The 72089-nt window shown below is 35.6% G+C and overlaps 3 pseudogenes; all 3 read left to right on the top strand.

Moving 5' to 3' along the window:
* The first annotated feature begins 29200 nt into the window (after window positions 1-29200).
* Window positions 29201-31481, top strand: LOC132302116 (endochitinase EP3-like; annotated as a pseudogene).
* A 9067-nt stretch (window positions 31482-40548) lies between these two features.
* Window positions 40549-71388, top strand: LOC132275487 (endochitinase PR4-like; annotated as a pseudogene).
* On the top strand, window positions 55800-55898 carry LOC132284327 (small nucleolar RNA R71; annotated as a pseudogene).
* Window positions 71389-72089: the final 701 nt, after the last annotated feature.

The raw sequence follows: 72089 nt of genomic DNA, 5'->3' as shown, positions 1-72089 counted from the left end.
TTCTGGGACATGTAGTGTCAGAAGAAGGGTTAGCAGTAGATCCAGCCAAGGTTGCGGCCGTTATGGAGTGGGGACAGCCTACCTCACCGACAGAGATTCGCAGTTTTCTGGGATTGGCGGGGTATTATCGCAGGTTCATCCAGGGATTTTCCAAAATTGCGGGTCCACTTACTCATCTGACTAAGAAGAATGTACCATTTGTATGGGATGATTCTTGTCAGACTGCTTTTGCTGAATTAAAGAGTAAGTTAACTTCTGCACCTATCTTAGCCACACCTCAGAGTGGAATCGAGTATTTAGTATTTACCGACGCTTCTCTGAAGGGTTTGGGTTGTGTGTTGATGCAAGAAGAGCGACCAGTTTCTTATGGGTCTAGGAAGCTTAAGCCTCATGAGCTTAATTACCCGACTCACGATTTAGAGCTCGCAGCAGTGGTTTTTGCCTTGCGTATTTGGAGACATTATCTTTTGGGGGAGACTTTTCGATTGTTTAGCGATCATAAAAGTCTACAGTATTTGTTCACACAGAGGGAACTGAATATGAGACAGCGCAGATGGTTGGAGTTCGTGAAAGACTATCACTTCTCTATTCAGTATCATCCAGGGAAAGCGAATGTTGTAGCAGACGCACTCAGCCGCCGACCCTATGTCAGCCTTTCAGCTTTGTTTACAACAGAGTGGGATGCTTTGAAGACGGTTGATGAGTTAGCAGACGCTTTTATGGCATGTGTGGTAGTAACTCCTTCTATCATTCATCAGGTCATTCAAGCGCAACTCTCAGATCAACAGTGTATTGATCGGGTTTCGGAGTTAGCCTCCGGAGATGTTCCTTTTTATTCTATAGGGACTGATGGAGGATTGAGGTACAAGGGACGTTTAATTGTGCCTTCAGCTGACAATTTGAGAAATGTGGTGATGAGAGAGGCACACACTTCTCAGTTCTCTGTACATCCAGGGGGAGACAAGATGTATCAGGACATGAAACGCCAGTTTTGGTGGGCCGGCATGAAAAGAGATATAGCTATCTTTGTCTCTAAATGTAGCACCTGTCAGATGATTAAGATTGATCATCAGAGACCGCCAGGATCATTACAGCCACTTCCCATACCAGAATGGAAATGGGAAAGTATTTCCATGGACTTTATAGAGGGATTACCTACTTCACAGCATAATCACAACTCTATTTGGGTCATTGTTGATAGATTGACCAAGTCCGCTCATTTTCTGCCTGTTCGGTCAAACTTCACGTCAGAACAGTATGATAAGCTGTATATTGCAGAAATGGTGAAACTTCATGGCGTACCATTGTCCATCGTATCAGATAGAGATCCGAAGTTTGTATCAGGATTTTGGAGGAGCTTTCAGCAGGCTTTGGGTACAGAACTTTATCTTAGCACTGCTTATCATCCTCAAACAGATGGACAGACTGAGCGAGTTAATCAGATTTTAGAAGACATGTTGCGGGCATGTGTTCTTGATTTTAAGGGCAATTGGGAGGAATATTTGCCGCTTTCAGAGTTTGCTTATAACAATAGTTATCAGAAAACTATTGGTATGGCACCATTTGAGGCTTTGTACGGCAGACCGTGTAGGTCTCCTGTCTGTTGGCTTGGAGTTGGTGAGAACAGCTTTCTGGGTCCTGAATTTATTAAGGACACGTCAGAAAAGATCGCTATCATTGGGGATCGGATGCGTACAGCTCAAAGCAGACAGAAAAGTTATGCTGACCGTCGAACTCGTGCTTTGGAGTTTAAGGTTGGTGATCAGGTTTTGCTTAAGGTTTCTCCTATGAAGGGAGTAATGCGGTTTGGGTCAAAGGGTAAGTTATCGCCTCGTTTTGTGGGTCCTTTTATGATTACAGATCGGATTGGGGCAGTAGCTTATCGTCTGGCTCTACCAGATAATCTTCATAGGGTACATAATGTTTTTCATGTATCTATGTTGCGAAAATTTCTACGGGATGAAGATCGATACCAACACATTGATGTGGGTGAGATTGAGTTGCAACCCGATGCAACCTATTTGGAACAACCTTACTGTATTCTCGATCGTAGGAATCAGATACTGCGCACGAAGACTATTCCATTAGTACGTGTACAGTGGAGTCATCATAATGCTACAGAGTCTACTTGGGAACGGGAAGATATTATCCGTGCCAAGTATCCAGAACTTTTTACTACAGGTATGTAGTGAATTTCGGGGACGAAATTCCTTTATTAGGGGGGGAGAATGTAATACCCCGTAATTTTAAAGAATGTATTTAAATTAATCTTGTGTTAGGTTAATTAATTTTATTTATTTGTGCATACTACATTATTATATTAAGTTCATTTAATTGTGCATATAAATTAATTGTGTATGTTAAAATAGTAAATTTATTCATTTAATTATGCATGTATTATTATTAATACTTTTATTTGTTGGTTATGCTTATATTCATCAATATTAGTTAATTAAAGTATTATTTGTGTTATATAGTATTATGATGATATAATGTATTATTTTGTAATAATAATAATTATATTAGTTTAATAATAATAATAATAATAATATAATAATAATAATTATAAAAGTTTATTAATAATAATATTAGTAATAATAATAATAATAGTTATAATAATAATAATAGTATTAAACCAAAGTCATGATGAAATTAGAGATTAGGATAGGATTGCATCAATGGTTATGGTTGGAATTGAAGCCTTATGGTTAGAAGGATGGTTAGTTGATGAAAAAATAAGATATTTGTAATATTTATATTATATATTTTGTATATAAATTAACTAGCTTGCCTTAGAAGAAAATAAAGGGAGTTAGAAGCAAAGTATAAATTCTAGAGAGCTATTTTATAAGAGTGAAAGGAAAAGAGAAAGAGAAAGAAGCTTGGACCGGTGTAGGCAATTTTACCCGACTACGCGCAGACCGGCGGATTTATTTTAAATCCAAAAAGGCAAGTTATTATCTACTTTTCCCCTTTGAATTAATAAATTAATTGTTTAGCTTATTTTTATGCATAGAGCCAAGGTTAGGAGGTTAATAAATAATTAATTTTATTTTATTAAATTAATGGAATTTTAATTATATAGGATGGTATATATTTATTAAATGTCCTATGAAATTCATAATGGCTAAAAATAATTAAATAAGACTTTAGGGATTTTTCTAGAATTTTCTAGATTTTTCCGAGCATTTTCTGCAATTTCCGGCGACCTTCCGGCGAGTTTTCCGGTCGCCGGCAGTGGGGGAGACGACCGGAGTGATCCGGTGCGACGCGGCGCACCATAGGAGGGAGTACGCGCGCATCCTGGCCATTAGTGGAGTCTGATTTATCCGGTGCATCGCGGTCCATGATACCGCGGTACACCCGGATCTGTGGGCGTTGGATGGAGGGAAGATAGGGTGAGATGATCCGGTGTGACGCGCATGTAGGAAAGGTGATGCAGCCAACCAACCGGAGGACGCCACGTCAGCGGGAAGTCATCAACGCGCGCGTGGCAGCGCGTGCGCGCGCGTGGGACTCTCCAGACGCGCGTGGGAGCGCGTGGCTGATGCCAGACGCGCGTGGAGGCGCGTGGGAGAGTGGGGAAGGTTGGGCTGCGCGTGGGGAGGCTCTGGGAGGCGCGTGAGGGCGCGTGTGGGGTCCCTACAGCCGCTGGAAATTACCAGAATACCCCTAGGGCCTGTTTTGTAAATTCCAGAACCTTAAACTTGGATTTTTAGGTACTGTGTTGGTAATTACGGGTTTAACGGGCCATGAAATTATTATTTTAACACCCGTTACTTATTCTTATGACCGATTAATCTTTTCTAAGCATTTATTGGCTCGTTCTCAGTACGGATACTAATGTGGTTTATTTAACGACATTGTTAAATATAAATAGTGTTATTGTCGTATTAAATGGTATCAAACATTACTGTTAAATTAAATAAGGCCATGGTTTTAGTCAGATAAATTATCCATGATATCTTATGGGATGTTTATACTGTTAATCGTATATAAACCATGATTATTATGCTGTGTGCATTGCAGGGAATAAATGGACTGTTTATTATGTCGCATTTATATTATATGGATGTGTTGCCATATAGAACCATGTGAGCTGACTAATAAGTTTAGACTCATTTATACCTTATGCATTCGTTGCGATAGACAGATGTGTGGCTGTCGGGGTATGTGGTTTAATATTATTGGCATGTGTTGCCTAATTGACATTCTCGGTATATTTATTAATATTGTTGGCATGTGTTGCCTAATTTATATGCTCAGTATATTCATCAGTACTTTGCGAGGTGTTATCACTGTGTAGTTCGTTATAGTCTGTGTTGTCAGTACCGTGCACCATGTATAATAGCTGATTTCCCGGGTAGGGAAAGGCGACACTTGACCACCTAGTGTGAGTCTAAGTGATCACCGTCTATTCTGGTTGAGGTCATGTTATACATCGGATAGTTCCCGTAGGATGTATACAGATATAGTACTCATCCGATTCATAATGATTAATTTATTTGATTCTCTGATTTGGGTCATAGTAGAGAGGACTTGCTCGTGGGGTTGACCCACCATTGTTGTTATTTCAGGATACGGTCAGTATCCGTTTCAAGGCTGAGGTTAGCAGTGTGGGACCATCATCCGAACTCATCTACTCTTACGATCCAGTGCAGGGTAGAAGTTTTATGTAATACTTCAGTTTCAGTTTTATTTACTTTTGACGTTGAACTCTCAGGGTTATATTTAGGGATCCCTGACGTAGGATTTCCAAGTTGTAATGAAGTACTGTATTAAATAAAGGATGGATGGATGTTGTATTATTTAATGTTTTCTTTCCTGTCTAAATTCTTTTATTTCCATCATTTTGTATTCCATGCTTGTATATTGCCAATTGTTTTTGATATCCCTCGTTTTTCGTGTATAAGCCTGATCAACTTATGCGTGGAAAATGTGGGGGTGTTACAATAACCCAGAAGAGAAAACATGGAGTTTTTCTAATATTAGCTTTTTGCCTGAGGTAATGGAAGTAATGTAGAGATATTCCACATTTCTTTCATTTGCAGTCTCAACATGATACCCATTACGACGTAAATCTTTAAAACTCAGCAGATTTCTCTGAGATCTTGTAGAATATAAGGTATCATTGATTTGTAATCTATTTTCATGTGGTAAAATGACGTTGGCTCGTCCGGAGCCTTCAATCAAGTCGGTGGGACCTGATATTGTACTTACACTAACGTTTGTCAGAGTTAAGTAGGAAAAATATTTTTGATCTCGAAGGATTGTATGTGTTCTTCCACTATCTGCAAGACATATATCTTCTCCATTTATTTTGGAACTAATAAGATCCATTCCTATGCATGTAAATTTCTTTATCAGAAAAGAAACTTTTATAACAAAAGAAACTTTAATACAAACTAGAAAATAAAAACTTTAATACAAGGAAAATAAAAATATAGTAGACAGAACATGAAAAGAAATAAAGATTAATTGGTGTGGACATTTCCATCACTAATCAGGAAGTCTATCTTTTGCATCACGGTTCTTAAAGAAATTTGATACATCCAAATTTGTGATGTTAACTGGTTCATTATGATCAATGAAATTCATTTCCAGATTTGTGATGTCAACTGGCTCATCATGATCAAGGAAATTCATTTCCTTTTGTTTCCCTTTTTCTTTCATTGAGGCTTGGTAAAGGTCAGCCAAATGCTTAGGTGTACGATAAATGCTTTGCCAATGCCCCGTCATTCCACATCGGTAACAAGTATTATCATGAGCCTTGGAAGGTTGAGCCACATCCTTCCCTTTTACCGATTTCATTTCATTATGATCTCTCCTTTAAGGATATGGTGTGGATCTCTGATTGCGAAAATGTGAGGATTGATATCCTTCACGGTAATAAGAATGATTTTTACCACGACCATATTCATTATTATGGTAGTTATTTTTACCACGACCATATTCATTATTGTAGCCATTTCTACCACCACGACCACGTCCACGTCCGCGTCCACGACCACGGGATGAGGCAACATATGTTTCAGGGATCGGTGTTGATCTAGTTGGACAAGACTGGTGGTTTCTTAACAAAAGCTCATTATTTTGCTCTGCTACCAGCAAACATGATATCAACTCTAAATATTTTTTAAATCTACGCTCTGGATATTGTTGTTGCAAGAGTACATTCGAGGCGTGAAATGTGGTGAATGTTTTTTCTAGCAAAAGTTCATCAGTAACAGTATCACCACATAATTTCAATGTAGAGTTGATTTTGAATAGAACAAAGTTATATTCAGCCACAGTTTTAAAATCTTGCAACCTCAGTTGCAGCCAATCAGCCCTGGCCTTTGGGAGGATAACTGTTTTTTGATGATCATATATTTCTTTCAAAGTATTCCACAAACAAAGTGGATCTCATTCAGTGAGGTGTTCAGTTTTCAGTTCCTTACTAATATGGCGCCGGAGGAAAATCCTGGCCTTTGCTTTATCTTGCAATGATGCATCATTTTTTTTCTTTGATTGTGTATCCGAGGCCCATAGCATCCAAATGGATCTGAGTATCCAGAATCCAAGATAAATAATTTTTGCCAGAAATATCCAGGCCACGAATTCCAGCTTTGTCAAGTTTGACATTTTTAGAATAACTAGATGTAACAATATAAAAATATAATTTAGAATAGTATATAAATAAATAAAATGGCATTAAATGAAATAATAACATAATATGAATTATTTAAATAACAAAAGGTGGTAAAACCAACCATAGTGAATAAATTATTAAATAATAAAGACGGTAAAACCGACCATAAATCATTAAATATAAAGATGGTAGGACTGACCATGTGTAAGCACATATATCATTTAAGTGAACAAATTTATTTTATGAATAATAATCCATAATTAAAATTTTCTTACCATTTGGAGTCAGAAATACTATTTTCTTTGATAAAGCAAACCAACTCAACAATCTATCAAAACTAATATCACAAAATAGATATATAGTTGGGATAGAAAGAGGGAGAGAAAGCTTTTTCTTCAAATCTCAGATGGATGGAGCTTGTGCTAATAATGTATAATAAATATATGTATATATATAGAGAGTAATATTGAGTGAGAGCTTTATGCTTCGTTTGGTTGGAGGGATGGAAAAATGGATGGAAAAGATAGGAGAATGGATGGATGAGGAATACCTAGGGAACGGAAGGTGTCTCATCCATTTTTTGTTTGGTTGAATGGAATGGATAGTAAAAAGGATGGATAAGGTGATACTTTTTTTCGTTTGGTTGAAAGGAAGGGAAAGATATTTTTTATATTTTTTTTACCAATATATCCTCACTGTATAAAATAATAAAAAGTAGATATCCATTTGAATTTTTTTGAAAAGGTTAAAATTAAAAATTGCATATTGTAGGTAGTTATTCATTTTCTATCTCCTCCCTCCCCCAAAATTGGGCGGATAGAAAAACATGAAGAAAGGAGGGATGCTTCATCCCTCCTTGCTTCCTCCCCTCTTCCTTTCCCTCCAACTAAACACGAAAAGCCTCATCCATCACTCTTCTCATCCATTCCTCCTCAATCCTTCCATCCAATCAAACATAACATTAGAGAGAGAAAGTATTTGAGAGAAAAAGTGAAATAACTTTATTATACTTGTTCAAGTTACATCCAGCGAAATAGTAGATCCATGACTTTTATAGGCAAAAAGTGAGGCTTCCATGATAAGCCACAAGGATGAAAACTTACATAGAATTTGAGTTTCCTTTTCACGCCAAACACTGTGTCATCATTTACTTACTTTCTTGTGGACCCCACATAATGATATATATGGCAACAAGAATGCCACACGGACTTGACTTTAATATTTTGACATGGTCAACCACTAGCCCCTCTCTGAGAATTAACAAAGTCGTCCCATTAAGGTCATAGTCTCGTAATACTGCCATCTCATACTTTTTTTCTTTCCAATTAAATCGGTGGGTCTATCACTAGGATCGGTCTGCATCAACTACTACATTAATAGAAAAACATTACTTGTAATTTTGACCTAAAGCATTTTTCAATTGCATGGTGTTACTAGAAACTTTGTAATAATTATATTACATAATATGTCATATACGCGCATGTATATGACATAAAATAAAAAGTACTTCAATGACTTGGAGATTACCTAGGTTCAATTTTTTACGTAGACAAAGTAATTGTATAACCATTTTGTCAACATTATAAAAAATAAAATATATAAATAAATAAAACACAATTACGAGAGATTGCAATTTGTGTAAAGGGTCATGTAGACCATCTCAATACAAGGGACATTCAAATCCACCTAACACATTCGGCACTTTTTATTTTTTATTTTTAGGGTTAATTTTACTAACACACTCCTTAGATTTAATCAAATACCACTGTAAAATACCTTTCAAAAAATCCTATCACTTGCACTCCAAATCACTTTTCCATCAATGACACCAACAAAGTGGATGTGAAATAACATTTTTACACTCATTTTTATTTTTAACATGTTTTAATTTAAAATATCATAATTATATAAGGACGAAGATACCCCCATCACCCTCACCAGTCACTCACACTCTCTTCCTGCGCGGCCACCTCCCACCACCACACCACCATGATGAATTGACTTTTTAGCTAATTTACCTCTTCTTTCATCTCCATCACCTAATTAATTCACTAGTCGAGGCCTTTCATCATCAACGATTTTTTTTTTTTAAATTATTACTATTTTTTTTACATAAACAGTTCTTTTAGTTTCTTTTCCTTTCCTTAAAAGGATTTGGAAAGAAAAGAAAAAATTGAGAAAACTTGGAAGGCTATACATGAAGTTTCCATGTTTGTTGAAGGTATCACCTAACTAGTGAGAGAAATAGTGAGAAAGTGGAGAGAAAATAGAATCATATTAATTATTTGGTGGACATCATTGAAAGGCAAAAAAATTCCCTTCTTCCAAGTTGGTTTTATAGTGCATTGCTGGAAACATTGTACATGTTGCAATTGTTTTTATTTGATTTGGATGTGTTGCACAACCAGAGAATGTTGAGGAAGATGAAGATGGAGCTCTCGCTTTAGCAACTGCAACAGAGAAGTCTCTGCAGGTTCAGGACAAGTACCCTCATTTGCTAACCAAAGGAAAAGCCAAGTCGGGGGCAGAGTTCTTAGCAGGCCGGTCTTATCACGGTCTTGACATGCACAGTAACAATTCTTCGCCTGAGCCATCGGGGTATGAGGATGAGAAAAGTAAGTTGGAATTTTTTTTATCAACTTGCAAATCGAAAATAGTACAGAAGAGGGTTCAAGAAGTATAGCAGCAGATAAGGTACTACTTCTTGTAACAGTCAAGCTCAAGCCCCCAAATATATCACACCCATTTGTTACTGTTGATGGCATTTATTACAATTCGATGTTGTGATTGTTCAATTTTCAGAAATGAATCTCGAGTGAGCTAAATTATAGGAAATATAGGAATGTATAACCTTGTAATAATATTCAATAAATTAACAATTAATTCAGTTCCTCTTCTCTAAATAATTTTTTCTTTAGGCGTGCTTCTTGTTTGTGGTTTCGTGTCTAAAGAGAAATTCTGTTAATATTATTTGGTGGACATCATTGATGCTCTCTCACACTCGGAAGGGCTGCAAACCCGGACCGCAATGAATTCGGGTTCCTTTTTTAGCCCAATCCTGAATCAAATCAAGAGTAACATTGCCCAAGTCCAATTCTTTTCTAGGTTGGGCTTATGTTATCCCGCTGTGTTGTAGCTTTACACTCGGAGAAATTATTAGATTATCCTGATGCATTGATACTTGGTGGACTAGTTAAATTAAGACTTTCGAATTGAGAAAATGATCTCACAAGAGTATATTGAAGTAGGACCACCATGAGCTTTCATTAAATTAATCCAACACGTGTTAAATGAAGCGAGACCATCTCATAATTTTTGTAAGGCCGATGCATCTACATCATTATCTATCTTCCCATTTTTGTTTTTTTATCAAACTACATAAAATAGTTATGCTGAATAATCATTTGATTTTGAAATATTATTACTTCCTCTATCAAAAAAATAAAAAAATGTTGTTTTTGGGAGTAGAAATTTTTAAGGGACATGTGAGAACTTTATTAAATTTACATTTTATATAATTTTATTTTAATTATACTAATTCTTTAGAAATGTAAGAGAAGGTGATCAACAAAGAGACTTTTTATGCATAATTAAGGGTGCACAAAAAGTCGGTTGAACCGATAAATCGAATCGAATCGGTAGGCTTGGTTTGGTTTGGTTTCTTTACGGGTTGGTTTGGTTATGATTCCAAATGCATGGAACCATTTATAAATTGTTTGGTTACAGTTTGAGGTTTTAAGAGACCAAACCTAGAATTGTGAAACCGAATCGAACCAAACAGTTTTTTCACGATTTGGTTCGGATTGATTCGGTTCAATTTTTTTTGGAACAGTTAAAAACAGTTTGATTCCAAAATATTTCCAAATTGATTCAATCTGCACCATGTGCACCCTTATACATGATTGTGGGAGAAATTTGGAAACAAAGAATAGTTTCACTTTTATTTATTTATTTTTTCCATTCTACTTATGATGCATTTTGGATAAAATAGTTGATTGGACATGGCTTTAGGGATAACAAATATTTTGTGATATATATATATATATATATAAGAGTAATTTTATCAAGAGAACTCTTTCATAAACTCTTTTTATTTATTTATTAAAATTTAATATTTTTTACATTTAACAAATCTGTCTTAATACCGTGGTTAAAGGAAAGCTCAAGATGGAATTCTCTTAGATTTGGTTACTCTATACAGGCACGGGTACGACATGGTACAGACATGACAATACAATAAATTTAAAAAACAAAAACAGAATATAGGTTCGACATAATGCAGACACAACAATACAACGACAATATATATATATATATATATATATATATATATATATAGAATACAGGTACGGCATGCTTCATATCAAAAGATAATAATATATATTAAATTATTATATATATTTCTTTTTTCTTTTTTTGTCATTTTATCCATGTAATTATATGTAAAATTACTAAGTTCGAGCTTACAACTATATGTTTATTATTTTTATTTTTTTAGATTTTATATTATTCATTAGCCCATAATATATTTTAAATCGAATTGAATCTTATTTTTTTAGAAATATATATATCATTACAAAAACACTTTTTATATTTTGAAAGTGTTCAAAATGTATATTTGTCGTATTCATACCGTGTTCCAACTTTGTTTAAGTAAAAAAATAAAATTTTCAATTTTCAAAATACTTTTAACTATATCCAATACGTGTCCAAACCATATTCATGTATGCTGTAGGCTCAATGTTTTGTTTCTATATTACTATTTGTATAGATATTTGTATACATGCATGTATCTTGTAGGTTCAATGTTGAATGGGTCTAAAGCTTGGAAAGGTCAAATGAAAAGGAGCAGCCAAGAGTTCAGCATGTGAAGGCATTGCGCGAAGAGCGGATGACTTTTTTTATAATGAAATGAAAATTCTGGATTACGGAATGTTTGGCAACTCACTAGTCAAATGGAAATTGAGTCAAATGGAAATTGAGAATTCTGAAAGGAGCCGACATCTCTCATGACCCGGCATGGTCTTCATTAAAATCCATGTTTAGATTTTTTTTTTTAATATTTTATTAGATTTTTGATAGGTTAATCTTTTTTTATTATTTATTTAAATTTTTTTAATTAAATTGAATCATGATCTAGTACCATTTAATAATTTCTTAATTTTGAAAAGAATGTATTAGGTTGAAAGCCACCAGTTTTACTACAAAACCGTTGAAATTAGGTTGATTTTTTATTTTTTTATTTTATTTGAAGGATAGTTGCATGTTCTCAAAGAATGGCTTAAAAGTTCGTTTAATTGACAATTTTTTTTTAAAAGGGTTCTTAGAATCGAGTAAAAATGGATTTGATTTCTTAAAATTGGGAAATAAAAATTGTTTTTAAAAAACTAAAACCAAACAAGACTTTAATTTTTAGTATAATATGCATGAGCTCATGGAATTCTTGGTGTTATCCGGACAAATCCATCCCATTGTGTGTATAATCCGTTCAAACCCAATTCACCATTTCGATAATAATAGGAGTGGCAATTCGTGTTGTGTTGATGTGTATCACGATATGAGTATCCTGTTATATGATATGATTATTTTTATGTCAAATAATCTTTGACACAAACAAACCACGATTATTAAAATTGTAAAATGACACAATATACATATATAACTTATTAATAGGGGGAAAAATCACATAACCCCTATGTACTATCATTCTCTTCCAAAATGCACCCACTAAAATTAAACACCCTCTGAGCTATAAACCGTCATCATATTGTCCCATTTTCGTTCAAATCCATTAACCTGCCGTTTGGGTTGTAGTGCGTGACCAACACGCACTTATCAAAATTTTTTTCCCCCAAAAATACCCCTTCCCCTTTCCTCTGTGTTATATATATATATAAGCATTTGAACTGTATATATATAAACTTGTGTACTGTCGTGTGTGCAAAGGGTCCATGTTTGAAATCAAAAGCTCTGAAGGGAAGGGGGATGCCGCGAAGTTCCGAAGCCTTAAAAGGAAAGGAAATCCATAATCCTTCCCTTTTACTGTGTGCAGTCGAAGCCCTAAAAGGAAAGCCCCGTAATCCATCTTTGTATCATTCAACATCATAATTAAAGGTACAAAAATTTATTCTCAATGCATACTATTTATAAATATTCATATTTTCAAATTCAATTTTGGTATGATTTGTAAATTTTGATACAAAAATTTATTCTCAATGCATACTATTTATATATATTCATATATTAAAACTCAATTTTGGTATGATTTGTAGATTTTAATCACATAATGTCAGCCTCAAGCATTCGATCTGGTGGTGGTCAAGATCTGAGGTATAAGAATGTTTATTGTGATTGTCGAGAATTGGCTAAAGTATTGGTAACAGGGAAGAATGATAATAACAACTTAGGAAAGTTATACTATAAATGTCGCAACAAAGAATGTGAATTTTGAAGATGGTGTTATCCAATTTCATCAGAAATCATTCAGAGTGAAGGCAACTTATTTGAGACTCGGCAACATGTTGAAAGGGTATTAGAATATGATATTACTTAGTTAAGGTTGCATGTAGAAGCCATAGAAGAAAGAGTAAAATTTATGATGGTTCTTATTGCAGCCTGTATCATCTTTTGTGTTTTTGCTGTAGTGTGTTCTTTGTTAAGGAGATAAAGAGTTGTTTTTGTTTCTTTGGTGCTTCTATTTTATTAAGTGGTGGAATTTAATCATTTGTACTGTATTTCATGTTTTATGAATGTAAGAGGTAGAATAAAATGGTTGCACTATGTTGTAATTGAACCATTTACACTGCATATGGCATTGTTCCATTCACATTGCATATGACATTGTTTCATTCACATTGTAATAACCTGCTCAAAATGAACAATATGATAATAACATTGCATATTTCATTGTTCCATTCACATTGCAATAACCTGCGCAAAAGGATTATGCATCATACAAAAATAACATTATCCATTGCAAAGTTACAACCACCTATGAGGTCCACAAAAATAACATCATCCATTGCGAAGTTACAACCACCTATGAGGTCCACAAAAATAACATCATCCATTGCGAAGTTACAACCATTACTTTAAGATCTCTCATACAAATATTACATCAATCAATAAAGAGATCCATAAACAAAAACTATGAGGTCTATCTTGCAAAAATATTGAGGTTCAGAAAGGCAGCTATGTACTTGAAACTATGAGTTTAAGATCCATCGACCTGAAAAAAAAATTAAAGGCAGCCATCAGTTGATGTTCCATCAACAATAACCTAAAAAAACAGATTTGTCTTAAGGCACTTACTTACCTCATTCACAAAAACTTTCTTCATTACTAATCAATCTTGTGTTCCTTGTGTTGATGGGAAATCCATTTCAACCACTTGATGTTGGCGGTTAGATGATGATGCCTATTAAAACAAAATTACAGAACAAGTTGATGCCTACTAGAACAATTTGATAGTTATCATATCTTATGCTACTAGAACAAGTTAATAGTTACAGATTTCATAGAACATAATGATGCCTACTAAAACAAGTTGATAGTTATCATATCTTATACTAAAACAAAATTATATATCAAACAAGTTGATAGTTACAGAATTTATATACCTGTGAATGATCACCAACATGATATCTTATGCTAGAACCACCTCTTGCTACCATAAAACCACTTGCAGCCCTAACAACAACCATAATATCACTTGTAGCCCTTACAGCATCCATAAATCCACCTGCATTCTTAGCAGCAACCATGAAACCACTTGCAACCCTAAAATCACCTGCCCCATCACTTGGAGCCCTAACTATAGCTCTAGCAGCATCAAAATCAACTACAACAGTAGCAATAACACCACTTCTACCTTTGCCACCCCTAGCAAGACCTTTACCTTTATCTTTACAAGCACCTTTTCCACCTCTACCTCTATTACCCATACTAGTACCAACAGAGTCACCTGCAACACTGGCATCACCTTTTCCAGTCCTAGTACTAAGAGTCTCATCTCTACCACCACCTATACTACCTGTATGCCTCAGAAGTGGGGGTGTTCCACCATTACTTTTATGTGGTATTTTCACAAGTTCAGTTGCCTTACAAGTTCTTACATTGTGCCCTTTTTGAAGACATCTAATGCACCTCAACTTTTCCTTTTTCTTCCTTACAGCACTAGTTGGACCTCTCTTCCTGTTTTTTTTAGTTCTTCCTGGTTGAGGCCTACTAGGTGGTGGCAATATACTGGAAATGCCAACTTCTCTTCTCATATTCCTCAATGAGACTGGTGTTATCACATGACCATAACACTTGAAGTAAGAGTCCTTGTAGTAGTAAGGGTTAACACATCGATTGTATGGGGGCATCGTATGCCACTAATATCCTAATACTTACATGAACATGTTCTATCTAAGACATTCACATAATCATTATCCCATGCATCTTGTTATGAAATGTTTTCCACCTGATACTTGGCATTACCAAAAACATCAACATGCAATCTTCTTACATCTTTTAAATTCTTTTCTAACTTTTCCAAAATTCTTAGGCATAACAATCCATTTACCTTATCCATCAGCTACCTATTTTTTTCAAACCTTATCATTAGTTCTTTTCTAATATTCTCAAACATATACATTAAAGGTTTCAGCTTTGTTTGCCAATGTAATTGTTGAAAGATTCACACATGCTGTTAACACATAAACTGCTCTTACTTTTCCCAATATATGATGACCTTGTCTATACCTTCTTAGGTATTTTCATTAACCACTCAAATACTATGACCCCCTAATTTCGAAACACGGGTTGATCAAATCCGCGCACAAAACCAGGGGATATCAAAACAATTAAAGTATTTAAATAAGCACAGATTACAAAATGAAATAAAGAATAAAATAAAACGCTGAAGAAAACTAATTAATAGTAAATCCATTAATAACTCCCAAATGGTTACAACTCGGGAATCCCGTAACTCAAGGACCCATTAACCAAAGGTTACTATCCAGAATTCCAGGAAAAAAAATACTAATATCCACTGAAACAATAATAATATCCTACTTTTAAATAAACCGAAAGAATGGATAAGTCCTCCAACTGCGGATCCTCAACCTTGAGACTTGACCTTCTAATAATCTAAAAAACAAATCGTGGGTTAAATCCTATGAGCAAACTCTCTCTACCAATCCTCTGAAAATCAATAAACAGATCATCTCTACCAAAACTATCTCTAATAAAGCTTTAACTTTAATATACGATGTTACAAATATATATAAATACTTATATATACAATATAATAATCCTATCTGTTAATAGGTTCCTTAAATTGTCGAAACTATTCCCCAATGATTAATAGTTAATCATACCTAGACCAATCCCCCTATATAATGTTTTTATAAAGTAAACTCCATTCATCTTAATTCCATCCTAAACAATAACTTAATCATTAAAGCAATAAATTACAATTTAAGGAATAATCCAATAAATCCAAAGCCTAGTAATATGGTTGATTGTTTAAATTACATATTCAAAATTTAAGCTTTAACAAATCATCCATGTCTCCACCAATATTATTTTATTAATATAAAATAATATACTAATATGTGCGTACTAGATTATTCTAACCATAATCCAACCTATACATACAATAACCTTAGATAAAATTTTAATCATCTAAACACATAACAGTTTAATTATACACTAGTAAATCAACCATGCCATTTATAAATATATTTATTTATATACTAGCAATTTAACCATACTTTCTTAAGTATATTTACTTACACCATTAATTAGCAACTCAAGTATGCTTCCCATATATGAAATTTATTCATATCTAATAAGGCAGTATATTTAAGCCTTTGGTAACTCATCCATGCCTCCAATTTAACCATGTACTAACTTTAAACTTAACAGCAAGTTAATTCATACACAGAAATCATATGCATATGATATGCATATCATTAATTTAAAAACCAACCTAAGATGATTAAATCAACCATATTACTATACCAAATAAGAATAATAATCTTAAATGATATATATATATACATACACCTATATTATATAATATATATGTGTAAAACCATCCATAACAATATTTGATTATTTAAATCATATATATACATATATCAATAAATAAATTAATATATATATATATTTATATATATATATACACACATCCGTCCATACTTATCCTTAACAATTGAACCATCTATACACACACACACACACACACACACACACACACACACACACACACACATATATATATATACCATCTTCCGAAATAAATTATTAACTATTTATATTACGTAAATAAGTGCTACTAAATATAGTAGTAACACTCCATAGCTCTCAAAGCCCTAGGAATATCTCTTATAATATTCGCTTTCAACCCTAACGAGTTAAAAACAATTTTAGGACATCACCGGACCCCACGGAAACTTTCCGGGACATCACACGTATTCCCACGCGCCCTCGCGTGCCGCCCCACTCTCCTACACACATTGCACGCACCTCCAAGTGCCAAGGTTCATTGGCAGGCGCGTCCACGTGCTGCCACGCGCCGTCACGCGCCTGCCATACTCTCGGCGCGTGTGTGGCTGTTTCTGATTGGCTGCCCTCTATGTCCTGGTGTACTCGCCCACACCGAATGAATTCTCTATTGACCAGACCTCACCTACGGTCTAGATGAATACATACATCCGATCTCTGTGTGCCGCGATGCACTGAATCAATCCACTTAATGTTGAAAAATCTAAGGGCCTAGATCAGCTTACTGACCACGCACTCAATCACACCAAATCATCTGTTAACCACCAGAACCATCACATGGTTCTGATATAAGGCACACCGAATTTCTTTGCACCACAACACACTGAATCATAACCCTTTGTGCTACGCCAGTATGTAACAGTTCACGTAATTAATTTAAATTAATAAATTTAATTCCAAATAAATTCCAGAATATTCCTAAAAATACAAAATAAATTCTAAAAATATTCTAAAAATTCCAGAAAAATCCCAAAAGATTAATTTATTATTTTTGGCCATAAATGAACATATAGAATAATATTAAAACTATTTAATTCAATTAATCAAGCTACACAAGGTTAAAGTAAACTATAAAAATTTTCGAAAATAAAGTTTAATTAACCTAACCTCATATACAAGATTTTAAATTATCAGAGCGATACATACATACATTCACATGTTTAAATCTATAATTTTGTAAAGACTAAACATGCTCATATAATCCGTTCAATAATTAATTTAATCAACAAACAAAAATATAATTTTGATACTCAAGGTGATAGGTTTATGAATTCTAAGATGGGAAATAGAGAAGAACTTGCCTTTCTTTTCCAAATCCGGTCTCCTCCTTCTTTGATCCGACCTCCTCTTTGTTAGTCATTCTTCTTCTCTCTCTAACTCTCTTATTTTTCTAACGTTGAAAAACTCCTAACCCTAAAGTCTTATGTGTCTATTTATATAAATTAAAAATATAAATCCTTTTTCCATTATGATTACCATATGAAAGAAATAATATTTATCTTTTAAATAATATATACACACACATATATTTTAATATAAATATGTATATTACCTTCCATATATAACCATTAGTTAAATAAATTATATATACCTATATATGTCAATATATATATTGACATATATACCCCTCCAAATGATTATTAATTAATTAAATTTATATACATATAATTATATAGGTATAATTATGCAAAGATAATTATTAAATATCTTCATAACCATGGGCCTTTAATAATTAACCCAACAAGGTTTCCTTCAAACCCAATACCACATCTGTTGGTCCAACTTCCCTTAAACCCAATCCAAATAATTTAAGTAAATAAAATAATTAAATTAAACCTATTAAATAAATAATACAAATAAGCTTAAATGCACACAAATCAAATACACAATTCACTCATAGCAATCCACAAATCAAACAACATATCAATTTAACAAACATAATTACAAAATATAATTTAATTAAAACAAGACAATTAATCTACACACTTAGTTAAATAAAACAACTCATTTAAAAATAAAATAAAAGCACTTAATCACAATTAAATCAAACAAAACATTTAAAAATAAAATAATAGTAATTAATTCCAATTAATAAATCCTTTAAAATGTCGGGATATTACAAATGCATTCTTGTCAACATGCTTCATTTCTTACATTGTAAGATCAAACTGAGAGTCGGTGTATGCAGTGGCTGCATTCCAATATAAAGTCCTTGGTTTTGCACTATCTCTAAATCTAAGTTTGAAATTATCATACAAATGTTTCAGGCAAAACCTAAGATCTACTCCAGGGTACCTGTTTTCAAATGTTTCAACTAGTCTCTGAAAAAACATAAATCAATAAATAAGCATATGCAAGAATATAATGTATAATATTAAAAATAACAAGTTGGATACCTTCTATCTATCTGAGATAAATGTGAAGTCTTTATAGTTGCCAACCAAACCCATCAATTCATTTAAGGACTATTCCCAAGAGTTTCTATATTCTTACTCAACATAAGCAATTGCAATATGGAAGAAGCCATTGTTGGCATCCTTACCAAGTACACACAACAGGTGGCCCTAACAGGGTCCCTTAAGGAAACATCCATCCAAACCAACAAATGGTCTACATCCTTCTTTAAATCCTCTTCACATTGCTTATAAGGAAAAAAACATCTTATAGAATGAACAACCTTCATCACTATATGACATTGTTCTTATATGAGCAACACTTCCAGTATTTGTTTCAAGAATCAACTGACAATAATCTCTAGCTCTTGCAAACTGTTCTTCATGGTTGCCCTTAATACTTTTGAAAGCCATCTTCTTTGCCCTTCTCACTTTCTGTCTACTCACAATATAATCAAGATTCTTCTAAACAGTATATTGCATTCCATCTAATGTGTGATTATGACCAGCCCTAACTTTTCTTACATATTGCTTAGCTATGTAAGAATATGTCAATTGACTATTCACCCTTACACCAATACAATTATGCTTATCATTGAATGTTCTTATTTCAAATGAGTAATCATTAGTGTTTACAGATCCATAAATCCTCCATCCACAGCCTGACTTGTATATCATAGTCACTCTATTTCCATCATTCTTCTTAAATTCCAAGTCAAACTTTCCTTGTATTGCTACATACCTTACTGCTTCTTTAAATTCAGCTACACAGCCAAATTTTTGACCAATCTCAAGTTTCTTGATTCCCAAATCCCTAGTAACATCAAAGTATTGATGAGAAGTTACAGTGTAACTATAATCCTTCTCACCACTTGAACTTACTAAACTCAATAACTCCTCACTTGCAGCATACTCAAACTGTTTATCACTGTCTTTATCTTCAGCATTTTCATTATAAATAGGTATATATTCATCTTCAACATCTGTTCCATCTACTGCATCTTCCTCAAATTCATCTTCATCTAGTGCATATTCAACATCATCTCCATCTGTTTCATCTTCCTCATCCATCAAAAAAAGTGTCATCATAAAAGTCAAAGAAATCAGCTTAAGTTGTAGCATTATTACCATCTACTCCATTAATATTCCCTTCATCACCATCTACTACATTATCATTCCCTTCATCATAATTAACATTCCTTTCATCACCATCTACTCTATTAGCATTCCCTTCATGATCACCATCTACTCCATTAACATTCCCTTCATCACCATCTACTTCTATAATTTCAACATCCCCATCTACTACAGTCTCATCACTTTGTGGCATATGCTCATCTTCAGTTGGTGAAACCACAAAAAGCTTAATTAGTGTGAACTTTTTATACTTACTTGCCATGTCAATAAAATCCTTGTCAGTGGTTAATTTTGTTATAGTCCCATCAGTGAAACATCTGTAGAACAAACCACTTTCTCAAGGACAACCAACCAACTCTGAAATGCATTTGAAATCTATTATTGACATTCGATCAAGATCTACTCCATCAATGTTACTAACAGACCCACCAATATAATTCATTTCCTCTGTGTTATAAAACTTACCACCATAGTGGACTTTGAGACAGTGTAATTTAGACAAAATAGGAATATAACCTAAATCATCACAAATAAACAAACCCAAATTAATTTAACCAAGTAATTACACCACCACATTAATACAAAAAACAATCTTAATTCAAAAAAGGAAAAATTATATTTTGGTGATCAAATTGAAACAAAATTGCTATATAGTGACCTTAAAGTTTACAAAAGATGGATAGTTAACAATTTTAAAACTTGATATATACAAATTTATGACAAAAAACTATCTTAATTCAAAACAGGAAAAATTAGATTTTGGTGACCAAATTGAAACAAAATTGCTATACAGTGACCTTAAAGTTGACAAAAGATGAATACTTACAAATTTTAAAACTTGCAATATACAAATTTACCTTACACATTAAACACAATTAAACATATTAAATTATTAATTAAATTATTACACATACACTGCTTTACCAGAATAATAAACTGAGATGTTAGTATGTTACTTAGAAAAATGTGTTGACTTAATGTTTTAATTGGTAAGTTTGCAAACTAAAAAGGAAAAAAACAGAAGATTGGATGAGAAATAGATGAGGATGAATATAAGGGCAATTTTATCATCTATAAATTATTTTTAGAATGTGTAATAAATAAGTCATATTTTCTTCACTTTGGTGTCACGTTTGAACAAATTTGTTTAGGTTTGGTCACCAAAATCTTATTTTCCCTTCAAAACACTAACATACTAATCACACTGGCATAAAACCCTAAGTAATTAAACAACTAATTACACCATTTACGAAACAAAAAACCCTAATTTAATATATAAAAAAAACCATATTATTAACTAACACATATTATAAAAACACTAATTTAAGATTAAAAAAAACCCCTAATTTAATCAACTAATTACACTAGTAGATTAGGAAACAAAAAAGCCTACTTTATTAATCAATCGGGACCACAAAGATAATACAAAATTGCAAACCCTAATATTAAACAACTAATTACACCATTAGAAAAATCCTAGTTTTTTAATCAATCGAGACCACAAAGTTAATACAAAATTACAAACCCTAATATTAAACAATCGGGACCACAACCTTTATACAAAATTACAAGCCCTAATACCAAAGTTGTGGGAATCATACCCAACACAAAAGACCCACTTTGAAAATAGTTGTAATATAAAATCCTAAATAGTACGAATATGGAACCCAACAAGATGCTTGATCATACCTGGCAATATCTTGTCGAACAAAGGTGAAGCACCTCTCGCTTTCTTCACCCATAGAGATGAGAATCCAACAGGCACAATAACGAAGAAAATGGAACACAGTCGCTTTCTCTATCTTTACAAAAGGGTTTGGTCGCTTAATGCCTTAGGTATTTTGTGGTGTGTTTGGTGAGACAAAGGGTTGAAAAGGGTTGGAAAGGGTTGTCTAATATGACCACGTTTTGTTGCCTCCAAATAATGTCCGCAAGGTTACAATTGTAATTAGCAAAATAACATTTATTTCGTATTTAAATTTCATATTATATTATAGGGGGTATATTTGTCATTTCACATAAACTTAACGGATTTGAAAGAAAATGGGGCAATGTGATGATGGTTTATGGTTCAGAGGGGTGTTTAATTTTAATGGGGGCATTTTGGACGAAAGCAATAGTATAGGGAGGTTATGTGATTTTTCCCCTATTAATAAATAGGTCATGATTTGATTTGATACAACATGGTATGGTAAGACATGTTCATATTATTAAGGTCAAATCAACATGAATAGGATATGTTTATTCGACAGATTTAGTTAAACAAGTCAATTCTAATACAAATATGACATGTTTATCCGATATATATGTTAAATTAAACGGGTCATTTTTTATATGAACGTGCTCATGACACATTTGGTTAAACGGGTCTAATCAAATTGTAAACGGATTCACGTTTAATTATAGTATTAATTCGGATCAACATAGTTATGATTAATTCAAACATGATTTACATCCAAACTCAATTATCCCGATTCATATTAGTATGTTGTGACAAGTATTGCAAACCTCTAAATACACAAACCCATTTAATTTTTGGTATAATATGTAGGAACCCATCTAACAAATTTTTTATTTTTCTTAAAAAGGTGGAATCTATCTAACTATGGGTGAAGTGCAGAAAACACCCCTAATATATATATATTTTCTGTAACATTTTTACTCCTTATTTGAAAAGGTGTGCGAAAAATACCCCTATTCTTTTCACATTGTGCGAAAACACCCCACAAGAGTAAATTTGACATAAAATTATATTTAATACCCACTTTACCCTTTTACTATTCCAAAAATGCCCAAGCGGTGTTTTATGCACTTTACCTATATATATGTGTGTATATATATGCGCCCCAATATAATAGTAGTTGATTTAGTCTTTGCACATTCCATACTAAACAAAAGGGTTTCAAGATTTTATCACACACACACACACACACATATATATATATATATATATGCGCACCAGTATAATAGTAGTTGGTTTAGTCTTTGCACATTCCAGTTCTAAACAATTTGACTTCATTAATTAAAAGGGTTTCAAGATTTTATCATCATCATCATGTCATTGGAAAAACTATTGCAATTAATTAATACAATGTCTTTACCAATTTGTAAATTGAGCCAAAATCCATGAAATAATTCATAGTGCAGACCAGTAATTATTCTTCTCATAATCACAATAAGGGGTTTGATCCCCAAAATTGAAAACCCAGATCACTAACACGTCGCCAGAGTCAAAGAGGACCAAACTCAGGAAAACGTTGGCAGAGGCAAGGGTCATCTCTCAATCACCTTCCTCATCATCGTTGCTGCCACCGTTAAGGCTCTGACTGCAAAAACCACCATTACCCTAGTGGACTCACTAGGGCTTCTACAGACGGTGGGTCGTTGTCTTCGCCGATGTTGTAGAAGAAGAAGAGGCAGATGCAGCTCGATATTCTAATTGTTGCTTTGGTGGCGATTGTCTGACGATGCCGTCTGCGGCTGAGGAGGTAGTAGAGGGAGGGGGAGGAGAGAGTTCATTTTTGGAGATAGAGGACAATGATGATGAAGAAGAATAAGTAGGGAAACCTTGAGCTATTGATTCCACGGGGTTAGGGTTTGGGTTGCGTGAGTCTTGAAAACAAACATTGATTCCTTGAAATCACATTATATTTTTATCCTATTCCTTCATTTCACAAAGTAATATATTTTTATATATTTAATTACTTAGTGAGGGCAATTTAGTCAAGTATAGTTTAAATATGTCAAGATGGACCTATTTGCACAAATTGACACATAAGGGGTGTGATATGCACTATAAGTATACTATATGGGTGTTTTTTGCACCTGATCCATCTAACTATTGATAATTTATACAAAGTAATATTGAATTTGCACCGGGTATTTTGTGATTCTAAGCTTGTAACTTGAGTGGTATATTTTCCTTTTGTCAAGTTGTATCAAGTTAATGTGTATGTTATTATTATTATTATTTTTTCTGAATGATTAAATTATTTAATTATAATGATATATAATTATAATTATTAAGTTAATTACTTAATCTCTATCATTTTTTTATGTTTAATTTTTTTCTTAAATAATGACGATGAGAGTGCTTTAACTGTGAACTTACTTACTCTTGATTTATTTAATCAATAAAATTCTACTTTATTTATTTCATGGCGATTCACCTCCGCGATCGCCGCATTTATATGAAAATAAGGTATACCCTAAAAGATAAAAGTTTGGTTATAAAGTTGGAGAATATATGGACTTGACTTGAACGTATTGAAAACGTCCACCTCTCCTCAATTTGAGCATTAGCATAGTCTTACAATACTGCGTTTTCAAACTCCTTTTTCTTTTCAATTAAAATTATCACTACGAATCGGTCCGCATTAAATATTACATTAGTAGAAAATTAGTAGTTTGGCACTAAAATATTATTTCAAAAATTACATGAGTAGAAAATTAGTAGTTTGTCACTAAAATATTATTTCAAAAATTACATGTAATTTTGACCGTAGATTGTTGAACATTCTCAAATTTCATTTGATGAGTTATTAACCTTCATAGTTATTTATTTATTTATTTTTTCTGTGAAGTGTGTTTAATGTTCATAGTTGTGTTGAGTGTTACTAGAAACTTAGTAGTAGTTATGTCACATAATATGTCGCATACATATATATATATACATAAGACAAGCATTCTTTCATACAACTATATACACAAGACACCATATATATATATACATATATAACTTAGTAGTAGTTATGTCACATAATATGTCGCATACATATATATATATACATAAGACAAGCATTCTTTCATACAACTATATACACAAGACACCATATATATATATACATATATATATGTATATATATATATGGTGTCTTGTGTATATAGTTGTATGAAAGAATGCTTGTCTTATGTATATATAAAAAGAAACTTCCTTCTTATGATGAGATAACCCAATAAAATATCAACAGTGTTAACGTTTTAAAAGAAAAGAAAATGATAATTACATGCAATAAAAAATTCGAGAAGTATCCATAGGTTATTCAATCGGCTCTTCCTACGACGAGAAAGCCACCATACTCCATGGAATCGTTCCAAATTCCAAGTCGGCGTCATGGATCTAGAGTTAAACCCATTGCCGGAGCCATAAAACGACACCACCAAAGATGAACACGAGCGATCCATTAGCCTACCACCACCACTATCCATAAAGGATGACATCGACGTGGAGAAGTACGGACTCGAAGGTTATCAGCGGTGGAATGGTGAATTACTTTACAACTCATAGCTCACATGGTCCGATTCACTAAAGCGAAGAACATTGTTTAATTTTAGATTCAATATATAGAAGTAATATATATAGCTACGTGAGAGAGAAAGAGGGAAGGGTTAAGTGTTAGTTTCTGTTCTCTCATTAGTTTCTTTTCTTTTAAAATTTTAGTACCTGCTGATATTTTATTGGACCACCTCATCATAAGAAGAAGGAGGTTCCTTCTTATGCTACCTAAGACAAGTATTGTTCTGGTTGTATATGACTTTTTAATATTTGGATTTGGACTGAACTCTCAAGTACTAGGTGGTGAGATATTTATGATGAAGTTTTTAGTCGATCTCATTTGATTTTCTTTTTCCGAAAATATTTAGTTTCATATTGTGGTCCAAAATAGACAATGCTGCTTTTATCCTTCAAGTATATGATATATACAAGTCTTGCATTTGCCATTACAAATTGGACATCTCAAAATCAAAGTTAGGCTTGGGACCTCATGAGTCATGACAAACTAGAATTTATGATGAAAATGACATTTTCATCATAAATTTTCAATGTCTTAGATTGGGAAAAACGTTTCCGTTTCAAAATTGGATGCACTGATTAGTACTTCATTGGGATAATGAGTGGCTGCAATGAGACGAAAAATGGACGAGGTGGTGGAGACGGTGGTGGTCATGAAATTATCAATATAAGGGTCTTCAAAGCCGTCGTCGTGGGGAAGTTAATAGTGATAGCTTTTATGTTGTTCTTATATATATATATATATAACGTGCAAATGTTAAAATTATGGTGACAACTACATGGAATGTGTTGAAAAAAAATGTAATACCATTACAATGATGGCACATTGAGTGAACCTACATACTTTATTTGTTCAAGATAGCATTCGCCAAAGCAACATTAGGGGAGATTTAAATGTTTCTATTTAAAATGTTCGATTTCTATATCACAATTTATGTAAATTGTAAATAAAATCATCTGAATATAATGGAAATCCAAACATACCCTAAAACATCAGGCACTTTTTATTTATTTATTTATTTATTTTTATGATCTACTATGTTCTCACATATGCCTTGATGCTGAAAGGTTGAAATGTTTGGTTTCAAACAAATTAGACAATGGTGTCCAAATAGATCACGTTTTCTGAATCATTGCAAAATTTAAGCAAGTTTCTCTATCTCCAAACCAATCTTATGGACCGCCGTTCTAATTCAAATTGATAAATTGGCATTTCAAAAGTCAAAATTAGGTTTCGTTATAGAGGATAACATAGCACCCGTTAAGATATTTCTACATCTAGCAATTTTCTCTTGTAGAAAATACAATGCATGTAAAGCATACATGTCATGGTGTGCGTGTGTGTGTGTGTTTTTTTTTTTTTTTTTTTTTTGATGATAAATTACACATGATGAAGTTAATTTTTTGTTAAAAAATTATGAATTTGGAGTGTACACAAAGGCAAATTTATTATCTTAGAAATGCCGGTGGAGTGATGCTATGGTTCGCTGTATCGTCCGATATGAGACGTATCGGCCGATGCGCGATCCTTTTTCAAGTCTGATAAGTGATCCGTATTGATCAGTTTACACTGACTTTGTGCGAGTCCGTTATACCGCGACCGATATCACAACAGTAACCGATACTGCGAACCATATCATGCTACTACAGTTTAGCAGCCGCATGACCAATTGTGTTAGTGTGATGCTATTATTAATTAGATTTATGAGTTTTCTTAATATATATGTCTAAATAAAAAATTTATTTAAGTGTAAATTGCACTAACCTTAACTCTTTGGGGTCAGTCAATGATTAGATGATAAGAGATAAATAGGCCTCCTCACTGGTCTTGAAAGTTACATTGATTTTTTTAAACACAATAAAATAAAGGATTTTCCGGTCCATCAATAGTCGATTCCAGTCAATGTTGATCATTAGTTACCAACAATTCAAATTTCAGAATATCAATGTAACCCTTGTATGATTGTTTTATTCAATTTAAAAAGATATCTAGATTTTATGCATAAATGGTAAAAAAAAAAAAATTATCAGATGAAAATGTTTGATTTTGCGGGCGAGTGCACGGATTCTAGGTTTACCTTGCAACTTTGTGTAAAAAATAAATATATAACAAAGAGTTATCAATATAATTTTTAAAGGCTTTTTTGGTTTTCTTTATATTCTTTTTTATTATTTATTATTTTTTCCCTGTAAAGGCTATTTTGGTTTTCATGATCTCTCTTTTGTTGACATGGTTCCCTCTTAATAAATGACTCCCTTCCAGTAGATGAAGTTTTACGCAACAAAGTCATACAAATTCAAGGGACATCAAATTTAAATAGGCTCCCTAAAAAAAAAAAGTATAAATTATGTTAGTTAAAAATGACCTTTTGTCTCGTTTTCTTGGATCTACATATGCATTGGTAAAATAATTTTACTATACAATAAAATGACCGGCATTCAAATCAAATTTTCAAATTACAAATTAAGATTGTAGTTTATTGATATTTTCTCTTACTTTGAATAGACTGGATAAAGATCAACCCCCAAATATATATATATATATATATATATATATATCAGGAATAATTTTAAAACGTAAGAATGATCATATATATATCACTTGAAAATGTATAATTGTGGGTGCATGTGCTTGTTTAAAATTTTGATTTGTCATTGCTGCTATTATTGTGACAGTTGCAACACTTACAAAGAAACTTTTTCACATCTTCACTCATAATGATCCTCACAAAAGTGTGAGTGTTGCAAAAAAACAACCTATTTGTACACCACACTTCCTCTCTAATAAATATATTTTTAATAATAAAAAAACTTGGAAATTTTTATCTGGACATTAGAATATGGGAAATGTTTTTTTTGACGACAGATATATACCGACAAAAAACCGACTTGCACGTGACAACAACCTATTTGTACACAACACTTTCCTCTCTTGCTCTGCTCACAGGCTCTCTCACTCCTCTGCAAAATCTTCCAATCGACGATCCAAGGATGAAACATAGTTTCAACGCCCCACCGCCACTATCGCCGCACATCACGAATCATTCCGTTCAGTTCAGTCTCGCCGAGCACATCATTTCCGGCGAAACAACGCCCTTATTTCGGAGGCAAGATTATGGCTGGTGGTAGTGTCATCAGCGTCGGAGGAAGTGTGGTTCACTCAGTCATCGTCGCCGTCGTCATCTTGGAATAACACGATTTCAGTGATTGGAGGGAGAGGGAAGGGTTCTTGGTGGTGACCAAGAATCCACGGGTGTTATCCATTTTCATGGTCCATGATCTGTAGTGGAGTGGGTCTAGATGATGATGGTTGAAGAGAGCTTCAGTGTTTCTCTCTCCAAAATTCGTGCCTTTTCTCTAGTTTTGGTGATTCGTGTCCATATTTGGTGGGGGTGGGGGTGTTGACAGTGGTGGAGCAGTATTATTGTATTATGGAGTCTGTTATAACTAGATTTTTTTAAATCGGGCTAAATAGCAATACTTTTAGAATATTCACAGACATTAAATTACTTACCCTCTTCGGACATAAAATGAAATAAAACACTTAAAAGCCTTCTATTACTTACCCTCTTCCACGGACCAAACCATACCACGCATTATTAACCTTCTGGAAAATTGCGTGTCAAACTTTTCATCGATTTCGCATTATAAATACCTCCCCACGGCCCAACCTTATCATTACACCACACATATATCTCACTTCTAACAGTATACACTTCTTTTCAACATGGTTGCTTTCAATTTGGAAAAGACCTTACTCATCACACTCATTCTGGCCGGAATCCTCGCCGGATCTCTGCCGGAATCCGTGGTGGGTCAGAACTGCGGTTGTGCAGCGGACCTGTGCTGTAGTAAGTTCGGGTACTGTGGCACTAGCAATGACTATTGCGGAGACGGTTGCCAAGCCGGTCCTTGCACCGGCACCACCACGCCTACTACTCCTACTCCTAGCGGTGGTGGCTCAGTGGCCGACATTGTGACCAACGCATTTTTTTAATGACATCATCAGCCAAGCCGGTGCAGGTTGTGCCGGAAAGAGCTTCTACACCAGAGCTGCATTCATTGATGGTGCCAATGCTTATTCTCAATTTGGCTCCGGCTCTGCTGATGAATCCAAGCGTGAGATTGCAGCTTTCTTTGCACATACAACACATGAAACTGGACGTAAGATTTCATCATCTCTTTCTAAATAAATAGAAATTTATAGGTCGATAGATATACAAAAATATTGTGTATATGCTAGTGCATGCATGCATGCGTTTGTATATATACTTCAATTCACAAAATTGGACAATACAAATATATTTCCATTGACCTGCACACACACACACATATATATATATCAGACGCCTCACTAATCAACTAATTTGAGCTTTTTTTATGGTAAAATGAACAACACACACTAATATTATATATAAGCAGAATTTTCTTGTTGTTTATTAAATTTATGGGCAGCTATATAGATAGATACTCCCTCCTCACATATTAATGTCCATGAAATTGAAGTTTTCAAGGGGACAAACAATCAATGCATTGTTCCCTTTATAATTAGCAACTTCTCATTTTTAGTAGAAATATAAAGTTACCAAGTTTGAATTTTTTAAAATATAAAGGACAATGATGAAAAGATAAAGCTTATTTGCTTTGACTTTTCAAAATGTACCACTAATCTGGGACATCTAAAAATGAGATAGTGAACTATTAATATGAAACAGAAAATAACACTATATATGTATGCTAGTGCACACATGTATGCTTGCATAACTGCATATATACATTCACAAGTTTTTGACTTTCTTAGCCCCCAGGGCTTGGTAGAGTTGGTAAGGCAACGGTCTGGGGTGCCATATGTTTCAAGTTCGAGCCGTTCATTCCCATTATATTTTTTGACCGAAATTGGTACTGAGGTGTGAGGCCGTCGACAGTATCCCCAAGTTTGTAGCCTAGAGTGGGTTCCGAAGGAGCCTTACCTAGGGGAGTTCCTGGTGCCAACAAAAAAAAAAAAAAAAAAAAAATGTTTTAGACTTTCACAAGTTCATAACACATACCGATATCTACATAAATACATTACATATATACACACACAACACATCATAAAGTGTTTAAAAGGGTTGTAGCACATTTTGGTACAAGTATAAAGTATTGGCATAGAAATACGTACGTGCATGTGCGTCAATAGATATAGACATGCATATAGAAGCAAAAAATTGAAGTTTTTAATTGCTAACAGAGCTTTGCAAGTAATTTGAACATCATATACAAGTAATAAACTTTATGATAAATCGTGAATATTATAACAAGCAAATTTATTATTTATTAATTAAATCTTTTGTTCGTACAGACTTTTGCTATACTGAAGAAATAGATGGTGCCTCTAAGGACTACTGTGACGAAACAAATACACAATATCCATGTGTAGCAGGTAAGGGTTACTATGGCCGAGGTCCTATTCAGCTATCGTGGAACTACAATTATGGTCCAGCCGGACAAGCTATCGGGTTTGATGGACTAGGCAACCCCGACATTGTGGCCTCAGATGCAGTTGTGTCGTTCAAGACGGCCTTATGGTTTTGGATGAACAATGTTCACTCTATCATCGGACAAGGGTTCGGGGCAACAATCCGTGCCATCAATTCTATGGAATGTAATGGTGGAAACCCTGACACCGTTAATGCTCGTGTGGCGTATTACACAGACTATTGCAGCAAACTTGGTGTCACCCCGGGCGATAATCTCCGTTGCTAGGTCACATATTAAAGTTATTCTATTACATGAATTAATAGACAATAAAGAGTAGTCTGAAAAAATTTGTTTAGGCTCTTATTAATACTTTCCTGTATTTTGGACCTAATTATATACTCTTCGACTACTTGTTTTGATATATGATCGATAAGGGATTGAAATAAGTAATATGAATCGAAATGTATCGTTTGGTTTCATCCTATAGCAATAAAATTTTAGCATTTTTACATTATTAATTCAATGTGCAAAAAAGATTGCTTAGGAGATGAAAATAACTAAAACAGAACAATTAAAATTAACAGTTTTGATTTTCGAACTAATCTTCTGGCCTTCTTTTGTTAGACTATATATCTTTGATAATATATAGCTAATTGGGAATACTAATAAATAGGAATTATCTGCAAATTAAACACTACTAAGATGCTTCCTTGAAAATAGCCAAACAAAACTTTCTTAAGCTAGATTTGGGGTCTCTATCTCCAAATAATTTTTCACGACTTTCAACAATATATTTTTTGTTTTAGGTAGGTGGATAATATTTTTAGTTATTGGTATAGCCAATTTGGATTTGGATTGTCAAACGAGAGAGTGCGCATTTGAGCCTAAAATATAGCCAATTTGTGTTCAAAAGATTTAATGGAAACCACATTAAAGCCCTATCCCCCTCAAATCAGTTCACTGGAGCTCATGGTTTGGTTTAGTCATGCCATTCCCAAACATTGTTTCGTACTTTCACTAGCCATGCAAGAAAATTATACTAACCCAACTATGAAGTTTCTAACTCGAACTAAATGTTTGTATTGTGCTATGTTGATGCTGAATCTATCTTAGGATCAGTTATTTTAAAGTGTCCATAATCTACCAATATTATCTGGAATTTCAACCAAAGCTTCTGATGTGGTTGTTGGGAAACGTTCTAATTTTAAAAACTTTTCGAGGGATTTTGATTCATAAATCTTGATTCATCACATAGAGACAAGTTTTATGCAAAAATAAAATATGATGTATCATTCAATTAACAGATTGAATAGTTACATCAAAGGTCTGAATAAACCTTTAAAACTTTCCTCTAAAGTGAATGTTCTCACTTATTGTAGATCCCTTAGGAAGATGCCTTCTCCTTGGATCTCCATCTTCTTGGTAATTATTTTGCCTTTAGGAATCACTCATAAGCCTCCATGAATGACCTTGGAAAACTAGGCTTGTGGGAGCCTCCATTAGATGAGAACATAAACCCTAATTTTCTAAAGAGAGAAAATATATTCCTTTTTCCTTCTCATAAAAATCACCCCCAAAAATATACATAGACCATGTATATTTATAGGCAACACCCTCATTGACCATATAGTCTTTGCACTATCCCAAGAAATACTCATATCCTCGATCAGATCGAAGTATCTTGATAAGTTTACCTAATCTGTGTTCCACATCAGTCTTGACCCTCTCGGAATATACCAAAAGTATAAGACTTGTGTCGCAACAGGTAAATTTATCCAAAACGTGAGTAACCTTGATTGGATGTTCATAAGACCACACGTGTCCGTGTGTACCGACTCCAATTGTTCTTTATGTCTATTTCATTTGGCTGATTAAGCCATTAGAGTTATCTATCCTTCAAAATAGGATTCACAAGTTTGGTTTAGGCTCCTCTGCCTCACTAGTTAATAAACCTTCTTTGACCAATCTTTGAATCTCATTTTGATTGATTACAACCCAAAAATAGACACCAAAAAATACAATGAGTCAGGAATAACAAATTTTCTCTTAACATTTAATCTAGAAGATGCAACATTAGTTTCTACATCCTGCAAATCATAAGAGCTTGTGATTATAGTATATTAACCATCTTTCAATGCACCAGAAGCAATCGCATATCTATTCAATCTTATAAAACCAGTTTTACAAAATAACAATCTAGTTTTTATAAACCACAAGTGAAACAAGAATTAGATAGCGTCTAACTTCTGTGCATAAAGATAGTTCTCTAATACTAATATCATCATACTATCTTATTTCAGATGTAATACTCCCATTGACTTTGCTACAACCTTTGCATCAGGTTAAAAGATAAATATATATCCACATCATCGAGACTTCTAGATTCCTGAAATCCTTGCAACGAATTGCAAACATGTTTAGTGGCTCCAGAATCTATCCATCAGGAATTAATAGATGCAACCACATAACATGGCTCAATGATTAAATATATATTTTCCTATGCCATGTCATTGCTTAGACAGTTTATCCTTGAGTGTCTTAGTTAACGGCAAAAGAAACAATTTCCTTCGCCCTCAACATACGCTGCCTTATTCCTTTTAACCTTTTTTGAATACCCATGTTTTGTGCTAGCCTAGTCTTATTATCATCCTTCTTCTTTACTTTGCCCTTCCACTTGGGCCTAGAAGAAGATGGTATAGACTAGGTTAGATTAATAGGAACACCTATACTTTTGATTATCCCTTTATCTGTTACCAATTCTATAAGAATATCAGCGAGTGTGAACTCAAACTGATTCCTTATTTAGTCTATTCTGAAAGAGCCGAACGAATTTGGTAACAAGGCAATAATCATGTCAATTTGAAACTTACCATTCAAGTCAGCCCTATTGACCTCCAGTTCAATTTTTAAATAATAAACAATCATTTTTCAAAATCCGATATCAAACTGGAGATCCTTAGGCTATCTTGATGGTATTTAAATTTGACACAGTACTTAGGCATATGTCCTATCTAATCTCACTAAAACATCTCATTAAGTATCTTAAAATAAAGGAATTAGGTATAGGAGTATTAAATACATTTTGTACTCTTACGTTGTGAATAAAATATCTAAGTTCCTTTTCCAGTCATTATAAAAGAGGTCCACATACATTGAATATGTAAGCAAGCAGATAAACTGGATTATACATAATTAATCTGAATATAAATGCATTCATACAATATGCAAGGTGAATTATTAATACTATCATGCATATTTAAAATTAAAATGAGTTTGTTAGCCAAATAATATAACAAATCTCAAATAGAATAAGAGATCATTATCATTATTGGTAAACAATCCATTTTAATTAATGTGGGTCCCTCAACTTCGTAGCATAATAAATCATCCAATCAATGCGTCAATAACTTATCCTGATGGAGGAATTCATTATTACTATTGTTGGGATTCATTTGCTATTAGGTGAGTACTTCCATTAAAATAATAATATGTGGGTCCCTTAACAACTGCATGAAAAATCGGATAACCAATACGCCAATAACTTATTCGGTTGGCGAAGTTCATTATTGCTATTGGCGGGCAAATCCCATCATCTCCATATCTTTTAAGACAATGCCTTATCTATCTATATGAAATGATTCCCAATTATGTTTAGCCTTTCTAAAATTACCTAGTGTAGACCACTCCGTTGGGGAACTAACACTATTGATTTTAGATTGAGTGTATAACATTATTAAAACTCTAATGAAAAGTAAAAATATTAAATATCTTGTCATTATAATCTAGACTCTTTAAATCATGCGTAGGGCCTTATTTTTAAAGATTTAATTACAATGAACATTTAATATTATTATTTTCATAAGACAACCATTCTTGTAATATTAAGACTCTTCAAATTATGCGTGGGGCCTTATTTTTGAAGATCTAATTACAATGGTATTAATAACGAAGGCCATGGGGTAATGTATAAAAATTCTCGCTCCCACTCAATTTTTAATCATTCATAATTAGGGTTTTGAATTTATTCATTTACATGATATAATGCATGCAAAACGCCTTGATTTTAATCCAATTAAATTTAAAAAATATTTGGACTTTAAATGATTCACTAATATTTAATTTGAGGCACAAAAAATAATTTACAAAAATAATTTTTTATTTCCCAATAAGTGCCCTCAAATTAATTAGTAATCAAATCCAATTAATTTTTATAATTTAATTAATATAAATCAAGTCATTTAATTAAATATCATGGATCCAATGCATGAACAATAATAATTAGCAATTAATTATTTCATACATCACATATAACAATAAATGACAGATAAAGCAAATTAAATGGCCAATGGATTTAGCTTTTAACATTTAACTGCTCTAATAATAGCGTGAGGGCCAATCAATGACCTGTGAACACCCGCAGAAGGCTGGTACTCGTTTGGAGAAGCAAAACACCGCTTGGAATGCGCCCGGAGGGCCCCACATGTGCTCACACGCGCCGGGCGCAAGCAGCAGGACACTGCACGGGCCTCCACGCACCCCCACGCGCAGGCCCTCGCCTGGGGCGCGTGGAACGCGCCTGCACGCGCTAGGTGTGCATGTCAGCGCGTGAGACGCGCCTGCACGCGCTTTGTAGATGATGCAGTGCGTGATTCCACGCGCTTGTCTTGTAGTTGCGCCGCATCACTCGGCGCGTGTATCTCACGCGCATTCCCATTGGGCGCTCATATAGCGTACTATGGAATGCGCTGCATGGGATCTTTTTCGCTTCTGATCTTTGATCTGAAGGCTGCTGGTGCGCGTGCATATGCACTGCGCCACACCGGATCATCCGTCCACCTTTCGGCAATGTCCCTCGCCGCCGGCATTACTCCGATCACTGGTAAATTTCAAAAAATTAATAAAAAATCCCAGAAAATTATAATTAAGCCCAAAAAATTCCAGAAAAATTCCAAAAAATTCCGGAAAAATTCTAGAAAATTCTTGAAGCCTAATTTCACCCTTTTGGACCTTCCTGAAGCTTCATAGCATCCTTTTATGAAGATTACATGGCTTTAAAAAAATTTACAATTTGAAATACAATGGAAAAAATTAAATTACATCATTGAACTTTCAAACGGCTAAATCAAAGCCTTAATTACATTCATCCAAAGATAAAATTACATTCCAATAACCTATAAGCTTCATCCATGACCCAAACATTTATCAATATTCATCCAATCACAAATATACATACATCATGATCATATAAAAATATATACATATGCATATATAAATTTGGATCCATGAATGATGATTTTCATAAAATCATGATCTCTAGTAATGAATCAAACCATGCTCTGATACCACTGTTGGGAAACGTGCTAATTTTAAAAACTTTTCGAGGGATTTTGATTCATAGATCTTGATTCATCACATAGAGACAAGTTTTATGCAAAAATAAAATATGATGTATCATTCAATTAACAGATTGAATACTTACATCAAAGGTCTGAGTAAACCTTTAAAACTTTCCTCTAAAGTGAATGTTCTCACTTATCGTAGATCCCTTAGGAAGATGCCTTCTCCTTGGATCTCCATCTTTTTGGTAATTATTTTGCCTTTAGGAATCACTCATAAGCCTCCATGAATGACCTTGGAAAACTAGGCTTGTGGGAGCCTCCATTAGATGAGAACATAAACCTTAATTTTCTAGAGAGAGAAAATATATTCCTTTTTCCTTCTCATAAAAATCACACCCAAAAATATACATAGACCATGTATATTTATAGGCAATATAAAGATAAAGAAAAGGAAACTACAAATCCTTCTCAATCTCTAATTCACATGTCTCAAATCTAATATGATTCCAATATCAAGTTGGGCTATGAGTGAGAATCCATTGGGCCTATTATTTTATTAGCTACAATGAATTAATAATTGGCCCGGTTCATGGACTCAATTCAATTAATTCATAAATTAATTTCTACTCAACTAAAAGAAATTAATTGAATTCCAATTAAATAATAAATAACCTCTAAGTCAATATTGCACTTTGACCCCTCTATGCATAATTAGTTATCGGATAAATAAAGCCATCAATCCGACTAGTTAATTAATATATTTATTTTCGTACCATTGATTATTTCTGGCTCGATCACAATAAAAACATTTGTTTGACAAAAATAATAATTTAAATAAATAAATATATAATAAATCATTTTGTCTAAAAACATACGAAGGCCTTCGAATTTACTTTGTGATCAACCATAATCAATACAAAATAAATACAAGTAGTAATGATGCAAATATTAAAAATATAACCCTCTAACTATTAATTACATAACTACTCAAAGTGTCGGTCTAAGGATCCCGAAGAATCCGCCGAATAAATCAAAGTAATTATTAATTAATAAAAGAGTCTATAATTTTCTCATGCTTAAGAGTCAAATGCCATGACGGTGATAGGGAGCAATTGCATATGACGGCTCTCGCACTATATCTCAACCTAACGCGGATCCAGTTCAAGTCTTAATTAATTATGAGTCCATCCATAATTACCGACTATGAACCATTTATGATTACTATTTATATTCATATATTGATCGCCATCACATACATATATAAATATCTCTTGTAATCAAGTGGACACTATCAATTCTATAATGAATCGAAACATAATACATTGAATTCACCAATTGTATAAAAACATAAATATTTCAGAAACGTCATGAACTTATGTTACTTTAATCCAAATAGGAATTTGCTATGCCAGGGCATATAAATCCCAACAGTGGTTTCCATGTTTTCTAGTTGGCCTGACTTCCTTATCTGGGCTTCAACGAAATATGGGAAATCAAAATCAAGTAGAATTAATTCTGGTTTTTTCTTATTCATTCGATTAATTTTGTTCCCCTTACCACAGATCTCTAAGTTGAAAGCTAGACTTAGCGAGCCTTTGGTCTTGTGTTTCTTAGCCATTGCAAAGTTTAGTTCAGTTAGGTATTTTGGTTTTTGGTTACGTGGTTTCGAGAAAAAATTAATTGATTCAATTGTAGTCGATGATATAGTATCATCAGCTTATTAAATACTGGCATGTAGTGATCAATGATATAGTATCACCAGTTTTTAATATTTGGATTTGAACTCTCAAGTAGGTGGTGAGGATACTAAGTTTTTAGTGTCCATCTCATTTGGAAATTTTTTATTTTCCCGAAAATATTTAGTTTCATATTGTGGTCCAAAATAGACAATGCCACTTTAGTGCCATATACAAGCAAGTTCTTTTATCCTCCAAGTATATGATATATACAATAATACAAGTCTTGCATTTGCCATTACAAATTGGACATCTCAAAATAAAAGTTAGGCTCATGAGTCGAGACAAACTATAATTTATGATGAAAATGACATTTTCATTATAAATTTTCCATGTATTGAGTGGTAAAAACGTTTTCATTTCGAAATTGGATGCATTGGGACAATGAGTAGCTGCTATGCTAAGCTCGTGACGAAAAATGAAGGTGGTGGTGGTCATGAAATTATCGATATAAGGGTCCCCAAAGCTTCGTGGGGAAGTTAATAGTGATTGCTTTTATATTGTTCTTATAATATAATAAGTGCAAATGTTGAAATTATAAAAAAAAATATATAAATACTTTAATTGTTCAAGATATTATTTGCCCAAGCAACCTTAGGAGAGATTTAAATGTTTCTATTTAAAATGTTCGATTTCTATATCACAATTTATGTAAAGTGTAAATAATACCCATCTGAATATAAGGGAAATCCAAACAAACCCTAAAACAACCAGCATTTTTTATTTATTTATTTATTTTTAAGATCTACTTTGTTCTCACATATGCCTTGATGCTGAAAGGTTGAAATATTTGGTTTAAAACAAATTAGACAATGGTGTCCAAGTATATTACGTTTTCTGTAAAATTGCCAAATGTAAGCAAGTTTCTCTATCTCCTAACCAATCTTATGACAGCCCTTGTCATTCAAATTGAGAAAGTAGAATTTCAAAAGTCAAAATTACATAGAAAAATAAAGCACGCGTTTAAGAAATACAATGTATGTAGAGCATACATGTCACAAAGTGTGTGCGTGTGTGTTTTTTTTTTTTTTTTTTGGAGGGATAAAAATATAATGTATGTAGAGTGGGGTGATGCTGCTAGGGTTCAGCAGCCGCTTGACCAATTGTGTTAGTGTGATGCTATTATCAATTGGGTTTATGAGTTTTCTTAATATATATGTCTATATAAAAAAATTAATTAGTGTAAATTGCACTAACCTTAACTCTTTGAGTCAGTCGATGATTATATATATATATATATATAGACCTCCTAATTGGTCTTGAAAGTTGCATTGATTTTTTTAAACACAATTTTATAAAGGATTTTCCATGGTCGATTCCAGTCAATGTTGATTATTAGTAGCAACCAACAATTCAAATTTCAAAATACCAATATAACCCTTGTAAGATTATTTTATTCAATTTTAAAAAAAATATTCAGATTTTATGCATAAATAATAATAATAATTATCCGCAAATGTCTGATTTTGCTATGTGATTATGCGTATTAAAGGTTTACCTTACAATTTTGTGTAAAAACATATTTATATATAACAAAGAGATATGAATATAATATTTCAAGTAAGGGGACACATCCATATTATTATAGCAAACCTCATAAGGGTTTGTAATTTACCCAAAACTTAATTATATATGTTGCAAAACTTCTTTGTTTTTTTTTTTTTTTTTTTTTCCTTAATTCGCTAAATTTCCCAGCGTACATACGTGTCTTTGATTTTTTATTATTTTGAATAAAACCATCAAGAAAAATAGATCATATTTCCATATTTCTTTGTACATGATATGGCTTTTTTGGTTTTCTTCTTCTCCTTCCCTTTTCATTATTAATTTTTTTTTTCCCCTGTCAAAGATTTTTTTTTCCTCTTTGTTGACATGGTTCCCTCTTAATAAATGACTCCCTTCCAGTAGATGAAGTTTCACGCAACGAAGTCATACAAATTCAAATTTCAAAAAGAAAAAAAAAGTATAAATTATGTTAGTTAAAATGACCCTTTTTTTTTTTTTTAAAAACTTTCGTGGATGTACCTATATGTATTGGAAAAATAATTTTACTATATAATAAAATGGCCAGCATTCAAATCAAAATTTCAAATTCCAAATTAAAATTGTTGTTTATTGATGTATTCTCTACTAACACTGAGAAAGAAACCCTGATATATTATCACTCGTAATAAAGCTAAACTTTTTGGGCGTTGCAATAGTCCCATAATAAATATATTTTTGACAATATATAAAAAAAAAAAACTTGGGAAATTTATATCTGGACATTGTAGTCATGCCATTAATTAGTAGTGGCCGTCCTCGAAAATAAAATGAAATAAAATACTTACCCCTCGTATTGCCAAGTCAAAGTCTTGCATGGACCAAACCATACGCACAATAGTAAAATTGCATTTGAAACAACCGTGCACTTTCCATGGACTTGGCATTATAAATACCTCACCATGTCCCAACCTTATCATTACACCACACATATATTTCACTTCTAACATTACTTCTTTTCAACATGGTTGCTTTCAATTTAGAAAACACCTTACTCATCACACTCATTTTGGCGGGAATCCTCCCCGGATCTCTGTCGGAATCCGTGGTGGCTCAAAACTGCGGTTGAGCCGTCGGTTTGTGTTGCATTATGTATGGGTACTATGGCACTGGCAATGACTATTGCGGAGACGGTTGCCAAGCGGGTCCTGGCACCGGCACCACCACGCCTACTACTCCTACTCCTAGCGGTGCTAGCTCAGTGGCTGACATTGTGACCGACGCATTCTTCAATGACATCTGTGAGATATATATTTTGTAATTGGCTAATTTCGTTGTCAAAACAAGTCCGATCGAGTTATAATCTTTCGGTTCAAAATTTCGAAGATTAAAGATCGGATGCGGATTTGATGAAGTTCAAGTGTTCATAATATATATACTACACTTCGAGATGATGAGAACAATGCTTTAAGAAGTTTTGAGGAGTAGTGAGAACATATAGGAAGGGTTTTGGAAGGTTCGGAACAAGTTTTTACATTCTGTCCATCTTGAACTGGCTCAAGATTTATCGAACATGTTCAATATCGGTAGAATTACCAAAATTTCAAGACTGTCCATCTTGAATCGGTTCAAGAGGGCTGAATCGGTTCAAGAATTCAAGGGATTCTTTACTGGTCATCTTGAACCGGTTCAGCCCCTCTGAACCGGTTCAAGTAGTCCTGGCAGCATCAGGTTTCCAAGTTACCTTATTCTGATTGTTTCCTTTTTGATTCTAACTTCTTTCCAAGTCCTATGCACAAAATTTTTCATATTTTCAGAGGGATTAGGACTTTATAAACTCTATATAAACCGTGTCATACACATTGGTTTATTCATGGCTTTAGGGATCATAAATCATATATTTTTAGAATGCCTTTTAGAGAGAGAAAATTCAGAAAATCAAATCTAATTATTCTGAATTTATTTTTAAGAGCACACATATATATTTATGAGTGATTTAGTTGTGTTGTTCTTTATCTCATCGGAATTGGAGCTATATTGAAGATACATATATTCCGTATGAAGAGCATGATTTAATTCTTCTACAACTGAGTTCAGGTCTTGAAGAACAGAAGTAAAAGCAATCACACTTTGAAAGGGTTGGAGCATTCGTGGAGTGTTGCTTGATCTACCTGTTACTCTTCTACAAATATTAAGCATAAGCCTGAGGTCAAGTTGCTGTTCGATGGGGAGTCGCAAAGCTAGATGATTGTCAGTAATTGGTGTTTGGTAGAATGATAGGGTGTGAGCCAGAGTCAAAGTTCGGTATACTTTGTTTCAAACATAGTGGATTGGTTTACTTTGAACTGAATAGTTCACGAGGTTTTTTCCATACAAACAGTTGACGTATTTTATCAACTGGGATTTCCTCACTAAAATCCTGGTGCAATCTCTTTAACTCCAACTTGCTTTATTTTACATATATTTGTGATTGTGTATGTTTAAATTGATCATATAATTTAATCAATCATAAAATTGAGCAAGTTGACCTAATAATCAGATCTAGGTCATTAAAGGAGTTAACCACAATTAAAATCAACTAACTATTTTCGCACCCCGCGTAACTTTTGTTTCACAACATCATCGGCCAAGCGGTGCAGGCTGTGCTGGAAAGAGCTTCTACACCAGAGCTGCATTCATTGAGGCTGCCAATGCTTATTCTCAATTTGGCTCCGGCTCTGCTGATGAATCCAAGCGCGAGATTGCAGCTTTCTTTGCACATATAACACATGAAACTGGACGTAAGTTCATCATCTCTTTCTAAACAAATAGAAATTTATAGGTAGATAGATATACAAAAATATTGTGTATATGCTAGTGCATGCATGTATGTGTTTATATACTTTAATTCATGAAATTGGACAATACAAATATATTTGCATAGACTTGCATATATATATATCATTTCAATTGCGGTGTAAGCTTGTAGTTGTAGCACATTATGTTAAAAGTACTATCAGCGTAATTACATAGTCATATATATTGGTAGTCAGATGCCTAGCTAATTAACTAATTTGAGCTTTTTTTTATGGTAAAATAGATAATATATTTTACATGAGTATTTTAACAGACTGCTGGAGATGCTCTATTATTATATATATTTATATATTAGCAGAATTTTCTTGTTCTTTATTAAAATTATGGGCACCTATACAGATAGATACTCTATCCGTCACATATTAGATATCCATGTTTAGAGATTGGAGTTTTTAAGGGGATAAGTAGTTAATCCATTACACCTTTTAAAATTACCAACTTGTCCTTTTTATTTTAGATATGTATAGCTACCAAGTTTAATTTTTTTAAAAAATATAAAGGATAATGATGGAAAGATAAGACTTATTTGCTTTGACTTTTTAAAATGGACAACTAATCTGTGACTTCTAAAAATAAAATAGAGAACTACTAATATGGGAGAGAGATAATACTATACATGTATGTTAGTGCACGCATCTATGTGCATGTGCATATACATTCACAAGTTTTTGACTTTCTCAAGTTCATAACACACACCAACATCTACATAAATACATTACATATATATACATACACACAACACATCATAAAGTTTTTAAAACGGTGGTAGCACATTTTGGTACAAGTATGAAGTATTGGCATATAAATATGTATGTGCATGTGTGTCAATAAAAACAGGAATGCACACATAAGGAAAAAAATGAAGTTTTTTATTGCTAATAGAGCTTTGTTATAGTAATTTGAACATCATATACAAGTAATAAACTTTTATCATAAATCGTGAATATTATAACAAGCAAATTTATTAATTAAATCTTTTGTTTGTGCAGACTTTTGCTATACTGAAGAAATAGATGGACCCTCTAAGGACTACTGCAACAAAACAAATACACAGTATCTATGTGTAGCAGGCAAGGGTTACTATGGCCGAGGTCCTATTCAGCTATCATGGAACTACAATTATGGTCCAGCTGGACAAGCTATCGGGTTCGATGGACTACGTAACCCTGACATTATGGCCTCAGACGCAGTTGTGTCGTTCAAGACGGCCTTATGGTTTTGGATGAACAATGTTTACTTTGTCATCGAACAAGGGTTCGAGGCAATGATCGGGTCTCATCAACTATCAATAATAATCAACCCTTTGCAATAGCACAAATCATTGTAAAATAGGGCTATTGGACGGGTAAGTCGAACCATTGGGATTGCTAGTTTATGGCAATCAAGATTGTAAAATCACTTTTAGTTTGATGAAAGGGGGGTAAAAGGGTTGTGTTTGATTTGTTACTTAGAAACTAGGAATTAGAGATTGCATAAAACAATACTTGCAAGGAATTGAAGAGATAAAAATAATGTAGAGGGGACCAAGGAAGTGAATCCACTACCTACCCTATTAACATGCTAGTTTGTGGTTAACTTAGGAAATAAATTAGATATATGGCAATGATATGTAGCAACACAAAATTGCTACACTATCTTCAAGAATTTCATAGAATCAAGAATTAAGCATAATCCCTCAAAGTTCCACATGCTTGACTACCTAAATTAGAGTGTAGCTTCATGACCGGGGGTATGTCGCTGCACCACCGTCAAGCCTGATAAGTATGCATTAAGGCGAGGGCCAAGAGTTTTACATTTATAGAAGCCACTACTGCCTTTCACTAAAAATATAGCTAGGGTGAGTAGGGATCGTCCCAAGGGATTATGAGGATTGAGCAATGTCGTGGAATCACAATTAGGGCTAGTAGGTCGAGTGATCAAACAATTGGTTGGTTGGTTGATTAAAGAGCAACTAGATTAAGCTAAATGATAGCAAAAGAATGCAATTAAGAGTAAGTAAGAGAGAGAGGTCTTGGGGTTTAAAGATCACCACCAAGCAATGCATTTCTATATCATTGACAAGTGATTAATGAGGGCAAATGGTGTGTTGTAATATTGGTGTGTGTGTTTGGTTGATTCAACAAGTAAGGATGACTAGTTAAGCATGTATTGTCTAAACATCATGTGAAAGGCACAATATATCTAAGCAATGAAGCATATATTGTCTAAACAACATGTAAAAGACACAATAAATCAAAACAAGTCATTAATCCTTTCATTAAGCTCACAATCCAAATACAACACAAGGATAAAGACATATGTTACTTGCATTTAAAAGCTTGGATCATCAAACAACAAGCATAGATTGTCCTCCCATTTAACACTACACTACAACTACACTACATATACTCTACTAGCATGAAAATAAACTAGGGGAGAGGCACAATCCATCAAGAGATAAGTATGAACCATCAAGAGAATCACAAAAGCATTCCTTTAAGCACTATGTTTTGACAATCTCCAAATTTATAGCATCAATACACATAGACATGCATCAATAACACAAAATCTAGAGACAAGCACATGAACATCTATTCTAGCATACATAGACATATGGATAGAATGAAATGATCAATTGGAAGCATTAAACCACATAAATCATTGAATAAACAAGATCTATATAAATCAAAGTGTCAAAACATCAATTACAACACTAATCCCTCAATAATACACAAGATTAAGATATAAAAAGCATGCTTGGGGCTAGCTCTAGCCCCAAGAGGATGTTTAGCCACTCATGGTGATGTTGCTCCAACTCTCAAGGGCTAACTCCATGGTTGAAATCTGTTTCTTGTTGATGAAGAACTCTAATGGTGTCTCTAGCCTCTTCCTCCTCTAAGCTTCCTCTCCAAGAGATGATATGAAAATAATGTTGGCTCCCCTTGTAAAAAGCAATCCTTATCCTTATATAGGTAGGTCAAAATGACACCTAAAATGAGCTGGGGTCGTGCACACAATATTCCCTAATGATTGGATAAAGGATAACTTTCAATGAGGTGGAATTTTAACTTTTTTGCACTAGAGGAAGTTCGATCGAACGAACCTTGGTCTTGGATCGATCGAACTGGCTGAGATCTATCAAACTTAGGCTGGATCGATCCAATTGGCTGAGCTTTTTGGAAAAAGACAAATCCGAGATATTTTTGGGAAAAGGACAAAAGTGGTTAGTGGGTGGTACAGCTGTAGATAGGATCAATCATTTGAATAAGGACAAAAGTGTTCGATCGATCGAAGGATGGTGTTAAATCGATCGAACTTTTGGAACTTTATACTTTTGGGTCAAGGCTTGGATCTATCTTGAAGTGTTGAGATCGATCATTGTTCGATTGATCGAACCTTAGACTTGGATCGATCGAACTTTGCTGCTTGTCACATTTGGCTTCATTTGCTTCTCTCTTTCTCCACTTTGCTCCTTCTTTGTTGAATCCTAGAATTGCTTCAATTAAGCTCTTATTTGTCTAAGTTAGCTTATTTTCGGGATAAGTGCCTGAAAAAGGAAATAATACAAAATCAATATAAAACGATAAAGTAAGATAGATAAAGGTACGAGAATACCTAAGCTTAAGGGGTTTAAATACGCACTTTTCAGCGCTCATCACACCCCCAAACTTAAATATTGCTAGTCCCTAGCAATGAACTAGAAAGTAAAGGAATGAAATGAATAATTATACAACTATGAACTAGAAAACAATAAATGGATAACGCCACTTTCGTAGGGAACACGATTGCACTTAGCATATGCAACAAGCCTTTTAAACCCCTAAGTTACCCCTAGTGGACGAGTGAAGTCTCGTGAGGGTTTCCAGAAATGGTACCCACAAGCATTAAGCTCATTCTTTCAAAAGAGGTACCAATATTGCAAACAAGCATTGGGAGAAAACTACTTCAAGTATGTAATTTTTCAAACATTTCTAAACAATCTCCCAAAATCTCAACATCAAGCAAACAAATATGGTCCTCCACACATCAAGAAAATGATCATGTAAATCAAAACAATTCTAGAATCCTTTTTGAGTGGACTGGCATCAAATATGTTGCTATCTTAGCTAACTAAAGAATTAATCACATCCTTACCCTCAAACTAGCACACAAATCTAGTACCGATCATCAAGATAAAAAGTGGACCTTTTATTAAAGCTTTATTCATCTAGGTACGCTTATTCTTTTCACTCGATTTTTATTTTTTATTTTTTTTTATTTTTTTAGGATCAAAGATGGAAGTATGGTGCAATGTGATGATCTATTAAGCTTTCTAGCGATTCATGAGGTCGAGCGTTAGGTCAATGACTCCCAAACCTGACGGCTTTAGGGCATTAGGCATTCAAATACCCCTACGGACTTACAAGTTTAAATCAACTAGTCTACAGATCAAGACAACAACCATCTAATCATTTTTCACTTCTCACCTTTTTGGGAGAAGTCCTCACTTTCTTTTTTATTGCCTTTTTTTTTTTTAATTCAATTATTAACCTTGAGTTTGGGCCCTCCACCTTTCGGTGTGAGAAGTTCAGTGCTTGATGAGGCTAGAATCCCGGCTAATTAGTGAAAAGGGATTGTTATCCACCTTTATCAAGAATGAAAGCTTTCAATGCACTACTAGCTCAATTGGGATATAACCAATTCAATAATCAATAAAGCATGTACCCCACAAATGAATGCTAGTGTGCGCCTGTACTAGTGTAGAAGACTAGAGTGAATCTCAAAACAATCGCAAAATCAAGATGATGTGGACCACAAGTGCAAGCATGATATTAATTTTTTGAAAAGTTTACTCCTAAATGGCATTCATAAGGCATACAAGGAGTATTGAACTCTCAAGTCAAGCAATTTTTAAATTTTAAGCAATATAGTCCTCAAAAGATCAAAATCATAGCTAGATATGGACCAATCATAGAAATATCCCTCAAATACACAAGTCATGCTCAAAATTTGAATTTAAAACTAACACTGTAAAACATTAGTCCCCCTAAACTTAAATTGCACAATGTCCTCAATGTGAAAAGAGAATAAAGGAAAGAGTATACCAGTGCAACTAAGCAAAAATGATAGGAACTGAAGTATCCGAAGTGGGTGGCATGGCCCCCCTAAACTTGGGATGAACTGTGGTCCTGAAAATTGGCAGTTGGATAAACTTATCAAATAACAAAATGGGATAATCAGTGCACAGTGGACATGCAAGTGTAAATGGGATAAACAAATAAAGAAATGAGAGAGGTATAAAGGTGGTCCTGGAAATTGGGTAGCACTCTCTCACTGAAGTCATTGTGATGCACCTGATGGAGTCAAACATACAGATATGAGAATACAATCATATAACATCCATAGCAAAAATAGATATATATAAAATGGATAAAGTGCAGGTACAACAAAAATATCAAAGCCGACAAACCGGCTGTTAAAATAATAATGTGCAGTGACAATAGTAAAGTATCAAAATGAGAGAAGGATCATAAGATAGAAAGGACTAGGAGCTCATGAGGATGAGGTAGGACGGGCAAGTCTGTCTCCGCGGATGTCTCTGGATAAATCTCTGAATATGGTCTCGACATCCGTGCAGTAGGCAGCAAAGTCAGCTTTGTGGGCTATGAGGTCAGCTCGGATGGAAACAACAGCATCCTCAAGCGTCTGCAGACGTACTCTAAAGCCGGGGGTCATATCTAGAGGCTCAAGCATAGATGAATTAGAAGAAAGCTCCTGAGTCTGCTCCTGCTCATGAATGGGCGACCTGGCTGGAGAGTCCTGCTCTGCGTCGTCTGCAGGGCACTCTAAGTCTATATCTAAATGCTCGGTAGCTGGATCGACTGGTGCGTCGTCCGCTGCGGGATGTGCCGCTGCTACCTCTGCAGGTGCCTCTGCCTCTGCCTAAGCCTGGGCCTGTACCTATACCTCCTCCAGCTCCAACTCCGTTGTAGCCAGTACTGCGTGGTCCTGAAGCTTGGTAATAATGGAACGGTAGGTCTTGTTCCAGTCCTTCTTGAGGTAGTGATAGGAACCTCTCTCGGGATGCTTTTGAGGATGGACGGGGTAGCGCTGGTTGATGAGGATCTGGGTGATGAGGTGGCTAAAAGGAAGAGACTTAGCCCGTCCGAGCGTCTCCTTGCTGATGTACTTGTCATACAACTTCCTCATCATGCTCTAGATAAGCGCGGGAATAGACACCCAGTGCTCGGTGTAGAAAGAGTAAAGGGCTGTCAGATAATCGCCCCTCCTCTGAATCTTGTGCCCCGCCATGTATATATTCCAATAGAGAACGGAATCAATAAACCATAGTGTTGACCTTAAGGATTTCATCCAAGGACAATCTAGTTGTTTTGATGATAACAAATCATTAATGGTGTTTAAAGACTAATGTTTTCATTGAGTGTTATATAGATTATTCACATTCAAAGAATGACCTCAATGAAGCTATAAAAATCATTTCAAGTATTCCATTACTTAAGATCACATCAAGGAAAGAAATGGATACAAAGAAGAGTTGAAGTTGCAAAGAAAGATAGCTTGGACTACAATGAGCAAGAAAGCAACTCAAAGGAAGGAAGAAAGCAAGACTACCTCAAAGCCTAAAGATCATGAACAAAGCTTGAAGAAAAGGGTAGATAAGATGGTGAGTGTTTAGGATTCAATATCAAAGTATCTATGAATCCATTTGAAGCTCATCTCTATAGGACTATGCATATTATATCATCATTCATATGCTCCTATATCCATTAGCAATAGACTATGCACTTCATTTATATATAATTGTCATATGAAGTCTTTGCTAAAGAGTGAGTTAGTTCAAGCATGCATAAGCTTTGAAAAAAACTCAACACTTGAGTTAAAATGCTAGAACCATGCACATCAATTACATCATTCACTTTGGTCTATAGAAAGTAGAGTCTAAGGCTTAGAACTTAATTACTCATCTCTAAAGCCTTAGTAAAGGACATTAGGACCCTAGTATGCACTTGATGAAAAACTGTCTTTCTGGCCAAGTATGAAAAATAGCTAAGTGTGAAAAATGAATTTTTGAAATAATGATTATTTCAAAATAAATTTTCCCGGTAATAACTCTTTATACTTCAAATAGCCTAAACTGATTTTATGGGATTTTTTCATCAATTCTACATTGGTCTACACAAGGATTCATTTTTACGAAAACTGTTAGAAATCCAAATTTATACTAAAACTGAATTTCTACATTTTGATTTAGTTGGATTTCAATTTTCTAGTATTTTTTATTGAATCCAAATGGGGGGTACTTCCTTATTTACATTGTAAACTTAAAGTAAATGGACATATAAATTAAAGTAAACACATTTACTTAAATGTAAGCTGTGTGCAGATGTCCTGTACTGAAAGTCCTATGCATAAGCTGTCTGTCAAAACTGAATACACATGTCGACTGGTTTGATACACATGTCGACCGGTATCTAGGTAGTAGCAAAAATTCAAGTTGAAGCTTACACATGTCGACCGGTTTGACACACATGTCGACCGGTATCTAGGCAGTAGCAAATGTCCAAATGGAGCTCAGTAGATGTCGATTGGTTTGCAAGAGATGTCGACTGGTTTACAAAATACATCAATTGGTTCAAGCCAAGATGTCAACCGGTTTAGCCACATGTCGACCGGTTTGGTCGCAAATCTGCAGATTTCAAACTACAACGGCTATTTTCTTCTCGACCCTCGTGCATTCCACTCCCAATAGCTATATTGAGCTTGGAAACTCTATAAATAGAGTGAGGAATGTCTTGATAACTAAGAGACATCATTTGAAAGCCTTCACATTGCATTAAAGAGAGCTTTTATTCTCAAATCTTCTTTTCATCTCTCTCATTCACTCATATACAAATCTTGAGAGATTTAACTTAGGATTCAAAGGGCTTTTGTTCTAATTCGAATCTTCATAGAGCTTTTGCTCTATTCTTCACTTGAGTGATCTTATTGAGCTAATTAGAGCTTTTGTTCTTCACTTATATCATTTTCTCTTATTCATATCATTTATAGAATTTTGAGCTTCACTTATATTCATATATACTCTAGTTGAGAGCTAAAGTTTGTACATCAATCTTTAAGAGATATTTCTTATGAGCTTGCACTTGTATATCTATCTTGAGAGAGATTCAATCTTGTACTTCAATTACAATCTTTTCTACAAACTTGTAAGGGTTGGTGTGACTCAAAAGAAGCCTAGGAAAAGGGTGTTCTCCTAGTAAGGAAAGGAAACAAGGTTTTGCTTCATGTAAAGGTTTGCTCTCCACCCGTAAGGAGAAGCTATATTGGATTGGGAAGTCTCAAGAGGGATCTTGAGCCGAGGAGTAAGAGTTTCCGAACCTCGCAAAAATCGTCGTGTTATAGTTTGCAATTTCTCTTCCCTTATCTCTTTTACAATTGTGCTATAAATTGTTTACTTTCATATCTTGATTTCACATGTTGATTATTGCACAATAGGTTATATTGTTGATTAGAAATTGTATTTCTATAATTTGCGAAAATTGGCCATTGACTCTATTCACCCCCCTTCTAGAGTCAATACTTGGGCAGCACGTAGGTCGTCTGGAAGGAATGTCCGGGTGGCGAAGGTCTCGCTACTGGCATAGTGACTTGTGAGAAAAACTGCCATGTCGGCATATGAAGGCCTGAATAGCCTCGAATATGTGTCCTAAAGCTCTGGGGGACATTTGTGTGGACAGCGGCAAGAGCAGGCTAAAGTGTCCACTGTAATGGTGATCGGATGGCCATCGATAGAAGTGATCATCTCGGCTGTGGTACGCGGCGATGGTCAGAGGTTCTGGTAGAACAACCGAACCAGCCGTGGGTAGATCGGTTCTGTAACGGGGGCAAGAATAGCGGCTAGGCCCCTCTGAATAATATCCTAGTAGGCGGATCGGGTCAGCACCGATCGAGAGAAGAAGGCCATGTCAAACTCAGACTCATGGTCGAGCGTCATGCGCGCATATCGAGGCGTGAGCCTATCACGCCCCAGATGGGCTGGCTGAGCTGGCTAAGGTGGTATATGTGAATGCTCAGCTCCAATCTACGGTGGAGATGGTGATGGAGTGAAAGCAGGATGAGTCGCAGAAGTGGATGGTATGTGGTCATCCTCAGGCTCATGAGATGGTGGCTGAGGTGGGGTAGCCTGTGCTGGCTCCCGCTGTGCATAAAAGGGCTCTGCTGGCTCCTCTGTCCGTGGCCTAGTATGTTGGGTAGGCCTGTGTTGTCTGTTGGCAACGGTCTTCCTCTTTACCATAGCCTGCAAATAGAAAAAGAAAAATTTGCAATGGGAGTTAGTGCTAGAATAAGAAATTTAAAAGCACGAAATAGAATCATGTATATCAAATAAGATAGATAAAACAAATATGATATGAATCTATGCAAGTGGTAGAGTATGAAATATGCTGAACAATGTAAGTATGAAATGTATCCAATGTGGAATATCACAGGCATTGGGCATAGATATGATAGCATGAACATAAGATATGATGAATAAAGTGTGTGTGTGAGATCTGTGAAGTTCGATCGATCATAAAAAGAAGTGAGATCGATCACAAAAGTTGGATCGATCGAAAGTAAGTGAGATCGATCTCACTCCTTCGATCGATCGAAGACATGAGTTCGATCGATCTCTCAAGATCGATCGGAGATACTAGTTCTATCGATCTCTCAAGATCGATCGAAGATACTAGTTCGATTGATCGAACTGTGCGACGTTGAAAACTCAAAGGTCACAGATCTATGACTTTAGAAGCATGGGGCCCACACAAACGTGTTCGTGGGCCTAACAACACATCAAATCAACAAGTATCCATCACAAATCGAGGCCCAAACTCCCAAAGATAGATCAAAAACACACACATATATATAGAAGCATACACATATATATACATATAAAAACTCAGAGCTTTGAAGCTTTAAAAATGGAGATTCAACCATCTAAGCAACCTAAATCGAGTATGTAAACCATTGAATCATCAAATCGAAGATCAAATCTCAAAGTGGATTTCGGTTCTTACCTTGAAAGAGTGAGAGAAGTGGATGCGAAGTGGGAAAGATGGAATCCGAGATGAGAGAGAGATGTGAAGCTTGGAAACTCGTCGGAAAGCTTGCCGGAGATGGTGAAGTGATTAGATAGTGACGTCGATGAAGCGAGGTTAGGGTTTTGAGGATGAGGGTGAGTTAGATCGATCTTTGTAATCGATCTTACAAAACCCTCGGTTCTATTTTAAAAACATTCCCAACAGGGTTCGATCAATCGAACTCAATTGTGATCAATCGAACTTTGATGAACTCTCTTCAAAGTATTTTTGAATTTTTGAAATTTTTGAAAATTGCAAAATTAAAATTAAAAATTGAGATTAAAATTAATAATTGAAAAATAAAATAAAATATTTTTGGGTTTTTTTTTTTTGGGTAAATTAAATTGAATAAACACTAATAATTAAAAATTAATTAAAAGAGAATATTTTTTAGTTTTTGAAAACTTTTTGAAAAATAAAATAAAATAAAATGAAAATAAAATAAAATACAAATGCAAATATTTTTGGATTTTTGAAAATTTGAAAAGTCAAAACAAAGTCAAAATAATGAAATGAAGACTGAGATCGATCGAAACAAGAGTTCGATCGATCAGACAGAGAGCAAAAATATGCAGGTTTTTGGCTTAGAAAATTGGCTAAGTGTTGGAACATGTGATCGATCGAACTTGCAAGTTGGATCGATCGAAGAACTTCTTGATCGATCTTGAAAGGTTTCGAATGATCAGACAGAGAGCTGAAATATGCAGGTTGATGCAGGCTCAAAATTTTTCTAAGTGTTGAGTCATGAGATCGATCGAACTTGGAAGTTGGATCGATCGAAGGTCTCTTGATCGATCTAAGAGTTAGTTTGAACGATGGGACAGAGAGGTGATTTGGATGCAGGTTTCTGCAGGTCGAAAAATTTTCTAAGTGTTGGATGCAGAGAAGAGTTCGATCGATCAAACTTAAGTTTGAGATCGATCGAACTATGCAGAATGCTCAATAATGACATGAAAGCTTATGCAATCCTCACCAAAGTTCCTTGAAATGCATATGAACCAAAAACAAGTATCTAGACTTCGTAAGAAATGAAATGAAAGATAGAAATGGGGGAGGAATAAGGTTTTGACACCCTACGAATGCTTTTGCTAGTTTTTAACGTCTCTAGCAAGACATTGGGATCTTTTAGCCTGGATCAAAGATCTTATAATGCATCCCCTCCTTGCTGGGGTGATAGATGGTTTGAACTCCACCCAACAAATGGTTCTTTGAAGAACTTGTTGGATTAAGCTCAAAAGAAATCTTTGGTCCCTTGTTTATGCAATTACAACCTTTGGGCTTCCATGCCCTTTTAAAGCAAGAGTTTAAAGCAAGAGTTTGAAACAAGACTTTTAGAATGCAAGGTTGAAGATGATCCTTTGGAAGTTTTGGTTTTACACAAAAGCTCATTTCCTTGACATTGAAGATCATGACATTCATCTATAACATTAACTTCTCCTTCATATTTGTCAAATGAATTGGGTGTGGGATTAAAGATATTCAACTTCACCTTCATGTGGCCAAATGAGATCTTCATTATCCCCGTCCTACAATTGATGTTGGCATTAGCGGTTGCCAAGAAAGGACGGCCAAGGATAATGGGAATTTGGCTCTTAGGATTGGGAACCGGTTCCATGTCTATGACAACGAAATCAACTGGGAAGAAGAATTTATCAATCTTTATCAAAACATCCTCAATTATACCCCTAGGCTTCTTAATGAATCAGTCGGCAAGTTGCAAAACTACCGACGTCAGTTTTAATTCACTTAGGCCCAATTTGACATAAACCGAGTATGGAAGAAGGTTAACATTTACTCCTAAATCAAGAAGCGCCCGATTAATGATATGATCACCAATAATGCATGTTGTAGTGGGTAAACCGGGGTCCTTAAACTTTGGAAGAGTGTTATGTTGCAAAATTGAGCTTACTTGCTCGGTCAAAACCACTTTTCTTGGTGTTTGGCTCTTGTTCTTCCGCTTTTGGGTGCACAAGTCTTTCAAGAATTTGGCATAAGTCGGAATTTGCTTGATTGCGTCCAATAGTGAAAGATTAACTTTCACTTGCCTAAACATTTCCATGATTTTATTGGTTTTTGCCTTTTGCTTGTCTTTTGAAATGGATCCTTTTAAGGCATCCGGAAATGGAACCTTTGGTTCAAACACTTTTTCAAAATTTTCTTTTGAACTTTCTTCAACACATTCAAATCATTTTTCAATAAAACCTTTTCAACATCATTTTTCAAAACTTTTTCAAACACATCTTTCAAAACTTTCCCATTTACAAGATCATGTATATGCAATGAAAGAGGAATGGGATGTGAAACGGGACGGGTGACAATTTGAGGTTGCACTGGTTCACTCTCTTCATTGGACATTCCAGCTTGATTGTCCACAATCCTACCACTCCGCAAGGTAGTCATCGCATTAACATGTCCAATGGTGTGGCCTTCCGATGAGGAATAGGTTTCCATAACACATTGTTGCTTAGGTAGGGCATTTATAGGCATCTTTCCCTTCTCTCTTGCATTGAGAGTGCTAGCTATTTGCCTTACTTGGGTTTCTAGCTTTGCAATAGATTGAGAGTGAGAATGAAGCAATTGAGTGTTAGCCTTTAAAGTGCCCAAAGCATTCAAAACTTTCTCTTCAAAGGCGGGACTTCTAGTATTACCTTGGGAATAAGATTGGTTGGGAAAATGAGAATTAGCAAATTGATTCCCTTGTGATTGATAAGGTCTATAACCTTGGGATCCTTGGTTTTGAAGTGGAGGTGGAATGTACTTCCCTTGAAAACCACCTTGGGAAGGGTTTGAGCCCTCTCCTTGGTTTTTCCAAGAGAAATTTGGATGATTCCTCCAACTTGGATTATAATGAGTACCATAAGGATTGTTCCCTTGGTTCACAAAAGCCGCATTGACTTGTTCATTAGGTTCACTTTGCATTTGTCCATGAGGACAATAAGAAGTAAAATGCAGAACACTAGAACAAGTCATACATGTTTCATTTGATGCACGATGAGAATGGTTAGGGAAGGAAGATACTTGGTTCGCCGAGTTTTAGTTAATTAAAAATTGATCAAACCTTTGAGATAAAGACTTCAATTCGGCGGCTATTTCATTTGAATGGTCGAATTGATGTAAGCCAACACTCTTCCTACCTTGTGAATTTCTACCATTCTTGGATGATAGTGTTCTATGCAAAGAATTTTCACTCATGCTCTCATAGAGACGTCACACGTCATCCTCATGTCTATCAATGTATGAGCCACCCATGGAAGCATCAACCATGCCCTTATAGTTGTCCGATAAGCTCTTAAAGAAGTATTGAACTAATTGCCATTTGGGCATGTCATGATGTGGACACTTCCTAAACAATTCATTGAAGCATTCCCATGCCTCATGAAACGTTTCTCCATCCCCATGGGAAAATTCTCGAATTGAGATTCTCATGGCATTGGTCTTAGAAACCGGATAGTACTTCTTCAAGAACTCTTGTTGCATTTCTGCCCAAGAAGTGATTGAAAAAGGCCTAAGATTGTAAAACCAATACTTTGCCTTGTCTTTTAAGGTGAATGGAAAAAGTTTGAGTCTTAAAACCTCTTCCGGCATGTCTGTATATTTTACGGTGGAACATACTTCAAGAAACTCATCCAAATGCTTGTAAGGCTCTTCACTTGGAAGTCCATGATAGTTAGGAAGCATTTGAATGGTTTGTGGCTTAATTTCATAATGATGTGCTCTAAATGGAGGAAATTAAATGCATGTAGGTGTATTTCATTAGGCACATAATGGTCTCTTAAAGCAAGAGGTGGATTAGCTACTTAAGGTGCAACATGAACACCTTGGTTTTGAATTCCTTGATTGTTGATGGGAGGTTGTGGAACATACATTGGCCTTGGCATTCCATATAGAACTTGGCCTTGTTGTTGTGGTGGTTGGTGAATGAATGGCCTAAGCATGCCTAATGGTACTTATATATTCTCATTATGCACATTGGGATAAAGGATACCTTGTTGGTCTATGTGACCAAGGTCCTCAACATGATTGTCATTATGGTCATCCATTGATAGATTGGCTTTATTTGAACTTCCTCTTCCCCTAGGATTTCTAACGATAGATTCCAGATGTAAATCAAGAGGGACAAGAGTTGGTCTCAATGAACGACGTTCATGCATACATAATGCAAAATACAAAGAAACACAAAGAATGGTAAACACTATGCCTTCACAACAATGCAATTAGACTTCTTCCACAAACATTTAATTCATACTCCTATGCTTTAACAAAAATGATGCAAGACAATTAAAAATAAGCCTCCATGCGGGCCGACGATTTAACTAAGGGATTGAGTAGAGAAAGTCTCACAAAGGTCCTTTAGTACTTCAACTCCAAATTTAAAGCTTAGCTTAGCAAATTTTGAGAATTTTTAGCTTTTTACTTTCTTTGCTTGCTTGAATGCTTGATTGCTCCTTTGCTTGCTTCCTCTCCAATAATGCACCTAGTTAAGTAATCAACACAATAAGTAACCAAAAAGAAAAGTAAAAGTAAAGTAAAGTAAAGACACGATCAAAAAAGTACTAATCCTAATCAATTCCGCAAATTCGACGTTGCCTAATCTAATCAATCAATCCCCGGTAACGGCGCCAAAAACTGACCGGGGGTATGTCGCCGCACCACCGTCAAGCTTGATGAGTGTGCATTAAGGTGAGGGCCAAGAGTTTTACATTTATAGAAGCCACTACTACCTTTCACTAAAAATATAGCTAGGGCGAGTAGGGATCGTCCCAAGGGATTATGAGGATTAAGCAATGTCGTGGAATCACAATTAGAGCTAGTAGGTCAAGTGATCAAACAATTGGTTGGTTGGTTGATTAAAGAGCAACTAGATTAGGCTAAATGATAGCAAAAGAATGCAATTAAGAGTAAGTAAGAGAGAGAGAGGTCTTGGGGTTTAGAGATCACCACCAAGCAATGCATTTCTGTATCATTGACAAGTGATTAATGAGGGCAAATGGTGTGTTGCAATATTGGTGTGTGTGTTTGGTTGATTCAACAAGCAAGGATGACTAGTTAAGCATGTATTGTCTAAACATCATGTGAAAGGCACAATATATCTAAGTAATGAAGCATATATTGTCTAAACAACATGAAAGGCACAATAAATCAAACAAGTCATTAATCCTTTCATTAAGCTCACAATCTAAATACAACACAAGGATAGAGACATATGTTACTTGCATTTAAAAGCTTGGATCATCAAACAACAAGCATAGATTGTCCTCCTATTTAACACTACACTACAACTACATTATATCTACTCTACTAGTATGAAAACAAACTAAGGGAGAGGCACAATCCATCAAGAGATAAGTATGAACCATCAAGAGAATCATAAAAGCATTCTTTTAAGCATTATGTTTTGATAATATCCAAATCTATAGCATCAATATACATAGACATGCATCAATAACACAAAATCTAGAGACAAGCACATGAACATCTATTCTAGCATACATAGACATATGGATAGAATGAAATGATTAATTGGAAGCATTAAACCACATAAATCATTGAATAAATAAGATCTATATAAATCAAAGTGTCAAAACATCAATTACAATACTAATCCCTCAATAATACACAAGATTAAGATATAGAAAGCATACTTGGGGCTAACTCTAGCCCCAAGGGAATGTCTAGCCACTCATGGTGATGTTGCTCCAACTCTCAAGGGCTAACTCCATAGTTGAAATATGCTCCTTGTTGATGAAAAACTCCAATGGTGTCTCTAGCCTCCTCCTCCTCTAGGCTTCCTCTCTAAGAGATATCATGAAAATACTGTTGGCTCCCCTTGTAAAAAGCAATCCTTATCCTTATATAGGTAGGTTAAAATGACACCCAAAATGAGCTAGGGTCATGCACACAATATTCCCTAATGATTGGATAAAGGACAACTTTCAATGAGGTGGAATTTTAACTTTTTCGCACTAGAGGAAGTTCGATCGATCGAACCTTGGTCTTGGATCGATCGAACTGGCTGAGATCTATCGAACTTAGGCTGGATCAATCCAACTGGATGAGCTTTTTGGAAAAAGATAAATCCGAGATATTTTTGGGATATATTTATAGGAAAAGGACAAAAGTGGTTAGTGGGTGGTACAACTATGGATATGATCAATCATTTCAATAAGGACAAAAATGTTCGATCGATCGAAGGATGGTGTTGGATCGATCGAACTTTTGGAACTTTATGCTTTTAGGTCAAGGCTTGGATTTATCTTGAAGTGCTGAGATCGATCATTGTTCGATCGATCGAATCTTGAACTTGGATCGATCGAACTTTGCTGCTTGTCACCTTTGGCTTCATTTGCTTCCCTCTTTCTCCACTTTGCTCCTTTCTTTGTTTAATCCCATAATTGCTTTAATTAAGCTCTTATTTGGCTGAGTTAGCTTATTTTCGGGATAAGTGCCTGAAAAAGGAAATAATACGAAATCAATATAAAACGGTAAAGTAAGATAGATAAAGGTACTAGAATGCCTAAGCTTAAGGGGTTTAAATACGCATTTTTTAGCGCTCATCACTTCACATCTTCACTAAGTTAGGGACTATCAAACCCCTTAATAACTATGGTGATAGCACATGGAGCCAAGAATCAAGAAAAGTCCTTCAAAAGGGGGACCCTAAGCCATGGACTAACAAGGTTCTCAAATACATGCCAATAAAAACACTTCCATAATCTCATTTCCATTGTCACTATGGAAATGAAAGCAATATAATCATGGGAGGAAAAAATCTAAGACAAGATAATTAACTCAAAATGATCATTTATAAGCATTTAGGTCCATTACATCAAGGGCAAAGCTCTAGATCATGAAAATGAAACCTTCCATTTTCGCACCTAGAGGGAAACTTCAACCCAAAACTCTCAAGAACACCTCTTTCTCTCTCTAGAACCTTACAAATTGTGAGATAATGTGAGATTTATATAATACCACCCTCCATGCCTTCTATATGCAACCATAGACTCCTAACCACTCCAATTTCATGGTCCAAAATCCCTAGGAGAGTGCAGAACCACACAATGGGTCAAGGGGACAGCCTTGGATGAAATAATGCAGACCATGCCCACTTGTTTGCAAAATGGTGGGGGCTCGCACTGTGTACCTGGCGGGGAAATGCCATTGCCCCAATCGGCGGGCGCCTGCGAATTCTTAGCGGGCGCCCGCATTCCTGCGAACTCATTGCCTTGATTGGCGGGCGCCCACGGATTCTTGGCAGGTGCTTGCGATTCTTGGAAGTTTTGCTCCAAATTTGCTCTTGAACTGTTTTGGTGCGGACTGTTGACGCAACTCTTCTTCCTAAAACTTTTTGCATAGATCATCATGAGTTCTATGGATCATTAACTTGGCTAAAACAAATGTCCCTGGCAATGACGTACTTCGATCTTCAAAAACTTATCAAAGTGTCACTTTTAACTCTCTTTGGGGAACCAACCTGAAAATAGACAAAAACATGCAATTAAGGCTAATATATACAGTATAATCAACTAATGGACTTAACTAATGCAAATAAGGGCGCTTGAATATGCAATATTCGGCGCTTATCACACCCCCAAACTTACATTTTGCTAGTCCCATAACAAAACCAAAAATGAAACTCTTAACAAAATGACAACATTTGAAATGCTATCAATCATGTAGCAATCATGGTGTAAGAAAATACATACATAGCTCAAACGTAACTCGGAACAGACAGAATGATGGAGACGGAATCATTTTGCAGACTACCTTACATATATGAAGCCTTGATATAACAATATGGCTAAACATATTTTAATTCTCATGTATCAACATCATAGTCTATATAAATACTTCAATTGTCATCTCTTGAATAGAAATCAACTCTAACCTCAGTGAAAGTGAAATGGATTCCTAATATGTGGCTTTTACCTTCTTTTTCCAATTTCAAAACACAAGTTTCAAATCATTGAATTTTCCTTTTGAATGAGGTCTCTGAGGCATAAATTTCTTCAAAATACAACTTTTGTTGTTTGTATGTTTGCTTTTTTATTTTTATTTTTATTTTTATTTTATGATACATATTATGGTCGTGTAATGCCAAAGTCCCTTAAGCTTTCTAACCAATGCATGTAGCAAGTGTTAGGCTAGCAATTCCTAAACCAGATGGCTTTAGGGTGCTAAGTGTAAGGACACTCCAAAGGCTTAATAACTCGAGTTGGCAAGGCTACGAACTTCAACGAACCATATTTATTTATTTTTATTTTTGTGAATGACCGTGTAATGCCTAAGTCCCTTAAGCTTTCTAACTAACCCATGTAGCAAGTGTTAGGCCAGCAACTCCCAAACCGGATGGCTTTATGGTACTAAGTGTAATGACACTCTAAGGGCTTAATAACTCGAGTTAGCAGGGTTACGAACTTAAACTAGTCATTATCCTTATTTATTTTTTATTTTTATTTTTCTGTAGATTTAATGCCAAAGATATCCATTCATTAGGGTCATCAATTCAAATCAACTGAGTCACGGTCAAGGTCAATCAGGGTGCATGCCTCATAATTGAATTTTCGGTGTGCATCTGTGCAGTGTGAAGCATAGAAAAGTATGAAATCCGACGAAAATTTAATTGAAACATTTATACAAACCGATATAAATCAACATGATCATTTTAGATTTTTCTTTATTTTCAAAACTATCATTTGCCTCTATACGCAAAGTATTAAACACATGTTTCAATCCCCAACAAGTTCCAAGATTACACTATCATTGCTTTCCAAAAAATGATTTTATTAACTTACATGCATCAAGAAAGATCATGCGAGCAAAAATGTAATACCAAAAATGTAATAATGCACCCCCAAACTTGAATGTCACATTGTCCTCAATATGAGAAGACAAAGAATGAAAATGGAATTGAAAAGAGGGTACAAAGAGCAATAATACCAAGTGGAGGAGGAAAAACAGTGGCATTATAAAAATATGCCACCATGTGAATTCCCAAAAGCACGCCCCCAAACTTGATTCGAAAAACTTATCAACAATACATATATACAGAAGAAGTATCATATAAATCCGGACAGAGATAAAAACTGAACAACTGCAATTTATTTAACTAAAAACCAAGTACTCATGTAAAATAGCAAAAATGTTTGCAGTTATAAGTTCAAAATAAAAAACTGAGAGTAAATGCCAAATGCGGCCCAAAATAAATCCAAATAGTACTACTAGAAAGCAAAAATAAAAACAGAAAGCAGAAAATCACTCCATCATCGGAGTGGAGGATGAAGCGCCGGCGCTGCCTGGGGCGCGGTCAATCAGAGTTTGGAGCATGGTCTGCAAAGCTTGCTGCCCCTCCTGAGTCTCCTTGATACAACGCTCGATGTTCCCAACTCGCGTGTGAAGTGCATCAATGCGAGCGTTGAGAGAGACATAATTGGCATAGGACATAGCAGGTGGAGGTGGCGCAACAGGAGCAGGGGCAGAGGCAACAGGGGCAGCTGGAGCTCCCTAATCCAACTCATCACTGATGCGGGCTTGACGAGATGTCTTAAGCTGGATAATTCTTGACTTCCAAACCCTAAGGTCAAAATTAAACACATCAGTCAGCTTCTCCTCATAACGGGGTGGCCGGAACCCTTGGTTCTTCAGGAGTCTGGTGACAAGATATGGAAAAGGAAGCACCTAAGTGATGGCATTGCTCGTCTGCATCACAAATAGGTCATTGTAGACCTTAAGAAATTGGTCCCAGATAAGTCGCGGGACGCAAAACCATTGCTTCTTCTCAGCAGCATAAAGGGTGTTTAGGAAAGCCCCCTTACACTCAGAATGCCTAGGGACAGGGAGGACATTCTTTGCAAGGACAAAGTCCACGAACCAAAGGCGGCATGGGAGGAATGACTTATTTGTGCTTGTTTTGCGACCACCGGTATATTGGTTGTGGCATATTTCCTCTACAATGTCAGCCCAACTGGAGGATCAATGTACAGAGGCAGGCCCGCTTCATCCTCAGGGGATTCCATTGGACATGCCAAAGCCGTGGCAAGGTTATGAATGTTGAATTCAAAAGCTTTGCCATCAATAATGGTCTTAATGATGTCTGAGTTTGCACATGAATAAGACATGTTCGAGTAAAACAGGTGGACCACATGCGAATAGTAAGCGTTAGCATGTGGCTTGAATAGAGATTTGAGGCCACGGTCCATCAATTCTTTGACCGCCCACACCGTTTCTGGATTGTCTTCGAAGCCATCTTTGATGACAAATTTGGCCTCAATGTCAATGGGCCAATCAGCCCAATTTGGCGTGGGGGCTTCCCCGGAGGGTCCCTCAGAAGAACGAGCGCGCTTAGAAAAAGTTTTGGGCACCATTTGAGTGAAAAAGTTGGTTCGGGCAATTTATCGAACACCTGGCGTGCACAAAAATTATGAAGAGAGACAAAAGGGTATTAAAGATGCGAAATCCCAAAAATTTGACCCTGTAATCAACAATGCACAACCCCAAACAAAGACAGATCCTCCATAAAATCAATCCCGTCCTTCATGGTGCAAAAATTTAGAGAAAAAGAAGGAAGTAGAAGCTTACCCAACAATGGAAGAAACCAAAGGAAATCCTTCTTGCTTGGCACAAAAATGGAGATGATGAGGATGATGGAAGAAGGTTGATAGAGATGGAAGAGGGAGAGGAAGAAATGAGGAAGAATGGTTTGGGGAAAGGGAGAGTGGGGCGAAAAAGAGAGAGAGAGAGGGGTTTAAAATGTTTAAAATGGGCTTGACATGCCTATTTTAAAGAGGCTGCTACGAGTTACGGGCGCCCACGGGATCATGACGGTGTTGCCCATTCTAGCGGGCACCCGCGCTTTCATGGCGGGCGCCCGCAAGCTTACGATCTTCACTGCCCATTTGGGCGGGCACCCGCAAGGGCTTGGGTAGACTCCTTCTTTGACTGAGTTTTTGGCCTAACAAGGGCCAGGACAGGATCGACAAATCCCAAATTTGAAATTAAACTCCTATTAACTCGAGATACCTTGAAGAACCTTCGTAACGGGATTCGGAGTGCAATTTCAGAAGCGATTATTTTATAGGCCCGAATTTCCTATGATGGTTGGATTAGTCGAGAAAATTTTTGGAATGACCTTGAAAAATTCTAAAAATGGTATCGAGACCTTAAAATGACTAAGAAAATCGAATGTGACTTTTGGAACGCAATTTTAGATAATTCCAAAATAGTTCACATTTTGGCGGTACTTAGCTAATTTTCGAAAAATTCTTGGCTAAGGCAACTTGGAAGAGGGAAGCTTGGAAGTTCAAAGAATTGATTCCCATGAGTGCTAAATTTAACGTCGATAGCTAGACAAACCATGATTTTGCATCAGTCCTCGTAAATTGGGTCCATCAATAGGACTTTTTTAACTTTTCAGATCGGGACTATGCCATCAACATAAGGCTTAAGCCGTTGGCCATTAACCTTAAAAAGAGATCCATCGGTAAGATCATGGAGCTCGATTGCACCATGAGGAAAGACGGATGTGATGACAAATGGACCATCCCACCATAAACGGAGTTTACCGGGAAAGAGTCGCAAGCGAGAATTGAAAAGCCAAACTTTCTGTCCAGGGGCGAAAGACTTGTTGATAATGTGCTTATCATGAAATGCTTTAGTCTTTACCTTATAGATTTTGACACTTTCATACGCATCATTTCGAATTTACTCAAGCTCATTGAGCTGTAATTTGCGAGTAGAGCCGGCTTATTTAAGATCAAAATTGAGCCGTTTTATGGCCCAACAAGCACGGTGCTCTAATTCGACCGGGAGATGAGAAGCTTTTCCAAAGACAAGCTGATATGGTGACATGTCAATGGGCGTCTTATACGCTGTCCGGTAGGCCCAAAGCACAATCTTTGTGGTTCGGTCGAACCATTTTTTTTAGAACATGCTTGATCTCACGATTAGATACTTCCACTTGACCACTTGTTTGAGGGTGGTAAGGTGTGGCAATCTTATAAATGACGGAGTATTTAAGAAGGACGGATTTGAGATAGCGATTTCGAAAATGAGATCCGCCGTCACTGATGAGTGCTCGAGGCGTACCAAAACGACTGAAAATGTTCGATTGAATGAACTTGACCACAACTTTATGATCATTGGTTTTGGTAGCCTCGGCCTTAACCCATTTAGACACATAATCCACCACTACAAGAATATACTCATAGCCATAAGAAGATAGAAATAGTCCCATGAAGTCAATCCCCCACACATCAAAAATTTCTATGATTAAGATGGGAGTGAGGGGCATTATGTCTCTTCTAGATATGGAGCCGAGCTTTTGGCAATGATCACAAGATTTACAGAAGTTGTAAGCATCCCGAAATAAGGAAGGCCAATAGAATCAGCTTTGAAGGACTTTGTCAGCGGTCTTCTTGGCACTGAAGTGACCCCCACAAGCAAGAGTGTGGCAGAAATTTAGGACAGTTGTGAATTCAGATTCAGGAATGCATCACCGGATGATTTGATCCGGGCAATACTTGAATAGTTCCGAATCTTCCCAAAAGAAATGCTTGATTTGGGAGAAGAACCGGTCTTTCTCTTGTTTTGACCATTTGGACGGAATTTTGCTTACCACAAGGTAGTTGACAATATCCGCAAACTAAGGAAGATTTGAGTGAGAAATCTAAAACAGTTGCTCATCCGGAAAGGAATCACGAACTGTAGCAAATTCAGAAGATTTCTCTATGAGTAAGCGAGAGAGATGGTCTGCGACAACATTGTCTGTCCCTTTTTTGTCCCGAATTTCAATGTCAAACTCTTAGAGTAAGAGTATCCATCGAATTAGGCGGGGTTGGGTCTCTTTTTTAGCGAGCAAATGCCTAAGAGAGGCATGGTCCGAAAAGACAATGACCTTGGATCCAAGAAGGTAAGAACGGAATTTATACAAGGCATACACCACAGCTAGCAATTCCTTTTCAATGGTGGTGTAATTTAACTGAGCATCAGAGAGAGTCTTGCTAGCATAATAGATAACATACGGAAGCTTGTCCACATACTGGCCTAAAACCGCACCTAATGCATAATCGGATGCATCACACATGATCTCAAATGGAAGAGACCAGTTAGGCAGTTTCATGATTGGGGCGGATGAGAGAAGAGCGCGTAGCTTCTTGAAAGCATCCAAATAGGCTTCATCAAAATTAAAGGAAATATCCTGGGCAAGTAGATTACACAAGGGCACCTATCTATTGTTGAAAGTTTACTTAGAATGAGCTTAATCTAAGTAAACTTTATCTAAATTAAGGGAATATCCTTGGTAAGTATGTGTATTCTTTCAAAAACATTAAGCTCATTCTTTCAAAATCGACCTTTCTATTGGTGCGTTGTGGCACGAGCTCACCTGCTGAATTTTCAACAACAGTGAGGCCGGATTTCTTGGGAACAACTTGAGTGGGGCTCACCCACTTGCTATCAGAGATGGGGTAGATGATTCTCGTATCTAGTAGCTTGATCACTTCTTTCATGACCACTTCTTTCATGTTGGGATTCAACTGGCGTTGCACCTTTCTAGAAGGTTTAGCATCATCCTCCACATAAATGCGATGCATACAAATAGAAGGGTCGATTCCTTTCAAATCAGTCACCGCCCAACCAATAGCTTATTTGTGCTCTTGTAGCAGTGCTAAAAGGCTATTTTCTTGGTCCTTTAAAAGGTCCGATGCAATGATGACTAGAAGAGTTTGATTTGCACTAAGAAACACATACTTGAGGTGGGCCGGGAGCGGCTTTAACTCAAGTTGTGGTGGAGATTTCAAGGAAGGGACCAGAGGAATAGTGGAAAGTTGAGGAAGTGGTTCTCTTGGCACCTTCCAAAGAGGAAAGTCCATGATAGCACCAATGTCGAGCGAAGAATTCATTTCTTAAATGGATTGGTTAATATCAAAGTTTGCAAAATCAAAGTGAGACATGCAAGTTTCAAGCGGATCTTTGCTTAGAATGAAGATGAGAGATTCTTTAACCACTTCATCTACCACATCAATGAGGAAACAATCATCCTCTTCGGAAGGATGTTGAGTTGCATGGAAAATGTAGAGTTTGACTTGTATATTTCCAAAGGCGATATCCATCACCCTGGTTCGGCAATTTATCGAAGCATTAGCCGTAGCTAAGAAAGGCCTACCGAGGATCACGGGAATATGTTTCTTTGGATCATGGACCGGTTCTGTATCAAGAACCACAAAGTCTACCGGGAAGTAGAATTTGTCCACTTTGATTATGACATCATCAAGAATGCCTCGTAGGTGGGTGCTTGACCGATCTGTTGGCAAGCTGTAAGACCACGGAGGTTGGCTTTAAATGTCCCAACCTAAGTTGTAGGTAAACTGAATATTGAATCAAGTTTACACTCGCTCCTAAGTCAAGGAGGGCCCTTTCTATCTTGTTGTTGCCAATGACACACGAGATTATTGGGGCGCTCGGATCCTTATACTTTGGATGAGTGCTGTGTTGAATTATTGCACTCACATTTTCAGTTAATCTTACCTTCTTTGGCAAATAATTTTTGGAAGTGCGCTTTTGAGTGCACAAATCCTTGAGAAATTTTGCATAGGGAGGGATTTGTTTGATAGCATCCAAGAGAGGCAAGTTGATTTTTACTTGCTTGAAGACTTCCCACATGTCTTGAATTTTACAATTTTTGTTCCCAAAATGTGTCGACTCTTGAAGACGTTGAGGAAACGGAGCCTTAGGCTGATAAGAGGTTTTCACATTTGGGGTGACAAGCTTAGAATTTTTAGTGCTAGACTTTGGATTTTCAGGAGTGAAATTTGGATTAGATGAGCTAGGATTTGGATTTTTGGGAGGAAAGATTGTTTCATCTTTTCCTCCATCAACCTTATTGTCCATAATTCGACCACTCCTAAGGGTGGTGATTGCTTGGACTTGTTCATGAGTAGACCCACTCGAAGGAGGGGCTTCGTCAATCACATACATCCCTCTAGGATTCTCAAATGGTTGAGCGAGAAGTTTTCCCTTATCTCTTTGAAGAAGTTGGTTCATTGAACTAGCTATTTGACCTACTTGATTCTCAAGTTTAGCTATTGACTGAGTATGAGAATGAACCATTTGGAGAGTGGGCTGCAATGATGTCAAGAGTTGCTTGTTTATGGATTCCATCATTTGCTTGTTTATGGATTCCATCATTTGCTTATTTGCACCCAGAATCTCATCAGTTAGAAACACAGGAGGTTGATTAGAGACATTTGGATTATAAGGTGGATGGTAACTTGAAGAGGCCTGAAATTACCTATTTTGAAATTGAGAAGAGGGCTAATTTTAATGCCTTTGATTTTGAAATGTCGAATTTTGTGGGGTAAGTTGCCTCCACGAGAAATTCGGATGATCTCTCCATCCCGGGTTGTAGGTATTGGAATATAGATTGTTTCCGGGCCTAGAAAACATAGCATTTGCTTGCTCTTGATTGTTACTAGGAAATTACTCCGGTGTGGGGCAATCTTCCGAGAGATGGAAAGGACTAGTGCATGATGCACACACCGCACTGGCTGAATTTCGAGACAAAGAAGGGGAGAGATGTGGTGCCATCAATTGATAGAATTTATAAGCTATGGCATTCACTTGAGAAGACTCTTCCCTCATTTTCTTCGGCTGACATAGGTTAGTGTTCTTTGCATTGGTTGAGGTTGGAGCACTACGAGAATTATGTTGCAATGAGTTTTCACTCAAGTTCTCAAGTAAGGTCCATGCCTCATCCGCACTTTTAGACATGAATATCCCTCCACATGATGAGTCAACTATGAATCTATGTGGGTCGGTCAACCCAGCATAGAAAGCTTACACCAATTGCCATTTTGGAATTAGGTGGTATAGACATTTCCTAAGGAGATCTTGAAGTTTCTCCCAAGTCTCATGGAGTTGTTCCCCATCGCTTTGTGAAAAGCTAAGAATGGAACGCCTCATTAGGTTGGTTTTACTCACAGGATAATATTTTTTTAAGAATTCTTGTTGCAATGGAGCCCATGTAGTGATGGAATTTGCAGCACGGGAGTTCAACCAATATTTTTCCCTATCTTTTAAGGCGAATGGGAAGAGATGCAAATGGAGAGCATTTTCAGATAAGCCCCTCAGCTTGATGGTAGAACATATTTCAAGGAATTCATCAAAGTGCTTATAGGGGTCCTCATGTTCCAAGCCATGAAAGGAATGAAGCATTTGAATTGTTCTAGATTTGATCTCATATTAGGCTGCATTGATGTTTGGCATCACTATGCAAGAAGGAGAGGCATAAGTTGTAGGGATGAAATGGTCCGTAAAAGTCATAGGAACAACATTTGGAATTTCAGCTCTATCATTATGGATTCCCTCATTCCCGACATTTCCCTCTTGTTCGGCCATTGTATTAAATTCAAGTTCAATTCCTTTTATATTTGCAGATTCCTTAACGTTTCTTCTAAGAGTCCTTTCAAGTGAATTTATATCAATTGAAGATTCAAGAGTTGGTAAAGATAATGACCTACGGCCAAACATCAACAACACATTTCACAACAAACACAACAATTCATCACCATAACCTCCACATATGATGTTCCTTTTCTCCTTAATTATCAAAAACAGAAATTAAATGGCCACGACAAGGACCAATGCTTTGTAAATAGTAAAACAATAATAGCCTTGACAAGGGCTCCACAAGTTAAATATCTCTAAATTAAACACATGCAAGATATTCACAATTTCGAAACTAGAACTTCAAAAACTTACTTGAAGTCCTCTAGATTTATGATATTTTTAATTTTTTTACGACAAGCCTTGAGTACCTAGAATCTCACTAGAATACTTAAACACAACAATAGTTAAAACCGCATAAGAAAATATTCACAAGAAATAATATTCATAATCAAACCAAAGTTAATCTTTAAACCTCGATTACAAAACCGTTTGCAATCCCTGGCAACGGCGCCAAAAATTGATCGAGTCTCGTCGACTATCAATAATAATCAACCCTTTGCAATAACACAAATCATTGTAAAATAGGGCTATTGGACGGGTAAGTCAAACCACTAGGATTGCTAGTTTATGGCAACCAAGATTGTAAAATCACTTTTAGTTTGATGAAAGGGGGGTATAAGAGTTGTGTTTGATTTGTCACTTAGAAACTAAGAATTAGAGATTGCATAAAACAATACTTGCAAGGAATTGAAGAGATAAAAATAATGTAGAGGGGACTAGGGAAGTAAATCTACTACCTACCCTATTAACATGCTAGTTTGTGGTTAACTTAGGAAACAAATTAGAATGATATGTAGCAACACAAAAATTAAGAATCAAGAATTAAGCATAATCCCTCAAAGTTCCACATGCTTGACTACCTAAATTAGAGTGCAGCTTCACATCTTCACTAAGCTAGGGACTATCAAACCCCTCAATAACTATAGTGATGGAACATGGAGCCAAGAATCAAGAAAAGTCCATCAAAAGGGGGACCTTAAGTCATGAACTAACAAGGTTCTCAAATACATGCCAATAAAAACACTTCCACAATCTCATTTCCATTGTCAGTATGAAAATGAAAGCAATATAATTATGAGAGGAAACAATCTAAGACAAGATAATTAACTCAAAATGATCATTTATAAGCATTTAGGTCCATTACATCAAGTGCAAAGCTCTAGATCATGAAAATACTATATATATATATATATTTCCCAAAATTAAACCCAAAACTAGGACATGCTTACAAGGGAGGGTTTCATCACCTCCCTAGAAATAGAGTTAGTTACCCATAGAAGCAATGGAGGAAGGAGTTGTGATGGCCCAACCTTCCATTTTCACACCTAGAGGGAAGCTTCAACCTAAAACTCTCAAGAACACCTCTTTCTCTCTCTAGAAACTTACAAATTGTGAGATAATATGAGATTTATATAATACCACCCTCCAAGCTTTTTATATGCAACCATAGACTCCTAACCACTCCAATTTCGTGGTCCAAAATCCCTAGGAGAGTGCAGAACCACACAATGGGTTAAGGGGACAGCCTTGGATGAAACAATGCGGACAATGCCCACTTGTCTGCAAAATAGCGGGCGCCTGCACTATGTACCTGGCGGGGAAATGCCACTGCCCCAATTGGCGGGCTCCCGCAAATTCTTGGTGGGCGCCCGCATTCCCGCGAACTCACTGCCTTGATTGGCGGGCACCCGTGGATTCTTGGCAGGCGCCCGCGATTCTTGGAAGTTTTACTCCAAATTTGCTCTTGAACTACTTTAGCGCGGACCGTTGACGCAACTCTTCTTCCTAGAACTTCTTGCATAGATCGTCATGAGTTCCATAGATCATTATCTTAGTTAAAATGAATGTCCCCGACAACAGCGTACTTCGATCTTCAAAAACTTATCAAAGCGTCACTTTTAACTCTCTTTGGGGAACCAACCTGAAAATAGACAAAAGCACTCAATTAAGGCTAATATATATAGTATAATCAACTAATGGACTTAACTAATGTAAATAAGGGCACTTGAATATACAATATTTGGTGTTTATCAGGCAACAATCCGTGCCACCAATTCTATTGAATGTAATGGTGGAAACCCTAACACCGTTAGTGCTCGTGTGGCGTATTACATGGACTACTGTAGCAAAGTTGGTGTCACCCTGGGCGATAATCTCCGCTGCTAGGTCACATGCATATTTGTAATGACCCGGTCATTTTCTTTCCTTTCCTTTTTTCGGTAATTTCTTTTTTCGTCTTTTTCCCTATTTCGTCATTTTCTCATTTTTCATTTTTACTTGTATAATCTCACTTTTTGTGCTCAGATTTGATTCCGGCCTTGCATGCATCTATGATATTTAAATTCCATGATATCTACATTTTTACTTTTGTAGAAAAGTATGTTGATTGTTTACTTTTCTTGTAAAGGGCACGAATATATAACTTCTAGGTAATATTCTTAACTTTTGGAGTTTTTGTGTAGTTAAATAAAGTAATTATTTTTCATCTTAGGGACTATTTTACAATTTAATTTGGAGGATATTTTTAAAAAGAACCTTTTTGCAATTTTTAGAAAATGTGACAAGTGTCACACTCTCATGGTGTCACTTGTTGATCTTGTGGTGGAACCACTTAAAAACCTTGTTTGATGACAAATGGAGGGTGGAGATTCACCCATTTGTTGGCCTAGGATAGGAGCACTTGTTGGCATGGATGGTTGACAAGTGTAGGCTTGATATTAAATCTTAGAAGTTTACTTAGATACATGACAAGTGTAGGTCTCACATTTAGTCTTGCAAGTGTGCGTGTGTGAGAGGTAGTGCAAGAGCACCTAGTAAGTGGAGAATCCCACCACATTTAACTTAGGGTTTCCACATTTTATTCATTCATCTCTTTCCTCTCAAGAACCCTAACCTAGCCACCAATGAAGACTGAGCTTGGTTTAAAGCTTTAGACTTCATTTTGGCCTCCTTCCATTCACCTTAGACCTATAAGCTTGGAATACTTTAGTTTCCTCTCACTCTCCTCTACAAAACCCTTGTTTGGTTTCCCATTTTTAAGCTTGGTTGCCTTGGATTATAGAGAGTCAATTCTCTATTGAGGAACGGGGTGTTATAGTTTATTATCTAAGTG

The sequence above is a fragment of the Cornus florida genome, unplaced genomic scaffold (genome assembly GCF_030987335.1).
Source record: "Cornus florida cultivar Cherokee Brave unplaced genomic scaffold, ASM3098733v1 CherokeeBrave_3.0.0_Hap2_Chr01, whole genome shotgun sequence".
Taxonomy (NCBI): domain Eukaryota; kingdom Viridiplantae; phylum Streptophyta; class Magnoliopsida; order Cornales; family Cornaceae; genus Cornus; species Cornus florida.
Note: the sequence above shows the minus strand (reverse complement) of the source record. Positions and strands in the feature narration are given on the sequence as shown.